This window comes from Juglans regia, chromosome 12, assembly GCF_001411555.2.
Source record: "Juglans regia cultivar Chandler chromosome 12, Walnut 2.0, whole genome shotgun sequence".
NCBI lineage: Eukaryota > Viridiplantae > Streptophyta > Magnoliopsida > Fagales > Juglandaceae > Juglans > Juglans regia.
Genome location: NC_049912.1, coordinates 20151647 through 20207317, shown reverse-complemented (window position 1 = coordinate 20207317; position 55671 = coordinate 20151647). Strand labels below are relative to the sequence as shown.

The window sequence follows — 55671 nt, the reverse complement described above, 5'->3', positions numbered from 1 at the left end:
GACAAGGGAGGAAGGGAGGTGTGTTTGTTATGAAGGTGATCAGAATTTGCTAAGGTTGTTGAAGGGGATTATTTGGTTAGATAAAACGAGACTCCCAAATTTTTAGCCATAGAAATCTTGTGTTTTTCTTTACTTTTGGTTCAGTATTGTCTTTTTGTGGTATTGGTTTTTTGGTAGATCGATGTAATGTTGGTTTTCCTCCACTTTAAGCGATGGTTATTAATAAATTGAGGGGAGCTTGCCCTGTTAAAAAAAAATAAAAATAAAAAATTAGGGACTTTGTTGGTTTGCTATTGTATATAATCTTGACCAACCAGATGCTTACTTTGTTGTTAGTGTTTGTAATGGGGACCAATCACTTGGTACTCTATTGTTAGTACTTTTTGGACTTTATTGTTATCTCTAGGTAATTGTTTTGTTAAATTAGGAAGATATTTGATATATTTTGACAAAGTTTACATGTTCACAAAGTTCTAAAAATGTAATTTATCGAGAGTAGTTAAAAACCAGCTTGTTGCCTCTTGATAGTCTGCTACGCATCCTACAAAGTGCACGTTTGTTGAGTCTGATAAAGCTGAAACTGGAGATCTGATAGATAAACTAATAAGTATGAAATATAATGGTATAAGTGGAGCTAGGGAGTACATTATGAAAATGATACATATACCCTCTAAGCTAGAAGCCCTTAAAGTTCTCCATTGCGGAGCTTTTTCTGGTCTTATCATGTTCTCAATAGCCTTCTTAGCCAGTTTAATCAGCTAAAGGTTGCTTATAATGCTCAGTGGGATAAATAGAATTTAAATGATTTAATAGCAGTGTGTGCCCAAGAGGAGTATAGGATGGGTCGTGAGACTGTTGAAGCTGTGCAATTAGTTTTTTAGCCACCATCGAACAAAGGGTCTTCTCATAATCATATGTCTAAGTTCCATAAGGGCAATAAGTCACACGAAATCAGTACAATAAAAGGTTTGGAGGTCAAACTTTTGGTGATCCAAAAGGAACTATAAAGAAAAATGATCAATGTAAGTTCTGTAAAAAGAAGGTCATTAGCAAAATGATTGTTTTAAGTTTAAGGCTTGGTTAGAGAAGAAGAAGAAGAACTCGGCAGGTACCTCCTTGGCCTTAGATTGTTTTGAGTCTTCTTTAGTAGATGTACCTTTAAAATCTTGGTAGATAGATTTAAGTGCAAATATTCATATTGCGAATTCCTTGCAAGGGTTCATAAGTAAACAGAGGCCACGTGAGAATGAAGTGAACTTGTGCGTTGGGAATGAAGTTAAAGTGAAAGTTGAGTTTATAGGAGTAGTAAAGTTATCTTTGGAGTCTGGTTTTTCTCTTCTTTTGGAGAATATAGTTTTTGTATCGTCAATGAGACAGAATTTAATTTCTATATCAAACCTTGATGATTCTAGTTTTTCTTTTAAGTTTGGTAATGGAAAAGTTGAGTTGTTTTATGATTATCGTTTGGTTAGAAATAGTCTTTTATGTGATGGTTTATATAGAATGTCTTCGAATTTTTTGGGTGAAGTTTCTTGTGTTACTAATGTAGCAAAGAAAATGTCTTTAATCCGTAAATTATCTTCTATATTGTGGTACAAGAGGTTAGGGCACATTTCAAAGGAAAGAATTGAAAGTTGAGATACTTCCCTCACTAGATTACTCAGATTTTGACACCCGTATGGACTATATAAGAGGAAAGCTGACTAAATCCTCAAGAAAAAGTTGCATTAGGAGTGATGGTCTTTTAAACTTAATACATATCGACATTAGTGGACCTTTACCTTCTACCATATGTGGAAATAAATACTTCATAACTTTTATTGATGATTTCTCTCACTATGAATATGTTTACTTGATTAATGATAAATCCATTGCTCTTGAGAAATTTAATATATTCAAAATTGAAGTAGAGAAACAATGTGGGAAAAATATTAAAGTTGTCAGGTTTGATCGTGATGTGAATACTATTGGAAGTATGATGAGTCTGGTTGAAACATGGGTAATTTTGCAAAATTTTTACAAGAGTGTGGGATAATATCTCAATACACCATGCCAAGGAAATTTGAGCAGAATGACGTTTTTGAAAGACAAAATTGGACTTTGAAGGATATGGTTAGGAGCATGACGAGCAGAACAAATTTACCAGAGTATCTATGGGGTGAAGCTTTAAAAATTGCAATGTACATTTTGAACAAGGTTTCCAGTAAAGCTATTTAAAAAACTCATTTTGAATTGTGGACAGGCCATAAGCCAAGTTTGGGTCATTTCAGATTTTGGGGATGCCCAGTTGAGATTAGGATTTATAACCCTCTTGTAAAGAAATTAGACCCAAAATCCACTCCTGGTTATTTTATTAGGTCCCGAGACATATCAAAAGGATATAAGTTCTATTGTCCTAATCGTGGCACCAGAATTGTTAAGTCCATTACTGCCAAATTTTTGGAGAATGATGTTGGTGATAGTGAGAGTTCTGTATTGAAGGAACCTTTTGTTGAACCTAATCAAGTTGTGGTTCTAGTTCCTGTTATACAGGAAAGAATTGTTTCTCAGCCTATTGAAATTTTTAATGAAGAACCTAGGCATCAAGAAGAACTTCATTTTTCTCCTCCAACCGTTATTGAGTCAGTTTTTGAACAACAAGTCAGAAGAACACAAAGGGAAAGAAAGTCTGCATTGCCAAATGATTACATTGTCTATTTGTTTGGAGTGTGATTTTAATATTGGGCATATTGTTGATCCTGTTACATTTAATCAAGCCTTGACAAGCCATGAGTCAAATAAATGACAAAGTGATAAGGAAGATGAAATGCATTCTATGGAACATAGTGGAGTTTGGGAACTTGTTGAACTACCTCCAGATTCTAAGACAATAAACAATAAGTGGATTTTCAAAAGAAAATTGGATTTAAAAGGGAATGTTGAACCAAAGAATGCAAGATTGGTTGCAAAAGGGTTTACTCAGCGAGAGGACATTGACTATAATATAACCTTTTCACCAGTTTCGTCCAAAGATTCTTTTAGAATTATCAGAACACTTGTGGCACACTATGATTTAGAGTTTCATTATATGGATGTAAAGACAACATTTTGAATGGAGATATTTCTGAAGAGGTTTAAATGAGACAACATGAAGATTTTGTTGTGAAGGGAAAATAAAACTTGGTATGTAAGTTAAATAAATCATTATATGGCCTTAAGCAAACATCTCGACAGTGGTATTTGAAGTTTGAAGATGTTGTGACTTCTTTTGGTTTTATTAAAAATACAGTAGACTAGAATATATATCGCAAGACCAGTAGGAGAAATTTTATTTTCCTTGTTCTGTATGTTGATGACATTTTGCTTACTAGCAGTAACTTGAGATTACTTCATGAGACAGAGAAAATATTATCTGCTAATTTTGAGATGAAAGATCTTAGAGAAACTTCTTTTGTGCTTGGTATTAGAATATGTCGTAATAGAGCTTGTGTTTTGTTGGGACTTTCTTAGAAGACTTATATACGATGTGTACTACAAAGGTTTGAAATACAAAATTGTGCACCTGGTGATGTACCCATCATAAAAGAAAATAAGTTCAACAAAACTCAATGTCCTAGGAATGAGCTAGAAAGGGAATCTATGAATAATATACCATGTGCTATTGCTGTGGGGAGCTTGATGTATACTTAAGTTTGCACTAGACTAGTTGTAGCCTATGCAGTCAGTGTTCTTAGTAGGTTTCAGTCAAATCTAGGGCAAGGGCATTGGAAAGCAGCTAAGAAAGTTATGAGATACTTGAAGAAGACTGAAAGTTATATGCTCGCATTCCAGCATTCAAATCACCTTGTTGGATGTCAAGATGATTTGAAATCAATCTCAGGTTATGTTTTTACACTGGCTGAGGGTGCTGTTTCTTGGAAAAGTGCTAAACAAACTCTGGTGGCATCTTTTACTATGCAAGCTGAATTTGTGGCATGTTATGGAGTTACGATCCAAGCTGTTTAGTTAAGGAATTTCATTTTTGGACTAAAATCTGTTGATTCCATCTAGAGACCAATTACTATTTATTTTGATAATAGCATAACGGTATTTTTTTTCAAAGAATAATAAGAGTTCTGGTGGGTCCAAGCACATTGACATCAAGTATTTGGTGGTTAGAGATAGAGTTTAGGAAGGGGAGACAAAGATATAACATATAAATACAGAGGCGATGATTGTAGATCCTTTGACTATGTGACTCGCTCCTAAAGTCTTTAAAACACATGTTACTAATATGGGTATCGTGGAGACTTTTGTTGTTTTTAGTTAGTGGGGGTTACTTATGTTAAAAAAAAAAAAAACAAACTACGTTTTGGCTCGATCCCTTTTTATGTGGTACATAGGCAACCTATATGTTTTTTGGTACAACTCCTTTCAATAATATATATATATATATATATATCTCCCCTATTCATAAACTATGTTTTGAGCATGCATTTGGCTTATGTCTTTTATTATCATATCATTAAGATATCGAGATATAACAGATAAAAGACATAAGATGAGTCTCTTTTAGAGGCATGTGGATTCATTTTGAAGTATTATGAGACTGATATGAATTAGTACAGCTTTTGATCACATTGGTGCTAAGTTCATACTACATACTATCACATTGGTCGGAGGATGGAGATCCATGTCGATGAGGATATTAGCATTTGTAGCTGTGGAGTGGTCTTACATCATCTAAGTGGTGTAATGACTTCTATATTTGATATTAATATTCTTGTTGACAGGATCGTGTTTTCTAAGGTACTATCATTAGAGCTATATATATGTGTGGCCACCTATGTAGTTTAACCCGAGAGTCATTTTCAAAACAAGTTTTTATTTTATTATTTAATAGCAATCAATGTTTGCCCAAGTGAGAGAAAGTTAGAATATTTTCAAAATATGAGCTTCATTTGATTGCATATTTTGTGTTTTATAAAAAGGGGTTAGATATGCAATCATGGTACTTTGGTTAAACCCGATATGTTGAGTGATCATTTGAAATTTTTTGCACCTTTGTAATATAGGATTATATCCTATTTAATGTGGCAAATTACATATGTAGGCCAGAAAGCTTAAATGTTTTATTTTGGAAATTTCTTAAACATTATTGGGAAGTTTAAGGGTTTTATTCTGAAAATTTCTTAAACCTTATAATTGGGATTTGAGCTTTTAATGGGAGGATTCCATAAGTTTTCTATATATATGGCTAGGTCCCCTCTCATTTCTATGTGTGTCTATTGGCTTACCCCATTGAAGGCTAATACTTTTGTGAGTAAGGAGGAGAATATTTGACTGCTAATATTTGTGGAGTATCAAGATTTGCTTTCAAAATGTCTTCCACATGTATATTTTCTAAACTGTGATTGTGATTTATATTATATACAACAATTTGATCATATATACTCATATAAAAAGTCGAGAACTTATATAGACTATAGTTAAATTCAATACTATACTAGTATGTGTTAATTATTATAAAATAATATAAATAGACTAATAATTTAGTATATGTAAACATAATATTATTACTAACACAGATAATCCATAAAACTAGAAAAACCAAACCAAAACCGGAAAAGCTGAAAGTTCTAGTTTCGGTAGTAAATCGGTTTGGTATCGGTTCTTAAATTTTTAAAATTGGTATATATCGGTTCGGTCCTAAAAAATATACAAAACAAGACCGAGTTGGACCTGTTAAATCCCTAATGATGGGGTTAGGTTCCGTAGAGGACCTAGGATTATCAGTTGAAGGCATTCTTGAGTTTTCTTCTGGTTTGTTTTTGGGAACCCATATTTTCTCACCTGCTTGTCTTTCGATATTATTGGCATTCTCAACAATAGATTTCTTATGTTTAGAAACAATAGGGACCTTACCCAAAAGCTTTGTAAAATCCATAACATCATGCCCTTGAAGTTTACAGTGCCTACAAAAACTAATGGATCTTTCATACTCAATTCTCTGCCAAAATCCATCATCTCCAATACCAACCCAGATCATATCCTCCCTAGGGGCAGATAAATCCATTTCTATAAATGCATGTGCAAAAGATGGTTGCGTGTGTGTGAGTGTGGGCAAATCAGCTGCTAGAAATTTGCCAAGAAGATGAAGTAGTACTACTATTCATTGAGATAAGATTTAACACAGAAAGTTAGTGGTGTGACTTAAAAAATCCAATTGAACTATTTATTGCAAATTATAACTTTTATTGATGATTTCTCTCGCTATGGATATATTTAATTGATTAATGATAAATCTCTTGCTCTTGAGAAATTTAAGATATTCAAAATTGAAATAGAGAAATAATGTGAGAAAAATATTAAAGTTGTTAGCTCTGATCGTGGTGGTGAGTACTATGGGAAGTATGATAAGTTTGGTAAAAATATAGGTGATTTTGTAAAATTTTTACAAGAGTGTGTGATAGTACCTCAATACACCATGCCAGTGACACCTAAGCAGAATGACGTTTTTGAGAGACAAAATCGGACTTTGAAGGATATGGTTAGGAGCATGATGAGCAAGACAAATTTACCAAAGTATCTAGTAGGTTTGGTGAAGGAGCGACAAAGCTTTTAACCCTTAGCTCAACTTTGGATTCAAAGGATGCTTATAAATCCTTTAATATTAATGATATCTATTGTCTTGTAGAAAAATATTATCCTCTTGATTTTTCTGAGAACGAGAAAATTAATTTAAGGTTTTAATTAAATCATTTTGAAGTTAATGTACTTATTAATCTGAAATTTCAGAATTTGTCATCTACTGCAAATTTATGTCGAAGATTGGTAGAGACAAAGAAATCAAAGACATACTATCTTACTGATAGATTGATTCGTCTTGTTTTGACTCTTCCAGTATCTACAACGACCAGTGAACAAGCATTTTCAGCTATGAAGGTTGTTAAAACAAGAATTCGCAACAAAATTGAAGATGAGTTTCTAGTAAATAATTTAGTTGTCTATATTGAAAGAGAAATAGCTAAAAATCTTGATTTAGATTCAATACTTTGTCTCTGGATGAGATAATGATAAATATAAAGATAACAATAACATTCTTATCTTCAAGTAACACTCTTTTTAAATACACTTGATCCTTATATTTGCTTTTTTCTTTTATTTAAGGTAGCCCCATATAACTTTATATAATTCTCTAATATTATGTATTTCTTAAATATTTCTACTTTGATATTTTCTTTATTTTTAGATTGGTGGCAAGAATATTAAACTCTTGCAATCAAATGGACATTATTTTATTGTTCATTTGATTATAAACATTATTAACTTGATCTTCAAACAAGAGAACTCTGAACTGGTCAATGTTTATCAAAAACATTGTTGTTTGTGATTTTACTTTTTAGGACTTTTGTCAGATAGACATGAGTTGGGTTGATCCGAATCTATTTCTAGTAGAATTAAGCAATGGGCTAAAGCCACCCAATCTACCAACATCTAACAATATTCTATAAGCAATGCTTAATACAGTTTTAGAATATATAAACTTCGTGCAGTTATTTTGAAAAAAGTACTGTACTTTTAGAGTTGTGCTACACATAAGCTTCACACCCTGCACACCCACTTAAAAACATGTGATTTTACTTTTTTATCCTCATATTTCATATTGAATTCAATATGAAATATGAGAATAAAAAAGTAAAATCACATGTTTTTAAGTGGGTGTGTAGGGTGTGGGGCTTATGTTTAGAATTTTTCGTACTTTTATGTGAGTTCTAAATCCGCTCGAGAGTCCACAAATCTTACACATTCTAAGACTATACAACTCATTCCCTATATTCTATATATTTGTATTGAAATATTAGTGACATGGGATATAACTGGTTTGCTTGAGTTTACAATATATAGGTGGTTGTAAAGTATAAGCACTCCCCTTTTCTTAAGGAGAAAGCAAATGAAACCTGGTCAAATATCTCAAATTCTTTAGATTTGAATCTTCCAAGTAGCTTCACTAGAACACAGTAAAACTACAAGCCAAAAACTATATATATATATTAGTTAATTTGGGGTGGAGTGATCATGTACAGCATATAGTAAATAGGTTCTAATTGGAGAGTAGAGCGAGTTTTGTGGCTAATTTTTTGGGAGGATATGACGACTCGACTCCTAGCATGTTTTTTTTATTTAAGGATATGAGTTTTTAAGGATATTATACAAGAATTTCAAGATTAGTGTTGTTGCTATAGAGGATATTTGATTCAATAACCCCATGTCCCTAAGCATAATATATGTAGTTACATCAATTATGCAAAATAGAGGGTAATTAAATTCACATTCCAATAGGAAAAGTACTTCAACTAGTACGCATGTTCGATGTTTCCAAGTCATATGATGAGCCAAATTGGTAAGAAGGGTGAGTAATATGCCAAGGGATTTTTCAAAGAATTTAAGAAAAGCATGGGTGAGACTAGCTAGGATGTGTTAAACAATAGAGAAATAATAGTTGCAGTCGTGAATGTAAAAGCGTTGCGCAATTATTTTGAAAAAAATAAATAAAAACTGAATCCACATGAAAAAAAAAATTAAATTTTTAATAGTGGTTCAAATTTTTTTTCAAAGCGCTTGCACACTCGTATGTAGCATTACTCTAAACAATATAATATGAAATTGATTAAATTTGTTCTTAACATCAGTTTAAATTTTTAAGATAAATGATAATTTTATAAGATATTAGAACAAATGTCTTAATTCAAATCCTGATCTTAGTCTAATTAATCCTGACTCTATAATAAGATGATGACGATCCTTTGCTTATCATCGTCGACGTCCCAAACCCATGTGTGTATAGTGCAAAGAAGAAAGAAAAATAGAAGGGTTAGCCTTATCCAAAACTATAAAGAGAGTCATGTGTATAGTGGGGATCATGTGATTACCGTGAATTTTGTTCATATTTTATAGACATGGTCGTCAGACAACTCGTGAACGATCGATGGAAAAGAGAACACCTACAACTTGGTATTGACAAGGATTGAGGTTGAACAAAAACAGTGAATTCAATAGACAGTTTCTGTGATATAATACGTACCTCCACATACATTACATCAATTTCTTCGGTTTATCTGTCGGATAGCTTTAGTCCGTAGGACCTCTACAAGAAGTTGTCAATGTTTATATATTAATCATGAAAAATTTATAAAAAAACATACTTTTTCGAAATTATAAAATTTAAAATTTAAAATTTTGAATTTTAAAAATAAACTGACAAAATAAATCTTTGTAAATTTTTTATAAATAAAATTATAAGTACATGTAGCACTACTCATTAATCATATGTCAAATGACACCGAGTACACGACAAACAGTTTAATTTAGACTATTTAATGGGATAGCATATACGGATCTGGTGTTTTATCCTTTTGTGCGGGGTTTAGTTTTGCCTATGAGTTGTGTCCTAATTAGCATCCTCAATGAAGAAACAACATTTTAAAAAACAATTGATAAGCATCCAACAATTGCAGATACCCCCAAATAAATTAATACAAAGTAGAAAACAAAATACAAATTAACGGAAAATGGCTACTAAAACTAAAAGTGATCTCATATTTCTTTGACTTAAGCCTAATTTGATTTCAGAGATGATCTCAACTCATCTCATCTCAATATTTAAATATTATTTAAATACAAACACTTTTTAATTTTCAATTACCTAATCATTTATTGAAGAATAACGTATCTCCAAAATAATGAAGCATTTTTCAGCAGAATATGATTAGAAGCAACAACAATTCCCATTGAGCCGATTGATTTGATACACAGTTAGGAACTCCCGGGCAGTTAGATCGGGGTAATCCTCTGAGTCATTCAGAACGATTTGAAAGGTCGCACAACTGGCTAGGACCAAGTGCCAAGCATTAGGATTAAGTTGCGCCGGAGCAAGTTTTAGGAAGTCTAGAATGTCGTGCACCAGACGGCAGAATGACAAACGCATGCCAATGGAAAACATGTGGGGATAAAGAGCCACCTTCATCGATAGGCCCTGCTCGTCAACCATTGTAGCATGAGGTTGAGGGAGGTCCAGAGCAGTCTCAGTAGGAATGGGGAACTCTCTGTAGAATGATTGAAGTTCGTTACTAGTCATAGTTGACGTTGACGTCCACTGCTTCCAGGCATAATAATTGAACTGAGCCTCGTTCGTGCTTCGTTTAGTCATGGTAAGAGAAGATGGAAGAATCAGGAAAACTTTTAGGGCTTCGAAGGGGCAAAGGAGAAGAGCAAGACGAAGACGAAAGGAAAGAAGGAGAAGAAGGAACGAGGTAGAAGAAATAAATAGGAACGGAACAGTTACATATCTGAAACGATAACACAAGATTCGAAGAGACGCCTCGGCTGCAGGAATACGGTGTGACGTTTAACTACCGCACGCGTATGTGGAGCGGACCAAACCCGGGCAATGTTGGCATGCCATAAAGCAGCTTTTATTAATGAGGACAACGTCAATGATTACAAAGAGATCGGTTCACGTCGACAGTGAGCAGGCGAGTGCCCATTTGTCTTCTACGTTTCTAGACCAGAGTTTAAAGAAAAAAATCTCTTAGAATTTCCAACCCACGAGTGTGTTGAAAATTTGCGGGGTACTGTGAAGGGAGAAAAACCCTTATACTGGAAAGGATGGGCCTAGTTCGCAACCCAGATATGTGGTCTGAGTCGGGATTGGACAGAGGTAAGGCCCTGCGATATCACATGGATTGAGTCAAACAAACAACCTAGATTAGGACTCTAGCAGGCGAGAGACCCGGGTCGAGCCATGCTGACGGGACAGAGGACGTAGGACACAGGCAAGACTTGAGAAGGAAGGAATATGACATACATCACCAGATGGAAGGGACCCGAGACAGAAAGCATGACGCAATTAATGCGGCCCAGGACAGAAACCATGTCACATTTAATGTGGCCCAGAGCAGAAAGCATGCCGCATTTAATGCTGCCCATGGCAGAATCCATGTTGCATTCAATACGGCTCAGAGCAGAAGGCATGCTGCATTCAATGCAACCCAATGCCCAAGCAACGCTTCGCAAGCCCGAGCCCTTCGCGGCTCGGCAAGGAGACGGCACAGGAGCAGCTCGATGAATCAACATCACAGGCATATTATCCTCTGCTATGCAACACCCCACTATGGTGGGAACCTGGTCGGTAACTATAAATATGACACTATCAACAATGGAAAAGGTAATCAGTTAATCAATTATTATCACTTTACACTCTCATCTTTATTATTGTTTTATCATCTCCTTCACCATTACTATCTTAAGTATCAGAGAATCAATGGACCCCGATGCCCCATAGTTACTATGCAGGTGATCGCTCGAATACCGACAGCGTGAAGTTGTCCAGGCCTACAAAATACGATATCAATAGATTTCTTTGACTTTTATCAGAATATTCTTATCGAAGATCAAGATAAGAAAATGATTTTAAAACCGCAAGATATTATGGATTGATTGTCGATGCATTTGAAAATCAACAAAATTTTTGTTAATTGACGTGACGGTTAATCTATTATAAGTTATCGTGAAAGGGTGGTGGAAGTGGGAAGAGGATAACAAGCATTGACCTCACCTTCCAAGTCCTCGAGTACTGTTGGGAAATATTTTCAACATCTTATTTTCTCAGTAAATATAGCTGTTCAAATGAGTTTGAACGAATTAGATTCATGTGAAAAACTCAAAGTCTTTTGATTTTGGAAAGAAACGTGATACTGTCATAAAAAAGATCTTATAAAAATAAATTTATAAACTGACTTGAATATTAATACGATTGATTTATTTTATAATAAAAATAGTTTTATAATCTAACGTATCACGCTAAGTCACGTAAGTTTGTAAATTTACTTTTGTGTAATCTATTTGTGATTAAAGCATTTATCTTTTAGGAAAATGTTGAACATGTCCTCAAGTTCAAAAGCTCTAGGGACTGAAAATTTTGGGGCAGCCATAAAGAATAACTTGAAGCAGAGGATCACAAATTCTTAAAATAAGGAATGCAGTTTACAAGTAATATTACTATGATTCATTTTTATTATACATATAATGTATTGAAATTATTACACCAATAGCTTTTTTTTCTCTCTCATGAAGCAGAACATCACCAGAAATTAAGCATAGAATCCACAACCACAAACTCCATTATTAGCAAGCCAAGACTAATGAAATGATTGACTGCAGGGGCACAAAACAAGCTGAAAGCCACAACAACAACATTAATGACTGATCTTGATGGATGAAGGAGATTTTATAGGCATCATGCATGTGATCCAAACACAAGCTGAAGCTTAATTTCTTTAGTTGTAGGTATCAGGATGTGCCACGAGGTAGCCCTCAATAGCCTTGAAAAGTCCAGCAGCCTTCTCTTTTCCAGCCTTCACATGCTCTTCCTTGATCTCGTGGTCACCTTTGGTGTGGTAATGGCTTGTGCTCTTCACGATGGATCCTGCCTCATGGGCTACGAGCTTGATCTCGTATGAGATTTTCTCGAGTATGTCACCCAAAGCATCCCCCTCAATCAAGCTGTAGCTGTATGAGAAGTTTGCGTGGTCAATCTTCTCGACCTTGTGCTTCACATACTTGTATTGGCTACCTGCAAAATATTCCCCAAGATTTGTTACAACTTTTAATATGATCATATGTTGTCGGACTCGGACTTTTTCGAGTTCAATCTCAAGTGAAAAAGAGATGGACAAAGTGAGTCATGTAATATTTATTAAACATATAATGTTGTCAAAAAGATTCATGTGGATAACAATAAATACTGCAAAAACTAACCTTCACCGAAGGTGATTTTCTTGATGGTTCCGGGCCCTCCATCTCCTTCAAGGATTTCGGTACTCTTGAAGGCTTGAGGTGCAACCTTTGGCACAAGGTTGTCAGCATCAAGAATAAAGGCCTTGAACAACCTTGGTGGTGGGATAGCTGAGTTGGTCTCATATTCATAAGTGAAGACACCCATGATGAGCTAATTAGGGATTGAAAGAGATGGAGAGAGGGTTGGTTGAATGAATTCAGAGAGCTTTGAGTGTGGAAGATATGAACACCAGAGGCTGGTATTTATAGGGTGAGGCTCATGATTACCTTGTAATATGAAAAGTCCCTTGCAAATCAAAGAAGTTTAGCTCCTTGCGTCTTTATTTTTTTGAAAGTCCCCACTACGAAACTTCAATGTTATTTTTTTAAATCAAATGGGGACGTTGCGAAATAGTCAAAGAAAAGCATGCACCTTCGAAAAATATTTTAATAATAATAATAATAATAATAATAATATTATTATTATTATAAAAAAGATGAATGATTCTAGATGTTCATGTAGTACTAAGCTCAATTATTAATAAATAAAGAAAAAATAGCATTATCACACCTGTGAAGAGAAAAACAAATTGGCGGATCTTGTCGGCTTGCTATCATAGTAATTTAATAAAAAAAAAAAAGAAAAGAAAAACGAGATTGGTGACATGAATTTAAAAGCTTTTGTGTTTGATATATACCAAATATGTCGTTTATAAGTAAAAAAAAAAATAAAGAAAGAAAACAAAACATGCCTTTGCTTTGGCATATAAAAACATTGGGATGCCCTTTTTTGTTGTTATATTTTTTTTTTTGACACATTTTGTTGTTAGAAATTAAACTAGCTAGTTTGCACTATTTTGTAAGTTGACAAATCCCTCTTCTCTCTCTCTTCTTCCTTTTTCTCCATCTATGCTAACCCTCACAATTTTCTCCAACATCTCTCTCTCTCTCTACCTCCCTCCCTCTTTATCTCCCTTTCCTTACCAAAAGCTTGAAAACCAAAATCATTCCGAACCCTTCCATTGTGTCACTCGGTTCTCCACAAATACCAATCAAAAGCTTGCAGAAATTCAAAGAAAATAGCTTATGATTTCAACATAGATGACGAAAATGGTAACCATTGCATCTGGGTCTAAGGATGTTTAGATCTACACATATTACCGTTGGTTTTTAAATTTGGTTTGTTTTGGTGTACATCGGTATGATAGTGTAAATGGATATGATATATGTAGTGAGTTTATACAAATTTGAAGGGATTTTGTTTGGATATGTGTTATTTCTTTGAGATCCAAACATATCTCTGTCTGGAGTACTTAAAACGAAATTTTTTCTGATTTCCTTTCATCTCTCCCTCTCTCTGTGTCAGTTTCTTTGTTAGAAATTTTCTTTGTGAATCCTTAAAAATTTGAAGAGATTTGTTTGGTACAAATCCGAGTGGTATTTTTTTATAATGGTGTGAGAAAAATTGGACTGATATTTTTTGTAATGGTATTTTTTGTAACGGTCTTTCTGAAGACCAACATCGAACAAAGAGACTCGTTTCAAATTGAATATTTGTTAGAATTTATTTCTATATTCAATATAAGACCATAAAAAGAAATAATACTAAATACAGTTTTAAGATATATAACCTTCGCAGATTTCATTTGAAAAAAGTGAGGTTTATCACGACATTGTCAGATTTACTCAGTTTAAGACTTTAAAAATTATTTTCCCCTTGTTGATGTCGTGTTTTGCAGGCCTGGGCAAATCCACACAGACAATGCCACGAGAAAAAGACACATAAACACTGTTCACCCCCTACTCGACAATGGGAAAACAACTCAAACCGAGGGGTAAAGAAGGAAGAAAGAGGAAGATGAAAAAACACATAAACACATGGGCATAGATGGAAGAAAGAAAGTGTCAAACACAAATCACTGTTCATTACTATTCATATGCCGATAGCCTCCTTTAAGTATAATTAGATATATTTATATATATATATATATATATGAAATCTTTGTTTATTTTTCCTTGTTAGAATTTATTTCTATATTCAATATAAGACCATAAAAAGAAATAATACTAAATACAGTTTTAAGATATATAACCTTCGTAGATTTCATTTGAAAAAAGTGAGGTTTATCATGACATTGTTGGATTTACTCAGTTTAAGACTTTAAAAATTATTTTCCCCCTGTTGATGTCGTGTTTTGCGAGCCTGGGCAAATCCACGCAGACAGTGCCATGAAAAATTATTTGGAGCCGCCGGCAGTGTTCCGGTGCAGCTGTACGGTGGCAGTTCATACGTCTATGGTGGTGAATGAAAAATAGATGCTGTGAAAGTAAAAAGAGATTATACCAAGATTTATGTGGTTCAACAATATGCCTACGTCCACGGGAGTTTGAGGAGGGAAGTCTCCAACATAATATATATATATATATATATGTTTACAATCACTCAAGGATCCTCATATCTCATTGTATAGAGAAGGTCTGTTGATCGTCTTCTTGATCTCTCAATCTATTTTTCCATCCCGATCTCCCTACTTCCTTGGTCTCTCATCAATCAATCATCTTTAATGTTGTCTAGGAATTCCCTTTTATAGGCTTGTCTGACCCCTTACTGTACATGTCAGCCTGCATTAAGTTGGCAAATCTTCTTTACGTGAACCCTTTGCCTTCTCCCCCTGATCTTCTAACACTTTATAGCCTCCCATATCCCTCTTTTCCCCTTATTACCTCCCTCTGATAGTTGCAGCCCTCATGTCTCTCTCATGTCCCTTCTTATCTCTCCCTTGTCTTCCTCTTTTGCCTTTTCCTTGTCTCCCTTTTTGTCCTTAGTGATATCTTGATGTGTTGAGCCCAATTTATGGACTATGGATATATTTTCCCCTTCACAGAACCCCGCTAATTTTTAGCACCATTTTGGGGCTGGAAATTATAAAGAAAATTTATTATGTTCCTATTTCTTCAGCTTTTCTTTGCTCATATTTCCTCAATTTCTTTTCGCTCCTATTTCCTCAAGTTTCTTTTGGTTCCTATTTCCTCAGTTTCTCTTTCTCCTATTTCCTCAGTTTCTTTTCGCTCTTATTACCTCATTATTGGGCTGGTTTCAATAATGCCTTGCGAGCGCCGAGATCGAATGGTGCGGGAGATGAAATCGACTAGTAAAGCGCGAGCATGGAGCTCAGATGGTGCGGGAGGTGGATAGCGAGCGCAGAGCTCAAGTGGTGCGGGAGTTGGAATCAACTGCGTAAAGCGCGAGTGTGGAGCTAGAATGGTGCAGGAGATGGACTCGACTGCGTAAAGCTCGAGCGCGGAGCACGGATGGTGCGGGAGGTGGACAGCGAATGCGGAGCTTGAGTGGTGCGGGAGTTGGACTCGACTGCGTAAAGAGCGAGAGCGGAGCTTGAATGGTGCAGGAGATGGACTTGACCGCGTAAGCACAAGCGTGGAGCTCGAATGGTGCGAGAGGTGGACTTGACCTTGTAAAGCGCAAGCGCAGAGCTCGAATGGTGCAAGAGGTGGAGTCCACCATGTAAAGAGTGAGCGCGAAGCTCGAGTGGTGTAGGAGTTGGACTCGACCACGTAAAGCATGAGCGTGGAGCTCGACTGGTGCGGGAGATGGACTCGATTGCACAAGCATGAGCAAAGACTTCGAATGGTGCAGGAGGTGGACTCGACCGCGTAAAGCGCGAGCACGGAGCTCGAATGGTGCCAGAGGTGGACTCGATTGCTTAAAGAGCGAGTGCGAAGCTTGAATGGTGAGAGAGTTGGACTCGATTGCATAAAGCGCAAGCGTGGAGCTCGAATGGTGCTGGAGGTGGACTCGACCGCGTAAAGTGCGAGCGCGGAGCTCGCGAGTCTAGTAACTAGGTTTTTTTTATGGAGATTCTGCAGATGGAGATTTTGTCTAATGAAGATTCCTTTTGATGGAGATTCTTTTGGTGGAGATTCTGTTTGATGGAGATTCCGTCTAATGGAGATTCCTTTTTGATGGAGATTCTATCACTGATGGAGATTCTTTTGGTGGAGATTCTGTTTGATGGAGATTCCGTCTAATGGAGATTCCTTTTGATGGAGATTCTATCATTGATGGAGATTCTGTTTGATGGAGATTCTGTTTGATGGAGATTCTGTTTGTTGGAGATCTTTGCACGAAGTTCAGCAATTCATTTAGACTACGTTGAGAATAGCTGTTAGTAGGTCAGAGCTCATGGCTAGGTTCCTGTGCTTTATACTTCGTGGATTGGCTCTTATAGGTTGGTAGTGCCCGAGGGCCTTGCTCCCTCACCAACGCAACTCATTTTGCACGAAACTCGGCAAGTCATTTAGACTGCGTTGAGAATAGCTATTAGCAGGTCAGAGCTCGTGGCTTGATTCCTGTGCCTTATATTTATTGGATTGACACTTATAGGTTGGCAGAGCCCGAGGGCCCTGCTCCTCACCAACGCATCTCATATTGCACGAAACTCGGTAAGTCATTTAGACTGCATTGAGAATAGCTATTAGCAAGTCAAAACTCATGGCTCGGTTCTTGTGCTTTATACTTCATGGATTGGCACTTATAGGTTGGCAGAGCCCGAGGGTCCTGCTCCCTCACCAACGCATCTCATATTGCACGAAGATCGGCAAGTCATTTAAACTGCGTTGAGAATAGCTATTAGCAGGTCAGAACTCATGGCTCAGTTCCTGTGCTTTAATTCTTCGTAGCCAATCTAGAGACCAAGCTTGTTTCTGGTAGGTCGGGTGGTTCTTGACCTTTCGCTCTCGGCAGCTTGTTCCAATGATAGAAATAACTTTGTTAGTAGAAACAGAATTTACATGAACTTTGAGAGTAACAAACCTGGAGTTGTTGTTTAGTTAGGGAGAGTCCATGCTTGACTGCGCAACAGTGCAGAGAAGAACATCGCAGCAGAGCAGAGCATAACAACATAGCCGAACAGGATAGCGGAGTTGAGCATGAAAATTGAGTCGAGCAGAAAAGCCGAACCAATTAGAGAAGCCAAACCGAGAAGAAAATCCGAGCCGAGCAGAAGAAAATAGCACAGCACAGCAGAGCAAAATAGCCGAGCCGAGTAGAATGCCGAACCGAGCAAGAAAATCGATCCGAGCATAAAATCTGAGTCAAGCAAGAAAGCCGAACCTCGCAAGAAAACCGATCTGAGCAGAAAATCTGAGCCAAGTAGGAAAGCCGAACCGAGCAAGAAAACCGATCCGAGCATAAAATTCGAGCCGAGCAGAACATATGAGCCGAGCATAACAAAAAAGTCTCATTCAAGTTGTGCAATTTTATCAATTTTTGTCTGTGCGACTGGTCTGGTCCGTCATGGGCTTCCCATACATGGCGGACGTTGCACATGCGACTTTATGTGCAAGTTGCGCAATTTCATCCAGTACATGATAGATGTAGTCGTGTGATGTTTTTCGAGTTGCTGCTTCATGTAATGACGTGTATGCTCCGTGCATGTATTTTACCGAGCTGAAGGATCCATGCAATGAAGTGTATGCTCCATGAGGGTGAGTTTGTGCAAGTTGTCTGGCGACTTCCAAGCTGATGGATCTAAGCTATTGACTTCCGAGTCGGTGACGTCAGAGCTGGAGACTGAGCATGGACTCCAAGTGTGCTGTTTTCGAACTTGGACATAGTACCACCATAGAGCTCCAGTGTACACAGCGGGATAGACAATGGCCCCTCTCGGCAATTCTTGTATCGGCTAAAGCAGAGAGCACTTGTGGTTCACGTAGTGATCGCCGGTGAGACAACCGTGCCCATGACTGGACGCCGAGAGTTCTTTGTTGTGTGCGCGGCACTGTGTGCCTGGGTGTGTGGCAAATGGCGACCGCGGGCCAGCCATGGGCGTTGGAGACAGCACCGATGAGGTCAGACGTTGCCGACGGACCACAAGGACCTCCACCAGTATCTCTTCTATCTGCAACACGGCTGAGCCGTGCCTCAGTTTTTTGCATTACGAGACGTGGTTCATGAGAGAGACATGAAGGCTGCAAATGTTAAAGGGAGGTAAGAAGGGGACAACAAGGATATGAGAGGCTATAAAATGTTAAAAGATCAGGGGGAAAAGATAAAAGGTTCACGCAAAGGAGATTTACCAACTCAAGGCAGACTGGCATGTACAATAACGGGTCAAGCAAGCCAATAAAAGGGAATGTCCAGACAACATTAAAAATGATTGATTGATGAGAGACTAAGGAAATAGGGAGATCGGGACGGAAAAACAGATTGAGAGATCAAGAAGACGATCAATAGACCTTCTCTATACAATGAGATATGAGGATCTATGAGTGATTGTAAACATAGACATATTGTCGAATAATTTAAATCTTGGTATCATCTATTTTTATTTGCACAGCATCTATTTTCCATTCATCACCATAGACGTATGAATCGTCACCATACAGCTGGACCGAAACACTGTCAGGGATTTCAAATAATTCACATTGTGGTACTGCCTGCTTGAATTTGTCCAGACCCGCGAAACACGACAGCAACACTCCCAAAAAAATTAGAAAGACTCTAATCAATTGGAGTAAGATACAAAAAAAAAAAATCATTTATTCCAAAAACACAATAATTCTCAATTATGAAACAATTTAAGAATGAAAATTTAGCTGCAAACAACTAATTCATTTTGCAATTTCTCTGTTCTCTATTTTCCGTCGCCCGTAACGGTTTTTGAGTAATTAGATGATATTATTAGTTACCGAATTGAGTGATTAATTTAAGAAACGGCGGCTTTTGACCTTTTAAGAACTAATATTCTAAGAATGAGTGAGGCCTCTACTAAAGCCCACAGCTGGCTTTGTGACGGGGCTTCCGGACTTGTTTAGTTTTACAGATCATCTCTTTTTGTTTAATTATTATAATTTATTTAAATTTTTATATAAAATATAATAAATAATTTAATTTTTTTAAATATTAAAATAATAATAATATTATAAAATTAATTATATTTTAATAATATTTAATTTTAAATTTTTATTTTATCTCAACTATATAACCAAACAACCAAACGAGATAGTCTTGGCTCTAATGACCCAAATAACAATTCATGGGTTGAGGAGGCAGCGGCGTAAGTGTAACACCTATAGTATTTGCCTTTACAAGTAAATGATGGCGTGTTCCTGCCTCAAATCAATAGCTCAAGTCACATGCTTCTCTCATGGGCTGTTTGATAGTAATTTTTATTTTATCTCATTTTATCTAATTTTTTTAAAATATTATTTAAATATAAATATTTTTTAACTAATTATTATATATTTTTTAAACTAATGATTACAAATTTCTCAAACTTTTAAAAAGAAAAAGAAAAAAGCTACTTCGCTTCTCCATTTTGCTCACTTCATTTGGCCGCTGGTCTTTTTTTTTTTTTACTTAGTGATTAAAGAAGTGATTTTAAGTGTATTTGTGTATTTTTTTTATTTTTTAAAAATATTAAAAAATATTAAAAAAATATGAAAAAAAAAACGTTGGGCATTACGCCCAACGGTAAGAGTGGGGCGGTAGAGTAGCCCCACTAAAAAAAAATCAACTTTTTCAAATCATGAAACAAAAAGAATATTAAAAAAGTATATTCTAACAATATTATTTTAACTTTATAATATTTTTTATTTAAATTTTCTCTCTCATTTTTTTAAAATCCAAAACATACTTAATTCAAATTATCTCACTATTGTTAACAAATTGTATCTTACTATTATTCACAAAACTTTCATTTCATCTCATTCTCCAAGTATCCCTTAATCTATTTTCTTTTTGGAGAATTCACTTAATTCAACCACAAATATCACTACAAAAAAGCTATATATTAATTGCTAGTTATTTCTTACGGAAATGATTATTTATTGTCAAAATGAGTCTATTATTGTCACAAATGCACATTTTTCTTGTATTGAATTGTATGATTTTATGGGATTGAAGGAAAGTATCAAAATACATACGCTATTTATTACAAATTTACTTGATAAATTAGTGATTACAAAGTATTTATAATCTATGTTAAATCAATTCAATTTGACAAAATTCTAACGATCTTTGCCCTTTTTTAATGTCATTGACAATAGGGAAATGTTTATCCCACCGAGGAAAGCCATCAAGAGAGGCTATTGATGGTGGTTTTTTTTTACGAAAGTATTTTTAAATGAGTTTGTGAGTTTTCTGCCTTTTTGAAAAACTATTTAAAGTGATTTAAAAAATACTTGAAGAAAAACGCACAAAAAAAAAAAAAAAAATTGCATTTTTGCACTTCTAATTAACCCTTGGGATCCCCTATCGGTGGCCTTCAAATCATATTCATTGTTCTTAACGTTAGCGCGCATTAACGTTACTTTTGGGTCAACTCCCAATTTTTGAAAAATACTAAAAAATCAACTTTTAAAACTTTTTTTAACATAAATTCTTTGCCACCGAAAAGGTTTTCTATTTTTTATTTTTAAAAAATAAAATAAAAGTGAACTTCATGGTTAGGTTTGATTGACTTCAAGCACCGTTCTATAATTATATTTATAATTCACGGTGATAGATAGTTATGATCACCAATATTGACTGGAAAATGGTATATATGGGTTCCCACATGAATGCTGACCTGACAATTTGTATATATTACTAATTTCGCTGTTCAACGAGATATTAATTCTTTGACCAAATTACATGACATGGCATATTGGACCTGATCTACGTTGATGGAGACACTACTAATTGACATGTTGATATGTTTTTGGGTACAACTCATTTCAATGATAATATATATATATATATATATCTCTCCTATTCATAAACTTTGTTTTGAGCATGCATTTGACTTATATATTTTATTATGATATCATTAAGATCTCGAGATATAACGAATAAAAGATATAAGATGAGTCACTTTTAGAGGCATGTGGCTTCATTTTGAAGTATTATGAGGACTGATATGAATTAGCACAGCTTTTGATCACATTAATGCTAAGTTCATACTACATACATCGTTTGTAGTATGGAGATCCATGTCGATGAGGATATTAGCATTTGTAGCTGTGAAGTGGTTTTACAACGTTTAAGGGGTGTAATGACTTTCATGTTCAATGTTAATATTCTTGTTGGACTAAATCGTGTTTTTTACGGTGTTATCATTAGAGTTATATATATGTGTGGCCACCTATGTAGTCTAACCCAAGAGTCACTTTCAAAACAAGTTTTTATTTCATTTTTTAATAGCAATCAATGTTCGCCCAAGTGGAAGAATATTAGAATATTTTCAAAATATGGGCTTCATTTGATTGCATATTTTGTGTTTTATAAAAACGGGTTAGATATATAGCTCATAATGGTACTTTGGTTAAACCCAATATGTTGAGTGATCATTTGGAGTTTTATGCACCTTAATAATATAGGATTATATCCTATTTAATGTGGTAAATTACGTATGTAGGCTAGAAAGCTTAAAAATTTTATTCTGAAAATTTCCTAAACCTTATTGGGAAGCTTAAGGGTTTTATTCTGAAAATTTCTTAAACCTTATAATTGGGATTTGAGTTTTTAACGAGAGGACTCCATAAGTTTTCTATATATATAGCTAGGTCCCCTCTCCTCTCCATGTGTGTCTATTGACTTATCCCATTGAAGGCTAATACTTTTGTGAGGAGTAAGGAGGGGAAGATTTGACTGCTAATATTTGTGGAGTATCAAGATTTGCTTTCAAGATGTCTTCCACATGTATATTTTCTAAATTGTGATTTGATGATTGTGATTCTTGTTCTTAGTATGATTTATATTATATACAACAATTTGATCATATATACTCATATAAAAAGTCGAGAACTTATATAAACTATAGTTAAATTCAATACTATACTAGTATGTGTTAATTATTATAAAATAATATACTTATACTATAATATAAATAGACTAATAATTTAGTATATGTAAATATAATATTATTACTAACATAGATAATCCATAAACTAGAAAAACCGAATCGGACCAGACCGAAATCGAGAAAACTGGAAGTTCCAGTTTCGGTAGTAAATCGATTCGGTATCGGTAGTGAATCGGTATATATCGATTCGGTCGTATTGTTCATCAATCATCTCAAGAGGTTGGAAGTAATATGCCAACCTCAAATTTGAATGATATTGTTTCCCAAAAAACAGTGCAAGTTGAAGTACATAATATGGAGGGTAGTGGTCCATATTTCCAAGAATCCCAATTTTTGCACATCGATACATTTTGCATCTTCATTCAAATTAATGATCACCAAACGTAATAGTCTTAGGACTGATTTAATTTTCAAGAATCCCAAGATCAAGTACATATCCATTCAGAAAAGTTGATTTTACAGGAAGTATTTCATACACGTATACAAAACAATAACATTTGTTTCCATGGTATTGTCACCTGACCAGAGTAGATAATTGAGCATGTGTTATATCAGACACAGAAAAAGTTCTAGACTGATCATCATCCAGATATTCAAACTCTTCCATTACAAATTTACTAGTGAAATGTCTTATTCAATTATCTTCTCTATCAATTTAAGCTTGTACTAAGCCATAAACTCGTCAACACTGTGGACTTCAGTTATCTTCCCCACCAATTTCAACTTATACAGAATAAACTCAGTAGCACTGTGGAAAAAGACAGATTCAATGTGTGAGCAAATAAATAAATGGAGTAGAAATAAAATGCATGTGATGGTACGTGTCTTTTGTGGCATGAGGGGACAAAAATATTCTTCGAGGAAGGACTTTCAACTTTCAAAGAAGTGGCTGACCAGGCTTTTACTTGGCCCATAAGTTATATTTTATATTAATACAGACATCGGCCCACGATTCATGACAAATGTTTAGTTCATTTCAGTATTTTTTTTATAATTATAGTTCATTTCAGTATTCAGAGCAAAAGGTACTGAAAAAACTGAGTTCAGCCCACTACATATGCGATCAAAACATAGCAACCACTTCAAGTTGTGAGAACCATCTAGGAAATACGGAAGAAAGCATTGACTAAATTAATTATCACTTGGTCACCCAAAATAGCATTCGGCAAACCTCCCAAAACTCCAAATTAATTATAAATCAGCATCTAAAAACTGATCAAAACCCGTCCTTTAGCATCAAAAAGTTCCTAATGTAGATAAAGCACTGCAATTTGTAATAAATTCACAATCAAGTTGAACTAGTATCTGAATATTTAAGCCTCCAATGACTTTACCTTTCACTTGCAAATGAACCCAAAAAAAAAAAAAAAGTTAAATGCATATACCCAAAACAGAGAGAGATAGACATGGAATGAAGGAGAGAAATATCAAACATATTGAAAGGAGAGGAGATAGCTTGCTGAAATAGGTACCGCGAGTGGAGAAGCCGTGCGCGACGGTGGGACACGATTGGGCAACCTATAGAGAGAGAGGGACTGAGTGAAAGTTAGAGAGACAGAGAGAGAGGGATGGTGAATTGATTGTGAGAGAGATGGACGAGACTTACCGGCTAAGCGAAGAGGCGATCCGTGCAGCAGGGAAGTCGATCTGTCACAGAGAAGAATCGACTAAGGTGGAGATCGCACGGCACACGACATTGTTTTCTCAGACCTTGTTCAACGTAAAGACTGGGATGGATTGATGGAGAGGGTTTTGCTCTGTTTCGATGGTAAAGGCAGGGTGGCTAGGCACAACTGGTTAATGCTTGGTGGTGGAGGCTCGCGATGGCTTCATCAAAATTGGGTGGAAGACAGATCAGTATCGGCGAAAATGAGTTTCTATAATTTTACGGGGAGAAATATTTTGCACTCTTCTAATTTAATGCGGTGATAAACATGTCGCTGCATTAAGAAATAACATGTTATTTTCCATCTTACACGGTGTTATTATTTGTGAAGAGACAAAGTCGCCGGAAAATATATCATGTCGCCGGAAAAAGTATGCTTTATGGTGAATTTCACAGTCACCACTACAAAAAGGCAGCTACAATAAGTTATGGTCTGTTGCAGCCAAAAATTACTCGCCCTTCAGTTTTTGGCAGCAAAAGCTGCTTTTCCTTGTAGTGTGTTTAGAAACAGTAGGGGCCTTACTCAAAAGCTTTCTAAAATCCATAACATCATGCGCCTTGAAGTTTACAGTGCCTACAAAAACTAGTGGATCTTTCGTACTCAATTCTCTGCCAAAATAAGGAATGCAGTTTACAAGTAATATTACTATGATTCATTTTTATTATTATACATACAATGTATTGAAATTATTACACCAATAGCCTTTCTTTTTTTTTTTTTCTCTCTCATGAAGCAGAACATCACCAGAAATTAAGCATAGAATCCACAGCCACAAACTCCATTATTAGCAAGCCAAGACTGATGAAATGATTGACTGCAGGGGCACAAAACAAGCTGAAAGCCACAACTACAACATTAATGACTCTAGATCGATGCAGTAGATTTTATAGGCATCATGCATGTGATCCAAACACAAGATCAAGCTTAATTTTTTTAATTGTAGGTATCGGGATGTGCCACGAGGTAGCCCTCAATAGCCTTGAAAAGTCCAGCAGCCTTCTCTTTTCCAGCCTTCACATGCTCTTCCTTGATCTCGTGGTCACCTTTGGTGTGGTAATGGCTTGTGCTCTTCACGATGGATCCTGCCTCATGGACTACGAGCTTGATCTCGTATGAGATTTTCTCGAGTATGTCACCCAAAGCATCCCCCTCAATCAAGCTGTAGGTGTATGAGAAGTTAGCGTGGTCAATCTTCTCTACCTTGTGCTTCACATACTTGTATTGGCTACCTGCAAAATACTCCCCAAGATTTGTTACAACTTTTAATATGATCATATGTTGTCGGACTCTGATTTTTTTGAGTTCGATCTCAAGTGAAAAAGAGATTGACATATAAAGTGGGTTATGCAATATTTATTAAACATATAATGTTGTAAAAAAGATTCATGGGAATAACAATAAATACTGTAAAAACTAACCTTCACCGAAGGTGATTTTCTTGATGGTTCCGGGCCCTCCATCTCCTTCAAGGATCTCGGTACTCTTGAAGGCTTGGGGTGCAACCTTTGGGACAAGGTTGTCACCATCAAGAATTAAGGCCTTGAACAACCTTGGTGGGGGGATAGCTGTGGTGGTCTCATATTCATAAGTGAATACACCCATGATGAGCTAATTAGGGTTTGAAAGTGATGAAGAGAGGGTTGGTTGAATGAATTCAGAGAGCTTTGAGTGTGGAAAATATGAACACCAGAGGCTGGTATTTATAGGGTGAGGCTCATGATTACCTTGTAATATGAAAAGTCCCTTGCAAATCAAAGAATTTTAGCTACTCGCGTCTTTATTTTTTTTGAAAGTCCCCACTACGAAACTTCAATGTTAAATTTTCTTAATCAAATGGGACGTTGCGAAATAGTCAAAGAAAAGCACCTTCGAAAAATATTTTAATAATAATAATAATAATGATTCTAGATGCTCATGTAGTACTAAGCTCAATTATTAATAAATAAAGAAAAAATAGCATTATCACACATGTGAAGAGAAAAACAAATTGGCGGATCTTAGCGGCTTGCTATCATAATAATTTAATAAAAAAAAAAAGAAAAAGAAAAACGAGATTGGTTACATGAATTTAAAAGCTTTTATGTTTGATATATACACCAAATATGTCGTTTATAAGTAAAAACAAAAAAAAAAACCAAAAAAAAAAAAAAAAAAACCATTGGGATGCCCTTTTTTGTTGCTAGAAATTAAACTTAGCTAGTTTGCACTATTTTGTAAGTTCCAATAGACTTGGGCAGCTGACTTTGAATAACCATGGCCGGCCAGTAGGCCTGTGCAAGAAGCCCGATGGGCCGCTCAACCCACGTGACCTGATTGGACCCACCCGACAAAAGTCGGGTTCATCGAGTTAAAACTTAAAAACGGGTTTATAAAATCGGATCCGTCGAAACCGATTTTGGATTGTCTTTTCTCCATTATGAAACCCTAGCCTTCGTCTCGTTCTTCGTTGCGTTCTTCCCTCTGCTACTACTTTCCTGGCTTAGGTTACTAGTCTCTCCTACTTTCTCTCTTTTGCTCGATTGTTGGAGGGGGTTCTCTTCTTCCATGGGTTGGGAACTGGGTGTGTGTGGTTAGGCGTGGACTAGGAATGAGACTTCTCTATTCCTCGTCTAGATCTCCTCATTATCCTACTGTCCTCGGTCCCAACATTCCCGACGTTTGGATTCCCAGCACCAACACCCACCGTCCTCAATCCATTTTTTCGTTATTTATATTTACTCTTTGTTTTGTTTCTCAAAAGTACTAAACTGGGTGGAGATTGTTTGGTGTTGCGGCCGGCGAGCTTTTGTCTCGGGATTTGCGAGGTGCGCCAATCTTCTGCACCGAAACGTGGTTGCACACGATGATTCCACGGTCCGTCGAGGAGTAGCGGATTGGGAGAGTGAGCAGAAGTTGTTCCCGTTGGGGAACTCCGACGGTGCATTGATGACGATGGGGAGTTACCCGAAATTCCCCATGTATGAAAAAGACTTCGAGTGGGGACGGCCTTTGGCGGTGCATGGTGATTCGGTGAACAAGTTCGATGGTAAGATCTCGGCATTTCCTACAATCCAATACTAGTTTATATGTTTCAATATATATGGGAGGTTGATCGTTATGAAATCAGGTTCAAAGTAAAAAGCATCTGCTCGTTAAAGAAAAATAACCTGAGCTTCATCTAGTCCTTTGGATTCGTCTTCAAACGCTTTTGACCCTTTAAGAACTAAGAATGAGTGATTAATTTAATTGAGTGATTATTAGGTTATATTATTAGTTACCTAATTCAGTGATCAATTTATGAAACGGCGGCTTTTGACCCTTTTAAGAACTAAGAATGAGTGAGGCCTCTGCTAAAGCCCACAGCTGGCTTTGAGACGGGCTTCAGGACTTGTTTATTTTTACAAATCATCTCTTTTTATTTAATTATTATAATTTATTTAAATTCTTACATAAAATATATTAAATAATTTAATATTTTTAAATATTAAAATAATAATATTATTAAAAATTAATTATATTTTAATAATATTTATTTTTTATTTTTTATTTTATCTCAATTGTATAACTAAACGAGATAGTCTCCGCTAATGCCCAAATAACAATTCATGGGTTGAGGAGGTAGCGGCCGCGTAAGTGTAACACATATAGTATTACTATTACAAGTAAATGATGGCGTGTTCCTGCCTCAAATCAATAGCTCAAGTCACATGAGAGATCAGGGGATGTTTGGTAATAATTTTCATTAGATCTCATTTTTTTATTTTTTTTAAATATTATTTAAATATAAATATTTTTAAATTAATTATTATAACTTTTTCAAATTAATCATTACTAATTTCTTAAATTTTAAAAAAAATCAACTTTTTTAAATCATAAAATAAAAATAATATTAAAAAATATATTATAATAATATTATTTAAACTTTATAATATTTTTTATTTAGATTTTCTCTCCCATTTTTTAAAATCCAAAAAATACTTAAATCAAGCTATCCCACTATTGTTAATAAACTATCTTACTACTATTCACAAAACTTTCATCTCATCTCATTCTCCAAGCATCTTTTAATCTATTTTCTTTTTGGAGAATTCACTTAATTCAACCACAAATATCACTACAAGAAAATTGCATATTTATTGCTAGTTATTTCTTATGAAAATTATTATTTACTGTCAAAATGAGTCTATTATCATCACAAATGTATATTTTTCTTGTTTTGAATTGTATGCTTTTATGGGATTGAAGGAAAGTATCAAAATACACACGCTATTTATTACAAATTTACTTGATAAATTAGTGATTACAAAGTATTTCTAATCTATATATGCTAAATCAATTCAATTTGACAAAATTCTAACCATCTTTGCCCTTTTGTAATGTCATTGACAATAGGGAAATGTTTATCCCACCGAGGAAAGCCATCAAGAAAGGCTATTGATGGTGGGTTTTTTTTACTTAATTATTAAGAAAATAATTTTTTGAATTTTTTCCCTTTTTAAAAAACTATTTAAAGTGATTTAAAAAATGCTTGAAGAAAAACACACAAAATTAAAAAAAATAAAAATAAAAAATAAAGAAGAAGTGCATTTTTACACTTAATTCTAAACTCTTGGGACCCCTATCGGTGGCCCTAGCAGTCACATTGACAATATTGACATGGATACCAATTAATTTGAAAAGGTTTATTCTCAAATTCATTTATTAATACACTTAAAATATCAGTATTTAAGTTTAAGTATGATTACAATGAATTTTATAATAAAGAGTAATATTAAATAAAAGTTTTAAATAGACAAACTTTACATAGGATCTTTGTAAAAAAAAATAGATCCCTGTAAAAATAAAAATTTTATTTTATATTTTTTTATAATAAGATCCTATATAAAAAAATTATACGAATTTTGTCTATTTAAAATTTATACAAATCATTACTCTTAACTATAGCCGTGTTACTTATGAGTCAACTCCTAATTTTTGAAAAATCCTAAAAAATCAACTTTTTAAACTTTTTTTTACATGATAATTCAAAAAAAAAAATAAAAATAAAAGTGAACTTCCTGGCTAGGTTTGATTGACTTAAGGCACCGTTCTATAATTATATTGATAATTCACGGTGATAGATAGTTATGATCACCAATATTGACTGGAAAATGGTATATATATATGGGTTCCCACATGAATGCTGACCTGACAATTTGTATATATTACTAATTTCGCTGTTCAACGAGATATTAATTCTTTGACCAAATTACATGACATGGCATATTGGAACTGATCTACGTTGATGGAGACACTACTAATTGACATGTTGATAATACCACTAACAAGTTACCCAAAAGGACACAATTGTTTTAAGCACCCATCATTAATTTGCAAGTACGGTTAAGAACTCAATCCTTTGTATTTTAATAACGTGATTTTTATATTGAGAGTAATCAAAATAAATAAATATAAGGGATAAATCTATTTAAAGTAACTAATTTAATATGGTATGAATTTATAATTACAAAAGTAACGATTAATTATCCTAAAATCATAATGTTAAAAAATAGAGAAGATGATCTTGACTTGATTTATGGAAGTAATCTTTCAATAAGTAGCATGATGTTTTCTAAATGACTTTCACCATTTACATGACTGCTTTCAAAGCCATACATGCAACAATGACATGATTTCAGTCTTCCTACGTGAATACACAACAACAAAAACAAGCTCTAGTTTTTGGTTTCAGGATTTGCCAAGAGATCATAGCTCTGATCAACAGCCTTCAAAAGCCCTGCAGCCTTTTCATTCCCGGTCTTAATTAATAACCTGTTCTTCCTTGATCTCGTTGTCACCTGATCTGGTATGGTAGTTGCTTATAATATATATGCTCGATCTTCAATCAAGTAATTTGTCGCTCAAAGCGTGATCACCCTCAATCAAGCTGTAGCCGTACGTGAAGTTAATTGCATGGTCAACCTCATCGATCCTGTGCTTCACATATACCCCTCAATCAACCTCGTCGATCAATTGGCTGCCTGCAAGTTGAGAGAAAAAGGGTTACTTCTGCTGCACGTCATTGCATTCATTAAATGCAACGACGTGAAGTACTTTTAAAATGCTAAGAAAATGTGTATTGATGTTGTGGAGATGGAGAATCTGATCACCTTCGCCAAAAGTAATTTTCTCGATCGATGGTTCTTGGTCCTCCATTTCCTACGATGAGGTTGTCGGCGTCAAGGATAAAAGCCTTGAACAACTTCACCGGAGGGATGACTGAGGCGTTGTCTTGGTTTCATAAGTGAAAACACGTACCCATGATCGATGATTGAGGGTCAAGCCGATTACCTTGTATGAAAGTGTCCGTTGATCAAAGAATTTTTGGATCGTTCCCACCACGAAACTTTGAATCTAGAAAATTATATATATGTAATTTAGTCAAAGAAAGAAAGTACTGGAAGTTGTTCGATGAAAGAAATAAACACCATGTCCTGATTCTAGATGCCGTATATATTACATAACTCTGATGTTGGCTGCATCATGCATGTGTTTGTAGATCGATGTTCGTATATATATATTCGTACGTCGTATTCATGTAAAATTGATGCCTAGCCAAGTTTTGATTGTTGAAAGGCTCAAGTTCTAAAAATAGAGCGCTCTATTAATGTTTCAATTTGGTTCAAGGATGGCTAGCTGACGCTAGCTAGCTAGACAGCAAATGCCACCAAATAAATAATCTTCTTTTTATTCAGCAGCTAGTAGGCTTTATTTATTATATACTGTTATCTTTTTAATTAAGCTTTCATTCTCCTTCATGCTTGAAAATTATGCTTTCATACTCATGTATAAAGAACAGGAAAAATGAAAATCAGAAGCCACTAAAGTCTAAATGACAATAATATTATTCTTTTTGGTCCAACAGATTTTTTTTTCCTTTTTTTTTCTTTGAGAAGTGATATTTACAGTCGTGAATATACAAGTACCACACAATTTCTTTTAAATAAAAAATAAATAAATACGAGATCCATATGAAAAAATTAATTTATTAATAGTAGTCCTACTTATTTTTATAGCTTACTTTCAAAAGTTTTATTAATTGCTAGGAAAAAAATAGAAAATTGGCAACAAAACATTTAAAAAGAAACAAGGTTACGATCAGAAAGTGAGAATAAAAGAAATCGTGGCCTGGTGGGTCTTTTTCACTGTGGAAGGGAGGGGCAAGCTAACGGGAATGCATCTGTAAAATGATAGGTTTACAAGTAAAATATAATAGATAATTTTTAATCACTAATTATCACATTATAGGATGATGGAAGTTAAGATGATGAACATCATTACTCTTTTTGGTCTATGACTCTATGGAGTACTCTGTATATACTCTTCCTTTTTGATTGTGGCATGGTGATAGGGCAGCTATCATACTATCTTAAACTCTCCATTCTCTTCATATTTTTTCTTTCTTTTATTGTATTGTTAAATCATGTTATTAATTAAAAGGTATATATTTTTCCACTACAAGTAAAAGTATTCTTTAATAAAATTACGGGATACATACTGTCCTCTTCATGTATATACACATAATTTACTTGTCATGTTGTTCTCTGAATTTGATCAATTTGTACGTAACAGCTTGCTTCCGGATGAAAACAGACGTGCTACAGGAAAGACTCTTTATATTAATTAAGCACGCTGCATGACGGGACGTACGTTCAGTTTGATATATCAAATCGCGTATTAATATTTACATAATTTTTTTTATTATAAATTGTTTTTTTTTAAAATAAGATGTTCTATCTCACAAAAATTATTTTCATCTTTAATTTATATTATTTAATTAAATAAATATCTTACATTTAATATTAATGTGTAATTTGACGTCCGAAATAGCTTGCAATAAGACTTTTCCTATTTGTATTGTTAATGTGGAAAACTTCTGCATGAACAGTGTGCTGGGTGCGTTAAAAATAAGGTTGTAAATAGATTTTCTCAATAAAAAAACAAAACTCCTAGCAAGTGCGAAAGTGTGCGCCTCTGATATAAAAAAAAACAAAAAAAAAAAAAAAAACACATAAAAGAGCCAACGGGAGCCCCTGCGGTGCCCCTAGCATTTGTCCTTCATAAATTCTTGTATATATTGAAAGTAATAACATTAATCAAATTGAACTCTTCCAACTATAAAGCATCGGTACAACCACAAACTCCTTTATTAGCAAGCTGCCCAAAACATTTTGGCAAGCTAGGCAGAAAAATAACATGAAAGCCACAACCTCTTATGATTTAGGAAATACACAAACGAAAGACGCGGTGAACTTTAGTTGTAGGCATCAGGGTGTGCAATGAGGTAGCCCTCAACAGCCTTGAAAAGTCCTGCAGCCTTTTCTTTCCCAGCCTTGACTTGCTCTTCCTTGATCTCGTGATCGCCTTTACAGTGGTAGTTGCTGATGGTCCTCAAGATGGATCCTCCCTCGGATGATGCCACTATCTTGATCTCGTAGGAGATTTTCTCTAACACGTCGCTTAAAGCATCACCCTCGATCACGCTGTAGCCATATGTGAAGTTTGCATGATCTACTTCATCGATCTTGTGCTTCACATACTTGAATTTGCTGCCTGCAAAATATAGAAAAACAAGACTTTGTTAGTTACTTCTTTTAATTGTACAACACTATCTACAAATAATTAATGCAATGATAGCTTTAGGAAGGATAAAATTAAAGTTTTGAATATTTTCTTCTGAATCAACTGATCATGCCACGTGATCAGTATGTGGAGACTGCGTCTTCGATCCTACTCATTTTATAGTATAAACACTAATGATATGGGGATTGGAACTAACCTTCGCCAAAGGTGATCTTCTTGATGGTTCCAGGCCCTCCATTTCCTTCAATTATTTCAGAGGTCTTAATGGCTTGAGGTACAACCTTTGGAATGAGGTTGTCAGCATCAAGGATAAAAGCCTTGAACAACTTGGCCGGTGGGATAACAGAGGTATACTCGGTTTCATAAGTGAAAACACCCATGATGAACTAAGAGTTTGAAAGTGATAGAGGAATGAGGAGGTCGAGAGAACTTTAATTTGTTTGAGCTTGAGAGATGTGAGTACGTAATAGAAGATGGTGCGTGGTATTTATAGAATAAGAGGCAAGCTGGTTAGCATGCAAGAAAGTCACCCATTCAGCTTGTTGATCAAAGAATATTAACTAGTTTCACATGATTTTTTTTTTTTTTTTTGTCCCCACCATGAAAATTGAATCATGATTTTCTTTTAGTAGGACTTGTAATTTAGTCAAAGAAAGCACAATTGGGAATCGTTTAAAAATAGAAATTAAAAAACCAAAATGGTATGTTGAGGACGTACATACGTGTTTCACTGCCGCACACTTTCGACTTCTTGCAACTAAAGAGTAAGAGGATTTGGAGGGTAAAAGGAGATCTTCCGATATCTAAGTCAGTATCAATATGTGTAATCTCAGAATTAAAAATATTCCAGTCTTTTCTTGTTAGAAGTCTGGATCCATTTCTTTTTAAGAGCCCGAGTCATTTCTTTGTTAGAAGTCTGAATTTCTTTTCTTTTAGGAGTGATCTTAGTCCCTTTCCTTTCAAGAGTTTGAGTCCACTTGTCGTATCTTTTATTGGTTTTATCTCTTATCTTGATTTTCGGTCTTATTTTGAGATTAAATTATAGACGGTTAATTTAACCCCTACAATATAGTAATTATTTATTAAGACAAAATTATTTTCTGAATATGAAAGAGAATAGCTCTTATATATACATGTGAAGATCAGTCAAAAAAGTGGGACAATGAGGATCGATTGAGAATTAGGAACAAAATATAATTAATAATAGAAACTTTAGATTTAATATTATTTTTTAATAATAAACATAAAAACCGCCAAATTGATTCGGGGTGATGTAGTACTATCATCAATAATTTCCTAAATTTCAAAGAAAATTGCTCCTAATGAAATCACCGCTTATCTCAATACGTGAAATATTTAATTAAATATGATAGAGTGTAAAGTCAGATTCAAATTAATCAGAACCTTTGCCTGCATATAAAATCACCACTTATATCCTAGAAGCTTAAATTGATGAGATAGGACGATGTAAATTTAATTATTTATATTATATTTTTAACATTATATACATGTACAGATCAGATAAAAATTAGGAATTAGAGGATGGAGGGGCTCTAACATATAATATATAGTAACAACGTACATAATATTATTTTTCTGCTGTCAATATTGTTTGAACTTATAATGATCAGCACTTTCTGCACATAACGCTTAATGTTTTTATTGCAATTGATTTATGTGTGGAATACCCAATTTTTGTTGAAAAAAAGGGTCGACTAGTCTGCATGACTCATATTTTGCCAAGATTCGAAGTTATAATTATGATTTTGGATTCAAGGATGGCTGCGCCTTGCCTCGCGCGCGCGTCGCCTCACGGTCATAGCCAGCTAAGGCCACAATTACAAACCATGTTTAAAAGTACTCAACACCATGCTTTATTTATTATAAATGACTCCCTTGTCTTGATCTATGCATACTTTCATATCAAACTTGATCACACTTAGAAAAAACATTCGTTCATACTACATTCAAATGGAGATAATAGAAGAGATCAGAATTAGAAGCCACTTATAAATGACGACACTTGGTGATCTGTTTCTATTTTTTTTTTTTATACTTAAAATGTTTGGATTATTAAAACTTAACGTACGGCCCTTTTCATTTCTGGATAAAGATGCATACATATATATATATATGGTGTCATGTTTAGCATTAGGAAAATAATAATTCTACATATAGCCAATGTTTCAAGATGATTAAGAAAGAGTATTATATTGTAAAGACAATTGAAAATCAGATGTTTGTGAAAATGTCTCACACACTATGAGAGCATATCGAGAGTCATATATGATTTATATAGAAATGGGTATTTACAGAATGTAGAGTAAAGTTTCAAATTACAAAATATACTGGATTTTGTACTTGGTTGTGTGATTGCCATATTCGGATTTGATTGTGTAGTTGCATTTTGTATTTTTGTAGCCGTTGGGTCTTTAACAAGCCTTGTGCTTTCCTTAAACTGTTGTTTGGATAGTAAGTTGAGATAAGATGAGTTAAAATGAAAATTGAAAAAAAGAGTTGTGCTACGGATTAGTCATTGTTCACGGCTGATCCGTAGCACACCTTACGTGTCCCTTACACGTTTAGCTGTATTTGGTTCATTATTGGTCTGCAAGAAGATATGCATCTAACATGTTCTTGGATTTTTTATTTCTTTTCTATTTTTTCACAAAACAAACTTGCTTACTATTGTTAATGCTTTAAAAGAAACATTTTGCCTTTTTGAAAACGCCCCATATTAATGGCTCAAAAATAATTTTACGATCTTAGAGAGAGAGATAGAGAGCAGAGAAAAAGCAAGAATTGGGAAAGCTCTTTTTGTTTCACTCTTTCATCAGATTCTCTATGCAAGAAGATGTACTACTATTAATGCTGAAAATTCTTATAGGAGAAACGCACTTACTTACTTAAAAGTACCTATATGAGAAAATTTTTAAAGCTTTTGGGAAAAGAAAACAATGGGAGTGAAAACAGAGATAGGGAGTAGAGAGAGCATGAGAATCCTCTCGCATCAACGAATCAACTTCATCAATGAGAGAAGCAGACGATAAAACTGTCTCCCTGTCAACTCGTTAAACGCACATTTCACAGATTTAATACAACACTGGATTCCTCACTTCAACCACAAGGAACAGACAGAGGGAGACCAAAAGAAAAAATAAAAAGAAAAAGAAAAATAAAGAATCTTGGATTTCAAATACTCATTTTTTCACTTCGATTTTTAGAGAGAGAGATAGAGAGGCTGTGAGCTTCAACCATGGCGATGGGAATGTAATTTTTTTTATTATTTATTATTTTATATTATTCTATTAAATCGATAAAAAATATTTTGTGAACGTTGATTGAAGGGAGAAGGATGCGGGATTGAGATGGAGGGGGAGGGGTTAGGGCAGAGATGGAGGGGGACTGAGATGGAGGGGGAGGGGTGCGTGGTGAGATGGAGGGTGACTGAGATGGGGCTTCAGGGTGAGGGGGTTAGGGAGAAATTGTTAAATTTGTTTAGGTCACGTCATGTGTGTGAACTGGTTGATGCAAATAGTAATTGCTCCCTAGACTTTTTTTGAAAAAAATATTGTTTAAATATTATTTATTAATATTATTATTATTTTAAAATTTGAAAAAGTTAAATTATTTATTATATTTTATATAAAAATTCAAAAAAAATTATAATAATGAAATGAGATAAGATAACATGAAACACTTTTTATCCAAACCGAGCCTAAGAGGATTTGTAGGGCTGTTGAGTTCCTTGCTTTGGCTGACTTTGTTGCGCTGCGTGCTTTCCTTACGAGACTCTGTAGCCGTTGGGTTTGTTGCTTGATTGTGTGTTGTCAATATATTGAACTGACTTCAGTACTTGAGGTCACGTTCTTATTTACCCAAATGGGGATATCACCAATATTCACTGATCATGTCAGATTTTGCATGAATTTCCCAGAATTTGGTTGACTATTTATATATAATGTTAGGCCAAATTTGGAACACACATCATATATATGTAAGACTATGGAAGAGTGGGTTGATTATATTAGATTATGCACTGTTTCTATAGTTAAAAGGGGAAGCAATTATTGTAAGGAGTACTGTCTAAAATCATGATGATATTGGTGTAGTAAGGTAGAGATGTTTGAGGTGTTTGTCAATATGACTCCCACCGCCTTTTTGATAAAAGAAGATTTTCTAATTGGGTACGGCCTATATGAATTTGGGTTCGATCCTTTCAACTATGGCTGCCACCGGCCAATATATTTGCAATCGGTCAGAAAACCACGGGGCACGCGTCCCACGTGACTTCCAATGTCCATTTGCTTGATCCCTTCGGTTCTCATTGGCTTTAGATTGAACCTTTTTCCGTCTGATTTGAATTGAAGGCTGCTCAACATGCATATATATTATTATTCTTAATCATTGCAAGGATGCAACTAGTCCATCTGATCGATCATCATCCATTCCCAATTAACCAACTAGTCCACGGCTAGCTAAACGAGTATTTAATCTTAAAATCTCATTCCTAATGAATAGTGCTACTGGGTACTGATCTCCTAGACTTGATGCCCAAAAAAAATGGAAAGCTTCAATGCCCAATATCATGTGGGAATAAGATATAAAAGTACAACAAGATGATTTTCATTATATATTTTGTATGTGAGCCGAGTTTTACAGCAAAATAACAGATCATAATCAATACCAGTAGATGAGCAAACTTCTTCTTTATTATCAAACCCAAAAGCATGCAGTTTTGGCTCGAAAGAAATGAAAGCCACAAATTAAACAACTCGCAGAGTCGCAGATTTATGGAATTTAATTAGTTGTAAGCATCAGGGTGTGCCAACAGGTAACCCTCAACTGCCTTGAAAAGTCCTGAGGCTTTCTCTTTACCATCCTTCACGTCTTCTTCCTTGATCTCGTGGTCGCCTTTGCTGTGGTAGTGGCTGATGCTCTTCAAAATGGATCCTCCCTCGTGGGATGCCACTATCTTCGTCTCGTACGAGATTTTCTCGATCTTGTCTGCCAGTGCATCTCCCTCAATCACGCTGTAGGCGTATGTGAAGTTTGCTTCGTCGATCGCATCGGTCCTGTGCTTCACATACTTGTACTGGCTCCCTGCAAAACATTTACACAACAAAGTTGCTGTCGTTTAGTACATTAATCGACCCAAATTCAAGTTTAAGCTTCTTTTTCTTTTTCTTTTTTAATCAAGCAGTCTTAGGTGATTAGAAACTAATTAACCTTCGCCAAAGTTGATCTTCTTGATGGTTCCAGGACCTCCATTTCCTTCAATGATTTCAGAGCTCTTGACTGCCTGAGGTACAACCTTTGGGATGAGGTTATCAGCATCAAGAACAAAGGCCTTGAACAACCTAGCTGGAGGGATCACTGAGGTGCTCTCAGTCTCGTAAGTGAAAACACCCATGATATGAATAAAACTGAGACTTTGGAAGTGGTAAAAGGAAAAGGAGTTTGGGGAGTTTTTGCGTTGGTGAAAATTGAGTACCAGGAGTTGGGTATTTATACCCGTCCAAATCAAACAAACAATTCTCTTTATTTATTTTTTTTCTTTGTTCCCACCATGACAAGAACAATAATTTTCTAAGAAAATGATTTATAATTTAATTAGTCAAAGAAAGCATCTTGTCTTCAAATAATGCATCCCCATTTTGAATTCAAATGCTGTTCTATATAATCTTAATTACTTCCTGAATATTTCACAAAAAAATCTCTATGAAACATGCCAAAGGTTTTAGCATCCTGCTGGGTACCAAATTTAGATATTCATTATCAAATTACAAATCTTTTGTCCTCATTTCAAAAACTTACATAATATATAGGATTGTTCATCCAGATTTCGGCTCGAGAACCCAGATTTCAAAATCAAGCTGAAACCCGGACCGGATTAGCCTGGGTCAAATCCGGGCCGGAACCTTGATTGAAACCGGTTTTTAAAAATTCAGAACCTGGGTTCCGAGTTGCATCCTTTTTTTTTTTTTAAATAATCAAAACCTACATGTTATGAATATTTTTTCATGAAAAAAATGTTGATGCAATATTTAAAATCTATTTATTTAATTTTTTAAATCAAAGCTTACATGTTCCTTGACCACTAATAAAAAGTAATGTGGAGAAGAGAGTTAAAAAACTCATAAAATAGATAATTCATTGAATATAATACGTATTTTTCTTTTGAGTTTATGTCTATTTAGTTGCTAAAAGGAACCAAAAAAACATTAAAAAAAAAAAAAAAAAAAAAAAGATACCGGTTGCACCTGAATTTTTCTATGTATGTACTGGCACGAATTTGTTCCAGAGATTTGTTTTGGGCCGAAACCCGATCCGGATGAACAATCATAATTACTTGCTTGTATTAAGATATCATTGTCATACATTTGACCATGTTTCACATGAGGCGGTGCCCTTTGTGAGTTTTTTTTTTTACAGCTACATATAATAGACATTGCAGAATCTGAAAGCAAGAAAGGTTTGGCCAAAGTAACTCAAAAGGTTAGACTGATAAATAAAGAAATTAAAAAGAAAATCGAAAAGATCTTCAACTTCTAGAATACTCTAACTAGTCAGTCCACGCTTGCTAGCTGGCTATCTTGAAGTACTGATATTATTTTGTTAAGGTTTTTCAAAGTCATCTATCTAATGCGAAAATAAAGACTTGGAGCTAGCAAGCTTGACTTGCCATTCAGCAATGGCTGGCGACGCGTCTATTCTTATCCTTTGGTTTTCATAATGATTTTTTTTTTTTTTTTTTTAATTTCACTTTGCAGTTTTATATAAAGTAAAATTCTATTCTCAAATTAATTTGTATAAATAATAAGAAAATAAATTTTAAAATTCGAATTTTATAGATCAAATCTTATAATTTAAATAATAATATAGGTAATATACTCTGATCCATATTGACTTGAAAATAAAATAATTTTTTATTTAAAATTCAATAATTTATAAAAATATCACAAGAATAAATAAAAGAATATTCCCATGTTCTCTCCTCAGTCCTCACTGTCGGTGGGGCAAAATATGTTTTTCTTAATAATTAATTAAAGAATAATAATTTTATATCAATTGAGCAAATGAGTTCATCTATTACATCCATATATACCCATAAATTTTTGTATGTCTAACGTGGGCGATCAATGTACTCTATTGTCTCCAATTGATGAAAAAAAAAAAAAAAGAAGAAGAACACAGAATAAGTTTCTCAAAAATGAAAAGAATGAGATGCATGTTTTTGGTATTAATTTGTAAAACCAGTGGAATCCATTTAAATCATTAAAGTTTTGGTTGTTTTTTTTTTATTTGGATTTTTATAAAAATTCTAAATTTGTGTGAAAGTAGTGAGGTTTACTGTGTTCCGCTACTTTGCGCATATTTCTGGCCATAAGTCCATCACAGTGACACCTGTCACTTCAGACTACAGGTTACGCCATAACTACTTCGGTACACTGTTTCACAGTTCCCGACGCTATCCATCACGTTCCACGCCCATCAATCACGTAACCATCCTTATCTCTACGACACACCACACGGAGTGTCGCTGCTACGCGGAGTACACTCCACATACACTCCATACACACCACATCACCATTATGGCGTACCTACCATATGGTACATCGCTCCATCACAGGGAGTATAGGGTTGTTCTCCGGCCCGACCCAACCTGACCGTGATCTATTCCGTTTAACCGATTAACCGAATACCATACCCGACCCGAAAATACTCGAAAAACAAGTATTCCGACCCGACCCATATTATTATTATAATAATTATTATTTAATATATTTATTTATTTATTTTTAATTTATAACAATCAAAGCAGGAACAAATATGGTGTACATTATGCAAAATCTCCAATAGAACTTCCCTTGACGAGAAGCCCCGAAAGCCTTATATACAATTCGTCTAGAGCCAATTTCATATCGGCCATCTTGCTCGAGAACATCAAGAACTCTCCTGGCATCAATCTTGACATTATCCAAGAAAACCCATTGGTGCTCGGCTTCATCCACATTAGTTCTCGGTTTTTCTTTCGAAATAGGATCAAAATCTGAATAACTCCATGCTCTTTTCAAGGGTTCCTCAATTAATCGAAACCCATTATCAACCTTACCACCATCAAAGCGGCTATCGCAGAACTCTCAAGAAATGACCAAATAGATAAATACCCATTATCTCTGGAACTCTACAGTACCCAACAAACTGAAGAAGCTCACCAAAAGATCAAGAAATCTTAGTACATACAGATCCAAAAGGTTTGTACAATCAAATTTCGGGATACCAATTAAGAACGAAAAGGCCCATATACATAAAATGGGTTAAGCCGAACAAGAAATGCTCATTGAGCAAGGACCTCACTTGTGAATTATAGACTAGAGTCCGATTGGTGAAAAGGATTGGAGCTAGTAAAGGAAACTAGGATTTACCTGCGATTAAGCTGGTTGGTAGGGCGATATCAGCCTTTCTGAGCTAGTCTTGCGAGGTTCAGCTGTTGTGAAAGAGGAAGAGGAGGCCGCTATTTGGGAGAGAGAGCAGCTACCCTCCATGCGAGGGTAAATGGGAAGACCATTACGTGAATTGATCTAAAGTCAGCACTGGCTTTGAGGGATTGGGAGAGAGTGAGATCTGCGAGGGATCGAGAGAGTGTGCCCTTTGGATGCCTTTTTCGGCTAAAAACAGGTATCGGATATTACCCGGTTAAAAAGCAAATGGGTATCAGTTATAACCGGTTCCCTTTTTACACTTCAAACGGGTCAGGTCGAGCATGCAGCTTTTTTGAACAGCCCTAGGTTTACTGTTGGAGAAGTGCTACAATCGTAAAGATATTTCACAAAAATAAATTTATAAATTGACATGATTTTATATGATATGTTAGATATATTTTATAATAAAAGTAACTTATAATTTAACGTATCATATCAAGCATCGTCAATTTACATATTTTATTTTTATAAGATCTCTTTATAGTTAAAATATTTCTCTTACTATTGCCCATTGGCAACCATAATCTATATTTGTCTCGAAAATCAATTGAAGTAAATCGTGTCATCCATACAATGGATCTGTGCCATACTCAGGCGTTTATTAGAAAAACCGATAAAAACACAAATCCATGATCTACATCCACCCCAAATTTAAAAAAGGAGACACAATTCACTTAAGTTTTGGGCCTTTTGGCCCCAAAAACAAAATGGGATATTGGGGCCTCGGAGAATGCAAAACAATGTGGGCTTGGGTTTTTGATCTGTGTCAGTCTATACAATCAGCATAGGCCTTCCACGATCTAAACCCCCGACAATCTTTCACTTTCCCAAGTAAGAAGATTCCTATATGAAAGGATGGATGGATGGATGGATGGATACGGCACCCAAATATCACAAAACACACCCAAACACACGAACACACTTTCTGGACTCTTCGCATTTTCCTGCAATCCGCCTGTTTCGTTTTGGTTTTCCTTTTCCATATCATTTTCTTTCCCATCAAGAAGCCACCACCGCACCCACACGCCCTGGCTCTCTGTTCCCCGCACACCAATTTCAACTTTGTGTTTTTGCGCATTTATATATATATATTTTTTTTTATATTTATGCAATTAAAAAATATACTAGTAATAATAAATAAACCCTAGCGTATTCTTCTCCTGTGTAACGCTCGTACCCCCCTTCTCTCTCTCTCTCTCTCTCTCTCTCGCTAACTGTACGAAGCCGTAGCGTTTTCTGTTGCCTGCCGACAATGTCAGCCTCCGGAGGAGTCTCGATCGCTCGCAGCCGCGGTGAGAACCGGTTCTATAACCCGCCGCACGTGCGACAAAGGCAACAGCAGCAGCAGCAGCAGCAGCAACTGCAAGGGCAAGAGAAGCATCAGAGGTCCACTTCGGTGTCCAGGGCTGGTTCTTCTTCGGTGGAGTCGGAGAAGAGGACCGCCTCGGATGAGTGCGCGTCGCTTTCTTCGACGAAGTCTGATTGTTCGATTTCGGGGTCGGGTTTGGGAGCGAGCGACTCCGCGACGAATTTGGATCGGTTCTTGGAGCACACTACTCCGGTGGTGCCGGCTCAGTATTTCCCCAAGGTGATTTTTCACTTTAAAAGAGGGGTCGGAATTTAGGGTTTCTAAACCCTAATTTATCTTCTTTTCTTGCTGGGTTTTTGTGCCTCTTTTTTTTTTTTTTTTTTGAGAGAGTTTGGGAAATGTGATTAATACGGCGTTTAAATTTTGATTTTTCTTTATTTCTTCTTGATGTTTTCTGTAGAAATTTATACTTATTAAGCTCTGAATGGTGAAACTTAATCAAAACCCCTTTTCTTTCGTTTGCCCTCGTTTATCCTTGTCCTTTAGAAACCCGAAATTGTATGAAAACCCAACTCAATTGAGCCTAATTTAAATATGGAAGTCGGGATATCTGATTCGTAGGATTGGAATTAATGTTCTTTTTTTGATAAGTTGAAAACAAAATTATAAGTGATCGATCTACTAGTGGAGTGCTTTATCTTTTCGACAAGTACTAGAACTTTACATCTTACAACTGCTTCTGATGAATGGAATTCTTTTGGGGTAATATCAGAGGAGCATAAGAGGATGGAGAAATCCTTTGCCAGAGTCGCATCCGTACTTTGTGCTCGGGGATCTGTGGGAGTCTTTCAAGGAGTGGAGCGCATACGGAGCAGGTGTTCCTCTTCTGTTGAATGGAAGTGACTCTGTCATTCAATATTATGTGCCATACTTATCTGGAATTCAGCTGTATATAGACCCAACAAAGCCCTCTCCAAGGCTAAGGTGAGGAGAGTTCTAACTCGAGTTCTATTATGAAATTCAACTTTAATTGACTGGAATTCGTTTAAATGAATATTTTAATGAGTTAAGGGATCCTCAATTTTGTGATACAAAGCTTATTACATGCTGGTATCTTAGATATCCACATACACATGTTATGCAACGTTCTTGTTTGGATCTCTGGTGCTTCTTGTATTTTTTTTATTTTACTTCTGTTATATTTAGGTTGTGAGGGGCTTGATCTAAATGCTTTTGTGTGGAAGAATCTTCAATGATAATTGAAATGAACAAAAAAATGCTGATGGAGGCATCTAAATAAAAAAAGTACTAGTAAACGTCATCAAAAGGATTTTGGGTTTTGTTGTACTTGATTTTGGGTGGCATATATGATCTCTTGAGGCCACTTCATGAGACACATTTCATGCCAATAACATTCTTGTTGTTGAAAAGTTATAAGCTCTGAGAATACTTGTGTGTGCATACGCTTCTTTTTATCTGCTATTGGTTCATTTTGTGCAAGGCATGGGTTTTGCCTCTATGTTGCACATATTCCTGCTGTCTCTGCCATTGTTCCATTAGATTTTTCATCTGGGAACTGGAATGTAGTGCTTTTTGTTGTATGGTACAAAAGCTATTTCCAGTGCTCTGCTGTTTTATAATTTAAGTTCTGTCAAGCTGAACTTGAATAAGTTGTTAATCCTATATGGTATTTGCAGAGAGACAGTAGATTTTCCCCATGCTTTTGTTGGGAAGTAAGTTTAGTTTGTTGGCCTCAAAGATCAGATAAACATTTGTTTATGAAAGGTCACAATTAAAATGGATTGCAACCATGCATGATATGTAGTGTTGCTTGACCCCGAGAGAAACGGTTACACACAAATTTGATTACGAGGAAATGTAGTGCAAAATCTTTATAGACCTATAAACACGGAAGAAAGCATTCACGTAACCATGTGCCATTAGATGATGTCATTTTTGTGTCCTGTTTTATTATTGTTATTATTAATCCTCATTTTGATTGGCAAGGTAGGTCACAGTGATTAATCTGCAGATATTGGGGGCATTTATGCTTTGGGTGTGTCTGTATAGTGATTTAGGATATTTTTCAGGAATTCAAGTTTGGGTTTGAAGATGATCCATCTTCTATAAATTAGATATGCAAATTTGACTTATTGTTTTCCTTGAAGAATAGACCAATTGTTGGAGAGAAACTTGGTGTTGTTGAAGCTTTGGGTGCTGTTTTTTCTACATTTACCACTTTCAGTTTTAGCTTAGTGGTTGTCTCCTGTAAATTATAAACTGTCTTTATACTTGTATTCAGCAATACTTTACATTTCACGTAATGATCTATTCATTGGTAGGTGCACTATTGCATCTGACCTTCTGCTCATCTCTATCTTATGACAGGAGACCTGGTGAGGAGAGTGACATGTCATCCAGAGAGTCAAGTAGTGACAGCAATAGTGACTATGGAGCAGAAAGAGGAGCCAGTAGTGTTGTTCATGGGCCTTGGAGTCAGCAGAACATTACAGAAGCAAACATTCGGGGTTTGAAAAGACTTTCAGTGAGAAATAAAAGCTCATCAAGTGACGAAAGTGAGAATGGAAACCCTTCAGGTCAACTTGTGTTTCAATACTTGGAGCATGATCCACCATTTGGTCGTGAACCTTTGGCTGATAAGGCAAGTCCATTATCTTCTTAAGAATCTAGATTTTTATTTTTTTATGACTTTTCTGTATTTGTAACATACATCAACCATTTTTTAATCCAACAGATTTCAGTTCTCGCATCTCGGTTTCCAGAGCTGAGGACATACAAGAGCTCTGATCTATCACCTTCAAGTTGGATTTCTGTGTCATGGTATGTCTTTCATGGCGTGATTATATTGTGATTCACTTAGCAAAAAGTTATATTATAATAATTCTGGTTTGATGCAAGTTTCTTATTTACTAACAACGCGAATTTTTTTTTTATGAAGGTATCCAATATATAGGATACCCACAGGTCCAACACTCCAGAATTTGGATGCCTGCTTCTTGACCTTTCATTCTTTGTCTACACCCTTCAAAGGTCTCTCTCTCTCTCTCTCTCTCTCTCTCACGCGCACATAGCTAAACAAATTTTAACGTCCCATGTATTTTTTTTTAAAGTTTAGCAGCCCACGTGATTAATACTTATTCTGTCATTCAATAGATCAAATCTCTACTGCCCTTAACCTGTAGACGTCCCCATTTATACCGGGTTAGTCAATCCCATGGGACTAAAAGGGGAGCTTGTGTTAGGATCAAAGTTGTGAAAATCGTACCGTACTGGCCACTAGGCCGGTATAGGTACTACCAGTATTTCATACCGGCCTAAATACCTGTCGTTTCGGCCTGTATTGGCCTGTATTTCGGCCTTCATTTTTTTTTTTTTTTAATTTTTTCAAACTACAAGCTCATTTTTTTACTCCCAATTCAGACTAGACTATTTATAATTTATATATATGTATTTATATATAATTTATTTATATATAATTTATTTATATATAGACTATTATTTTGGAATATAATTTATTTATATATCGACTATCCCAAAATGTTATCCCGAAATGCTATCCCGAAACGGTACCGGTACCGGTACTGGTACCTAAATATTTCGTTCGAGTGTCTTGATCGGTACAGCGTCCGGTACGGTATTCAGAACATTGGTTAGGATATGGGTATCACAAGGGAATACCCACACCTTCTCAACCTCTTCAAGTCTGGCTTGCACTTCTCCCCTTTTTGCTTTGGCACCCTTGCATCATCATGTGGCCAAAAGAAAAACTTTCAAAATTGATAGAATCATTCATTGTTGTACTTTTTCTTTCTCATAACTTACATAACATCAACATATTTATAACATTGTTATATTCATATCATAAGCAATCGATATCATATCGTAGAGGCAAGGACATTAAAACATTTGTTTTTTTTTTTATTAGTAAAACAAGAATTTATTAAATCACCAAGTGTCAAGATACAAAAAAAAATGCCCTAATTATGAAGGCATATTAGAAACTAGGAAGTCATGAAGGTTCATGCCATTTAAGTCTATAGCAATGGCCCAAGTACAAAAAGTCCTAAAGAATAACAATTTTGGCTCCTCCAAAGATCTCTCTGTCTTCAAAAGTCCTCTCATTGCGTTCTTGTGATAAATACCACATAATACAGATAGGGATCATCTTCCAAACTGCTTTGATCTGTCTCACCCCTCGAATTGAAGCCCAGCACGCCAATACATCCAAAACTGTTTCCGACATAACCCATGCTAAATCCATTCTTTTAAACACCTCGTCCCAAATAGTCTTGGCTATCTCACAGTGTAAAAGTAAATGATTCACCGACTCACTCTCGCTTTTACACATATAACACCAATCTACAATAATTATCCTCCTCTTTATTAGATTATCCGTGGTGAGAATTTTACCCAAAGACGCTGTCCACACAAAGAAAGAGGTTTTGGGAGGAGCCTTATGACGCCAAAACTTTCTCCAGGAAAACTGTATCTCTGGAACTTGTGTGAGAACCTTATAGAAAGAGTGAACAGAGAACACCCCTTTCCCTACAGGACGCCACCACAACTCATCTTCCTGCTGGGTATTTGGACGAACAGAATATAAGAGACTATAAAAATCTACAAAACTCTCCATCTCCCAGTCCTGTGCCGCTCGGTTTAAATTGATGTTTCAGTGAATGTTCCTACCTAAGACTTCCATAACCTTCGCCATTGTGGCATCTTTGGTGCTTGCAATCAAGAAAAGAGACGGAAACAGATCTAGTAGAACACTGTTACTACACCAAGCATCCTTTCAAAATCTGATCTTGAAACCTGTCCCCAATTGCAATCTAGTGTAACGATGGAAAACCTCTCATCATCTTCTAATATGTTTCCATAGTCCCATTCCAGATGCTCCTCCAACTTCTCTTGTACACCACCCCTCCCCTAGATCATCATATTTGCTCTCGATCACAGTCTTCCATAAGGCTTCTGGTTCCTTGGTATATCGCCACAACCATTTGCCAAGTAAAGCCCGATTAAACAACCTCAACCATCCGGTCCGGGTTAAAACATATGCTAACCTCACTTTCATAACCTGTAATATAGTAGGTGCGTCGAAAGGGGATTACAAGGAATACTTAACTTTACAATGTATACCTTTGAAATTCTCGTGTAAACATAACCTTTTGCTTTGAAGAGAAGGGCATTGTCATATTACATGCCTTGCTTCCTTGTCCTTGCAAATTCAACACTTCGTATCTGATTTTACTCGTTTACTTATAATGCCCGGGCTTTTCTATATATGCTTTGTAACTCTGTTCACGGATGTTCTGATTACATGCCCAACTTTGACATGCTTCCAATGTTGCATGCAATACGGTTTGTGTGTAGGCTCTTTAGGGCGCTAAACTCAAGTCCACATAGGTCTAAACTCCTTTGGTTAAGTCTCTAAAGAGGTCACATTGGTTTAATGATTTGAGCCTAGGGACTTGCTACCGCTTTTTACATTCAACCCCTTAGCTTAATAGTGTATGCCATAAGATGCATGTATTGGAATTTTTCCAGCATGTACTTGGGTTTAGGCGATCCTAAGGGCCCTTCAATAGGGTGACTTGCGTGCACTATTCTTAGGGTTTAAGTCTACTGATAAGAACTGGAAGCTCCAAAGGTGGACTATAGTGCCTCCAATCATTCTTTTATCACATAATAGCAATATACATCAAATTCTAACTTCTCTAGGAAAATCTTCCAGCAAGTTTCAAGGAAAATTAATCCTAGATTTTAGGGTTTCCTAGCTACAAAATAGGTGGCAATTTTATTTAGAAGGAAATCCTTGTTCAACCAGGATTTCTAAGCTGTCTTGAACTCTTTTTGAGTAATCTAGGCCTTAATAACCTTTTTCAACACATCTGTAACGCCCATAAAAATTGACCTTTGAAAATCAGAACATTTATCCATATAATATCAAACTTAATAAATTAATGAAATTTGTTAATTACACCTTAATGAAGTTTGGGAGTGACGTGTACTGTATTTTTTCATGAATACGAGGCTGTTGTGAATCCTTTGTGTTTGTGTGTATTCTAATCTAGTCTGTCATCGTGTTGTTTGGGCAGTTACAGGCTCTGATGGGCTAAATTTTTGTGGTCCAAGGCCGAAGGAGATCCGCAGTGCTGACTTGTCTGTCAAGCTCTCATTGCCCATCTTTGGGCTTGCTTATTACAAGTTCAAAGCTTCTGATTGGAGTCCGGAAGGAGTTTATGAATCTCAGAAAGCCAATTCCCTATTGCGAGCTGCCGACAACTGGGTGAGGCTATTGAAAGTCAACCATCCGGATTACAGTTTCTTCCTCTCCCACAACTCAAACTGGAGGTGAGAGGAATCGCCTAATAATTCATGTCCAATCTGATGCAAACTTAACCTTGCAATCACACGAAATTAAGGCAAGCCTGTGGTTGAAGTTTTGATTGTTGATTTGATATGGAAATGTATTCCAGATAACTAGTATTGCATCAGATACGGCTTTTGCTTTATCTATCTAGTCAAAAGAATATGCCGAATAATACTCTGGTTATATGGGTTGTGTGGAAAGCCTTAGTAGGCAGAGTGGACGATGTTGATGATATGATCCTTAAAGAAGTGGCTGATCCATACGTACCGGGGACTGTCTTATGATGGATGGATACTACTACTACTACACACGTGACTACTTTTTCTAGGTAATTCTGACGTTTTGAGTGGCTGCTTTTTGTCTAGTCGTGGGGAATTAATTGGCGTTAGGATGTGTTAATGGCTTGTAACTGCCAGTTGGCTACTGACTACTCTAATGTTTCAGATGATGATGAAAAAGTTGAGTTTTCTACAGACATCAATGTTATGGCAATATGCGATTTTAAGCTTTGTTTGTTATATGGTTTCATTTCTGGCCTCTGAAAGCAATGAACGTATGGCTAGTGGCACCTTCTATTCTTTGCCTTTCTTAGATACCAGAGACCAGCCTAAATGTCCCCAATGAGCTCGTTAATTTGACATTACATTGATTACAATTCGTGTCGTATTGTCACGTGAGTTAATAACCTGATGAGTAGTGTTGTATTCGAGCTGGTCTTGGGTGAGTTTAAAAGCCATTTAATAGTTAGAGCATTAGTATTGGATTACCTATTCTATTCTTTAAATTTTAATTAATATGTAGCTTTTTTATTTTTGGCTAATCATTCAAAACTTGAAGTCTACATTGAATTAGTTATTACACTCTTTATAATAATAAAATATTATTATTTATTATTTTTATATTTTTTTATAAACTAGAAAACATAAATGAAATTGAGCACTATCGTATTAAAATCAAAACTAGAAATTGAAGAACTCTTGCTGAAAACAAAATCAAATTCAAACAACATCAACAAAATCAAATCCAAACAATAAAATTAAGAGTAAAATCAAGGTTAGGTTTTTTAATTTTACCATGTTATTGCTTGTCGTGTTGGAGAGAAATTGTTGCAGTGCCGTGTTGGAGAGAATAGTCGCGGGAGAGAAAGATGGAAGCTTTTTTAGTTGCAGGAGAGAGGAAAAAAAAACTTAGAAGAAGAAAGAGGAAAGAAGAGAAGAAAGGAGACCCAGGAGAGAAAGAAGGAAGAAGAAGAGAAAGATAGAAAAAAATCGCAGGAGAGAGGAAGCCGAAATTAATAAACAATGCATTTACTTCATACAACACTTTTCATCTTTCAAAAAAAAGATGAAATTACTGTAAATCATATTTTAAATGAAATGGGTTTGGCTAATTTAATGTGGGCTAACTATTGATAAAATTAGTTAAATTTGAAGATGAAATATTGTTTGAAGAAGCCGATGCAGATGCTCTTAATACATTGACGGGCTTCGACTGGACTCGAGTCCATAATTCTAGCTGAGTTCGTCTCAAAGTTTGAGCTTTAACTCGAGCTAAAGTTCGACTTGGCTCATGAGTAATGTTAGATACAGTTATAAAATGTACAAGTGCCGCACACTCTTTTTAAAAAATAGTAGAGCCTATTATTAAAAAATTAATTTTTTTTTCATATGGATCCTATATTTACTCATTTTTCAAGAGGAATATGCGATACTTATGCACTCCATGATTGCAAATATCATTTATCAATTATCACTCTTCAACTTCAAGTACATTATTATGCATAGGAACATGATTTATTGTATTTTGTGTTTCCCTGATTTATTACTTATGGTACATTATTATGAAGGTGGTGGTGCAATTACAGGTAGATAATCCATTGAATTATTTTGGTTGTCTATGCAATTTGAATTGCCCTTTTTGTATATTGCATAATCTGAATATGTGACTTTCTTTTCTTTATTTAATATTTGAAGATACTGATATGAAAAATCTTTGAAGAACAAGTATTGTATATGTGCAAAAGGTTATGAAGTCAACAACATGAAGAAGAAGAACAGAGAATGATTGTATATGATTATAATCTAAGATTTCTTTTAGATTTTATCATTTTAGGCTTTTTTTAGGCATCTGTTTTTTTTAATTCTATTTTTATATTTTTTAGGTATGTGTTCATACTTATTTTAGCACTTTCAGTGATCATCATTGTTGATCACAGAAAAAAATTAAAATACTTAGTTTACATATACCTAATTATTGCAGAAAAAATTAAAAAATAAAAAGTTACCGATACCCAATTACAACCCAGGTATAAACTGAATACCCGCCATGGTTGTTACCAGTTTTACCCGGGTAGGTATCTGCCCGGTTTTTAAAATCCATATGTAGATCTAGATATTCTTGAATATCTGAATCCGAATCTAGAAGTTCAGTCTAAGATAAGATGATATTGGTTGATATCATCTTAACATCCAAACGGAACCTAAGAGAAAGATTGAGTTCCGTTAAATTCACTTTACATATTGTATTTATCTTTCTCCAACTCTAAATTCTAAAATTCGATAAAAACTTTTAAGAGACTCAAATCTGAAATTTATTTATTTATTTTTTTTTTATCTCTTCATGAGTGTAGTAACTACAACTAGTTCTCAAGTAACACTTGACCCTGTAGCCTAAACCAAACATTTTTGGAACAAAACTTACACAATGTGTTCATATTTCTGACTCAAGTCCAGTCCAGCTTACCCCCTACCAGAGTGGACTTCATTTATAAGGCTAAGGCTTCTTTAGAACAGTAAATGGATAAAAGAATTATGGCCTAGTGTCATGAATATTTTTATAAAAAATAATTATATACTCCTATAATATAATATATATATATAGCTAAATTAATGTAGGAATATGATTATTTAACAAAAATGCCACTTATCATTAATTAAAAAGAGAGTACTTAAAAAAAGATTGTCTATAGGGCCACGTCTCTAACTACTCTTTGCATGACAAAAGTAATAGGATATTGCTATAGCCTATAGGTCATAGACGTTCCCAGGGAGGGCAGCGTGTGCGTATTAGAGCCATGAAAATGATGAATTACTTGCATGCACTAATTAAAATATATATGCAGGTGAAAGGTGCATGCTTTGCTTGCTAGCTAGCTAGCTAGCTGCAATACATATATATATATATATATATAATGACAGTAACGCATGCATGTATGAGATCACTCGTGGATATGCACACCTTTCACAAACTACGTGCCTGTTGATGATGCCCAAAATCATCTGTTTGATCATATTCCCTAACTATAACTTTTATAATAAGAAAAATAAGTATTTGTGATTAATTATTTGTGACGAAAATATATTACTTTTAATAAAAAATAATTACTTTCACAGAAAATAACTGACAACAAATAAGCAATTTTCTTATAGTTAATTCATTTAATTACCTATTTTCTTGTCACTTCCTCCTTTAAATAATTCAATCATTTGAATTGAATTAAAAAGAGACGAATTAAAAGGGTGGTTTGGTTTTTTTGTTTTTTAATTTATATTTTTATAAAAAGTTGCCTTTTAGCTTTATATATATACTTTTCAGTTATTAGGGGAAAAATCATCCTTTTATTAATTTTTAATAAAAAAAGGAATTATTTGATGTAGAGAGTGATAAAAAAAGGCTGAATTTAGAAGGTGAGTTGTATTAATGAATTAAAGTTTGAGTACTGTTCTTAATCCTAAATTATGTTAGATCTTCAGTCACGCGGCAAATAAGAGTTGAAGCTGGCATGACCTTAGAGAAAAATTCAACTGCTGGATGTGCCTTATTATTATAAGCTACCAAATTCTGAGATGATATTGGATAAAGAGCACTGTTATATCTATAAAGAAATTATATAAAATCAATTATATAAATTGACGTAATTTTATCAAATCATCTGTTAGATTTATTTTATATTAAAAATAATTTGATAATTTAAATAATTACATCAAGTCATATTAATTTATAAAAATTTTTTTATAAAATTTTTTTATAATTAAAATATTTCCCTTGCATAAAATATAAACTAAAAAGTCCATGACCATTGACCATTGTTGAAAAGGACAGTGTCGTGTAGGAAGTTAAATACATTGTCTACCGTCCATTTATATATCGTGGACATGGCACGAGTAGTGCATTGATCCCATGATTCACATGGTTTCAAGTTTCAAGCAAGCATAAAACAAAAAAGACGTCTTTGTTATGATTTTGCTCTCTCCTGTTACCATGTAGGGTAATAATACACCTACAATTTTTTATCATTAATTTTAAATCAATTAATATTATTTTATTATTTTATTAAAAAATAATTTTAATGTTACATAACTACCTTTTATCTTAAATAGACTTATAAAATAGTTGTATACTAATTGGAAGCATGTCATTTTTCTATCAGATATTATGCAATAGTTAGGCTTAAGTTCATTTTTTTTAATCAAAATTAGACCCATTAGATGTAGGACACGTACTCTATAATATATTGTCATGAACTTTCGTTCCACATCCAATGGATCCAATTTCAAAACAACAAAAAAATGTTATAGAACATGTATCTCACATTAAATGAATCTCATTGCACTAAGAAACTGAATGAAAATAAACACAATGACTATATTGAGAAGTACTCTTGGTAACCATTTTTTTCTTCTTTTCCTTTCATTTATGCTATTTATTAGGGTTGAACAAAAATTTAAAAATCCGACTCCACTACAACTCCGGAGTTGGATTTATTTTTTATTTTTCAGTCGGAGTCGTAGGTGTCACTAGACCGACTCCAACTCCGACTTTATGCTCTAACTCTGACTCCGACTTTGCCCTCCAACTCTGACTCCGACTTTGAATCTAACTTTGATATTATATATATGTTATAAAAATATGTATTTATCTATATATTTAGCATATATACTAGTATAGGTATATAATTATATAACTATAACTTCAATAATATTCTAGTATGAGCTAATTGGTTTAAAATAATATACTAATACTATAATATAAATAGACTAATAATAGTTTAGTATATGTAAACATCATAGTATTATTATCATACATAATATAATAACATGTAATTAGACATTATAGTATAAGTCTTGTATAGAAATAAATTAGACACTAGTATAAAAATAACTAATAAGTCTAGAATAACAAGTTAATAACACATGATACTAATTTACTAAAGTATAATAAAATATAATTAGGCACTAGAAATAAGTCTAATATATAAATAAGTTAGATACTAGTATAATATAATAACATGTAATACTATAATATTTTAACATCTAATTAGACACTAAAAATGATATGTAATACTATAGTATGCTAACATATAATTAGACACTATAGTATAAATTTAGTATAAAAATAAGTTAGATATTAGTATAAAAGTAAATTAGTCGTGAATGATTTAATTGTAGTTTTTAATTTTTTGTAAAAATTAAAATTTGAAAGTCCATAAATTTTTCTTTTTAAATTGCCTAATATGAAAACACAAAAAATTTCAAATCTGATTCCGACTAAGTCGGTACTCACCCCTACTATTAATAAACCTTATAAGGAAAGTTGTTTACTTTCTGGAATGGAAAACATAAACCCAACGAGGGTTTGTCCCGATATTTGGTCTTGATAGGTGTTTATTTATTTATTTAATGATTAAGGAAGTATTTTTTAAAAATATTATATTTTTTTAAAAAATATTTGAGGGTATGAAAAAAAAATAAAAAATAAAATAAAAAGGCCAAATAGAGAAGAATTTGTGTCGTGCTAAAAAATATTTGAGGGTATGAAAAAAAAATAAAAAATAAAATAAAAAGGCCAAATAGAGAAGAATTTGTGGCTAGCACGACTCTTCTGAAATTGAGTACGAACGTTCCTGGCATCATGTACTAGTCGAACCCTATTAAGGACAATCAAAACTAGGTGGACCCACTAATTACTTGCAAGCCTGGCCGATGGGGTAGTAATTTGGAGAATATGCATGGGTCTCGTCTCACACCTCCAATGCAAATAAACAAGGTATCCCATTGCTTTCTTGACAGCTACTTCCCAAAGCCTCATCACTTTTGACTATTTTTTTTTGGATCCATCGTGAACAAGAGTTGCAACTCAGGGAGCATAACCCTTTTCTGCCACCTCTCTCTCTCTCTCTCATCTGGACTTGGAGTGTACAAGTTTCTAACCAAGCCAATAATACATACCTACCAAAAATGGTTGAGAAGATGGGGGGGATAGGGATAGCAACCCCTGATCTATACAATGACCATTCACAATCCCTATCCAATATTGAGATTTGCTTTTTCAAAAGTACTCACTGATCTATCTATAGCTTAGGGTGCTTGATAATTCCCTTATAATTGTCAACCATGCATTGACAATATCCTTCTGCATCCATCAATATTGTTGGTAGTAATGGCATCAAGCAACTTGTATAATAATATTTAATTAATTTATTGCCTCAAAATAAAGAAAGGTGAGAATATTCTCTACCCTCTACTTCAAACTCCCAACTTCTTCATTCCCACTTTGC

The 55671-nt window shown here is 34.8% G+C and overlaps 5 protein-coding genes and 1 long non-coding RNA gene across 7 annotated transcripts; 1 reads left to right on the top strand and 5 right to left on the bottom strand.

Moving 5' to 3' along the window:
* Positions 1–12002: 12002 nt before the first annotated feature.
* LOC108994807 (major allergen Pru av 1-like) lies at positions 12003–13045 on the bottom strand. The gene is made up of 2 exons (XM_018970177.2): positions 12778–13045; positions 12003–12592 (listed from the first exon to the last, which is right to left on the bottom strand). Exons 1-2 carry the CDS (start codon positions 12959–12961, stop codon positions 12297–12299), a joined length of 480 nt encoding a protein of 159 aa, XP_018825722.1. The 5' UTR covers positions 12962–13045; the 3' UTR covers positions 12003–12296.
* Positions 13046–24954: 11909 nt separating this feature from the next.
* On the bottom strand, positions 24955–26055 carry LOC108994808 (major allergen Mal d 1-like). The gene is made up of 2 exons (XM_018970179.2): positions 25744–26055; positions 24955–25554 (listed from the first exon to the last, which is right to left on the bottom strand). The coding sequence occupies exons 1-2, from the start codon at positions 25925–25927 to the stop codon at positions 25259–25261; spliced, it is 480 nt and encodes a 159-aa protein (XP_018825724.1). The 5' UTR covers positions 25928–26055; the 3' UTR covers positions 24955–25258.
* Positions 26056–32393: 6338 nt separating this feature from the next.
* On the bottom strand, positions 32394–33387 carry LOC108994806 (major allergen Pru ar 1-like). The gene is made up of 2 exons (XM_018970176.2): positions 33123–33387; positions 32394–32896 (listed from the first exon to the last, which is right to left on the bottom strand). The coding sequence occupies exons 1-2, from the start codon at positions 33304–33306 to the stop codon at positions 32598–32600; spliced, it is 483 nt and encodes a 160-aa protein (XP_018825721.1). The 5' UTR covers positions 33307–33387; the 3' UTR covers positions 32394–32597.
* Positions 33388–37530: 4143 nt separating this feature from the next.
* Positions 37531–38418, bottom strand: LOC108994843 (major allergen Pru av 1-like). The gene is made up of 2 exons (XM_018970232.2): positions 38156–38418; positions 37531–38029 (listed from the first exon to the last, which is right to left on the bottom strand). The coding sequence occupies exons 1-2, from the start codon at positions 38337–38339 to the stop codon at positions 37731–37733; spliced, it is 483 nt and encodes a 160-aa protein (XP_018825777.1). The 5' UTR covers positions 38340–38418; the 3' UTR covers positions 37531–37730.
* A 2332-nt stretch (positions 38419–40750) lies between these two features.
* On the bottom strand, positions 40751–41609 carry LOC108994747. The gene is made up of 2 exons (XR_001996752.2): positions 41356–41609; positions 40751–41131 (listed from the first exon to the last, which is right to left on the bottom strand). It is a non-coding gene; the product is annotated as an uncharacterized LOC108994747 (long non-coding RNA).
* Positions 41610–42296: 687 nt separating this feature from the next.
* LOC108994801 lies at positions 42297–49383 on the top strand. 2 transcript variants are annotated; one of them, XM_018970170.2, is made up of 6 exons: positions 42297–43000; positions 43494–43705; positions 45110–45383; positions 45477–45562; positions 45681–45772; positions 48847–49383. In XM_018970170.2, the coding sequence occupies exons 1-6, from the start codon at positions 42665–42667 to the stop codon at positions 49098–49100; spliced, it is 1254 nt and encodes a 417-aa protein (XP_018825715.1). In that variant the 5' UTR covers positions 42297–42664; the 3' UTR covers positions 49101–49383. The 2 variants fall into 2 exon arrangements, with proteins under 2 accessions (XP_018825715.1, XP_018825714.1); XM_018970169.2 differs by having other exon boundaries at positions 48841–49383.
* Positions 49384–55671: the final 6288 nt, after the last annotated feature.

Bases quoted from the DNA above. Each gene is read 5' to 3' on its own strand.
- LOC108994807 (XM_018970177.2), bottom strand. From the start codon at position 12,961: ATGGGTGTCTTCACTTATGAATATGAGACCAACTCAGCTATCCCACCA. The intron at 12,593-12,777 runs GTTAGTTTTTGC...AATATTTTGCAG, and splicing joins GAAAATCACCTTCGGTGAAG to GTAGCCAATACAAGTATGTG.
- LOC108994808 (XM_018970179.2), bottom strand. From the start codon at position 25,927: ATGGGTGTATTCACTTATGAATATGAGACCACCACAGCTATCCCCCCA. The intron at 25,555-25,743 runs GTTAGTTTTTAC...AGTATTTTGCAG, and splicing joins GAAAATCACCTTCGGTGAAG to GTAGCCAATACAAGTATGTG.
- LOC108994806 (XM_018970176.2), bottom strand. From the start codon at position 33,306: ATGGGTGTTTTCACTTATGAAACCGAGTATACCTCTGTTATCCCACCG. The intron at 32,897-33,122 runs GTTAGTTCCAAT...TATATTTTGCAG, and splicing joins GAAGATCACCTTTGGCGAAG to GCAGCAAATTCAAGTATGTG.
- LOC108994843 (XM_018970232.2), bottom strand. From the start codon at position 38,339: ATGGGTGTTTTCACTTACGAGACTGAGAGCACCTCAGTGATCCCTCCA. The intron at 38,030-38,155 runs GTTAATTAGTTT...AATGTTTTGCAG, and splicing joins GAAGATCAACTTTGGCGAAG to GGAGCCAGTACAAGTATGTG.
- LOC108994801 (XM_018970169.2), top strand. From the start codon at position 42,665: ATGTCAGCCTCCGGAGGAGTCTCGATCGCTCGCAGCCGCGGTGAGAAC. The intron at 43,001-43,493 runs GTGATTTTTCAC...GGGTAATATCAG, and splicing joins CGGCTCAGTATTTCCCCAAG to AGGAGCATAAGAGGATGGAG. The intron at 45,773-48,840 runs GTCTCTCTCTCT...TTGTTTGGGCAG, and splicing joins TTTGTCTACACCCTTCAAAG to TTACAGGCTCTGATGGGCTA.